Source organism: Mya arenaria, chromosome 16 (assembly GCF_026914265.1).
Source record: "Mya arenaria isolate MELC-2E11 chromosome 16, ASM2691426v1".
NCBI classification, from domain to species: domain Eukaryota; kingdom Metazoa; phylum Mollusca; class Bivalvia; order Myida; family Myidae; genus Mya; species Mya arenaria.
This window is the reverse complement of record NC_069137.1, coordinates 8,343,613-8,415,701: the sequence shown is the minus strand read 5'-3', so window position 1 is coordinate 8,415,701 and position 72,089 is coordinate 8,343,613. Positions and strand designations below refer to the sequence as shown.

The window sequence follows — 72,089 nt, the reverse complement described above, 5'->3', positions numbered from 1 at the left end:
TGCTGTACATGTTATTTCCGTGACAGAAATGGTGAGCTAGGGAGAACCTCATTAATAAGTAAACGTGCTGTACATGTTATTTCCGTGACAGAAATGGTGAGCTAGGGAGAACCTCATTAATAAGTAAACGTGCTGTACATGCTATTCCCGTGACAACTATGGTGAGCTAGGTAGATTCTCATTAATAAGTAAACGTGCTGTACATGTTATTTCCGTGAATGAAATGGTGAGCTAGGTAGATTCTCATTAATAAGTAAACGTGCTGTACATGTTATTTCCGTGAATGAAATGGTGAGCTAGGTAGAACCTCATTGTTAAGTAAACGTGCTGTATATGTTATTCCCGTGACAGAAATGGTGAGCTAGGTAGAACCTCATTGTTAAGTAAACGTGCTGTACATGTTATTTCCGTGACAGAAATGGTGAGCTAGGTAGAACCTCATTGTTAAGTAAACGTGATGTTCATGTTATTAGATTTTGGCTGAATGTAGTTAATATGCAAGCTATAAAATTTGTTAGAATTATGTACGATTCAGCATTTTTGTTTGTCTTATTTTTATTTTATTTATGAGGGAACCATTTTTTCATGATTTAAAGAGAAGAACAAAGTTTTAATACATTTTTATTTTGTTCATTTATCAATGCGAAGTAAGGTAAATATGTTTAAAAAGAAAATTCAATACTTCAATTTTATTAGACTAAGTTATTATTGGTATATTGTCATATTTTTGGATATTTTTTATGCATTGAATTGCTTTTCAATGTTTTGGTTGTTTCTTTTAGACTTTTACGTTATTTACATATTTTCGATAGGAATTTTAGTCTTGTATATAAAATCATAAATGATACGTTGAAATAATTGTGATGGTCATTATAGCTTGCAAGATGCTTATATATGTTCTTGTTAATACTATACTTCTTTAGATATTAAGGAATACATTCGGATTTCTTCCTATAAATAATCAGGTTACTTTGGGATACTTTTGGCGATGTGGGTATACGGCGAGCAGGGACGTAACAAAGCACTCCTGGGAGTTCGTGCTTCCGGCCTGTGTGGGTAGGACGTCAGCATATGGCGTAACATTTATGTTGGAGGTTTTGTTTGGAAACGGTAGAATCAGCGGCAGGTGACGCTGAGTGGTCGTCGGTTATGCCAGTTTCTATGGACGTTAACATCAATTGCCGTCGGAGGACGCTTACTGCGGAGCCCGTGGCGCTGTGTGTCTGTTTGGTCGGTTGAACGTCGGCATTCGTGTGACATCGGAAGATGGGAAAAGGGGAAGCTGTGTGATCGTCGTTGGTTTGTTTGTTGATGTCGGAGTGTTAGTAATCAATAGTATGTTGCTAATTTGCTTTATTTTGACATGTCTTTAAGCAGAAACTAACAAATATATTTATACATTACTGGATCTCAGAATTATCAGAGTCTGGGAGAGCTTAAACATAATGTGCTAATGTCAAACTTTAAACCTAGTGATGTAAGTATGACAAGATGAACAATTGCTTTACCGTGAATAAGATTTTTTGTACACGTATAACAAGTATAGTCAGGAAGATGGCATAAGCCAGTAGGTTATCCATGTACAGAAAATATAATGTCATTTGTGCTATATACTATAAGATAAGTAACATTTTGACTTTAATGTAAGCTTTATACTGATAAAAACACATTACGAATAACGATGTACGACTAAATGTTAAAATAAATTGTAAAGAATATTCACCTCTCAAAATATCAACGAAAATAGAAAAGTTAGCGGTTTTAAGCTATAGATTTGAGAAAAAACAACAACATATTATTCTTACAACGGATTGATAATGCCTTATTTATTAAAGGTCGTTAGCAAATAAACACTTACGACATGTGGCAGCATATGTTATTACTTATCTTGTTCATCTCTTTATTTACTTTGATATCCTGGTTTGTAAAATTATAATACAATAATTGTTTAAACCCGTAAGCATTAAAGTGTTCTTAGACGAATAATGTCAGATATGTGTCTACATATGACTGATAAGTTACTTGCAGGAGTAAGAACTAATGCTCTTGGTGGATTAGGTATCAGTATCAGTATTTGTTCCAATTACACTGTTTTGTATTTAATTAAATTCTGACCCCGAAGACGATTTCACGTTAATGGGTGTTGAAACATGATAAAGCTTACAAGAGTGTCATTACTGATGAGTGTAGGGATATGTTTGAGACTTAGTACTTTAAAAGTGTGGGATTGTGAACCAATTAACTAGTTTATCTCCCACCCAAATCATGTTTACCTTATTGTCTGTGTTGTTTTCTGACGTTGTGTGTTTGATGTGCTAGGCCTTAAATCTATTGCCTCTAGCAGTGTTACCGCTTATATCTTGGCATTTTGTGTTTGATGTGCTAGGCCTTAAACCTAGTGCTTCTAACAGTGTTACCGCTCATGTCTTGGGTTCTTGTATCAATAATTATACAACTATTTACATAGTTTATTTTTTGTTTAAGTATTACATAATTTATGAATTGTAAAGCACTAACAAAAACGGTTGATGATTTAATCATCGACTAAGTAGGAGCTTTCTAAACGGAACAGCATTAGACATGCTCGTAGTTCTACTTGCTTTTTTATTTAATGTATAATGACACAGTTTGCATATTCATATAGACTTCGTATGTCTTGATGTTTTTTTCTCAAAATAATAATACACATAGAAGAAAGGTGTTTGTGAGTTATATTAATCATGAGTCCTTTTAGTCAGTTACTTTGTTGTTTGTTTAACCCTTATTGTTATAATAATTTCTTATCATATATAATTATTCCTTGGTGCAATTTACGAAAACAATACTTGTTTTAATTGAATTATCGACTTTCAATGTTCAAATTGTATAAAACAACAATCAATCAATCAATCAATCAATCAACCGTCCGTTTGATTCATTTTGAATAGTCATCCACCACCGTCAATATGATTGTCAAACACTTTGTTTCGTGGAAAAGCTTTCTCGGAATGGTCGAACGATTCCAATCTGACCTCTGGATTCTCGATTTTAAGTATGCGAATGAATCGGACGCATATGTACATTTCCACACATGATTTATGAGGATATTTTCTGATGTCATATTTCCATAAAAACTGAATTCTGTCTGGTTCGCATAATTTACGTTTCTTTCGATCTAAAATTAAAAGAATTGGTGTGGTAAAAATTGTACCTTCAAAGTGAACGGAACTTCAAATAATGACGTACATCTGTGGTGCAATAGATGAAATAAACAAAATATAAAAAAAACACGTTCAGTTCATACTCAAGTGCTTCCTCCTTATAAATAAATGTCAATACACGACATTGCGTGTTTCACTTGATGAAATCATTGTATTTTAAAAATTTGCACAAATGATGTGTCATATCGTGCCTATTACGTAGCATTAGTATTTGAGAGGGCCGGTAAAATTAAAGAAATCCCGCGTGTTTTCATATGACAATCTCAGAGTTGGAAATGCTTTCCTGGCACAATCGGTAAATCGTCTAAATACGAAACGTACACTAGAAATTGGTGTTCGAGTAATAGTGATCAAAGTCAACAGGGTGTATCTCTTTTCGACCGCAATACAAACAACATCACTATTACCATTAAGGCAACACTTGAATTGCCTTACATCATAATTTTATGACGCACACGGTAACCAGGATACAATAAAACACTGTAAGTCTCTTTGTCAAGGCACTAAGATAAGTATTTCGTCTGGCAATGTCCTATCGCTTGTCATTTTCAATTTATGTATGTTAAAAAAAGTGATTTTTTCACAATCCACAAATAATCAATCTTGATCCGATTTAGAGATACAAGTAATTTAATTCTCAGAACAAGTAATCTAATTCACTTAACGCTAATTATATGTAAATAATGAAATAACAATGTACCAAAATACATAGCTAACTCTTTCTTTTGATTTGTTTAGTGAGTATAACCACAAAAGGAATAAAACCTGATTTTGTTAATGACATAAATCAATCGGCATTTAAGAGATCAAAACTATTTTTGTTTTAAATGTAATCGCCTGTTAGCACATTAAATAAAAATATATTGTACTAATGATTGACAGTTAGTTAAAATTGTGTAATATTAAAGGGACTTTCAACCTAATACTACATGTCAACTATTCTCCCATTAGTTCAGTCAACCTCATTTTTCTGTTATAACATATCTAAAGTGATAGTAGATAATTATGGATATTGATACCGTCCCTTATTGATACCGATATGTTTTAAAAGAATATTATATTACCAGGTAAACGACTGTGACGATAGCCCCGGTCTCAACATAATCCGGTATCATAAACTGTGATACCGGCGTTTCTCAATATTGATAGCGGGTACCGGGTATAAGCAAAACCTTGATGTCCATAATAAGATGAGTAGCATAGTTTAAAGTGTATACAGAGTTTTGTTCGCTTTAATAAAACTAGGGGAATACATTTTATTTCAATTATTCCCCGACTTTAACAGCGATTCTGATTTCTAAATCATACTTTGCATAGCGCAAAAAAATCGGGCAATGTGCACCATAACCTATTCATTGGCACCACAACATTAATAAAATCGAGCCTAGTGCACCAAGTAGAACAACTCGAGTTCTTACATGTGGCACGAGTCAATTCTATGTTAGTAAAAATACAATGCGAGGAAGAACTGGTAAAATCTACGATACAATAGTAACAAAGCAAGAACATCTACATATTTGCGTTGTCAACATTAAGCTCTATCAAGTATTGCAAGTTCTAGACGATCAGACTTTGATGTTTGTTCAGATGTTTAACAATTAAAACAATTTCTTTAACGGTACTTTCAATAAACTAAAAAAATGAAAATTTAGAACCTATACACACTGTTTATGTCAATTTCCATATAATTCATAGAGTTTTTGGAGTATTTCCAACGCATGACAAAAAGTAATGGCTCCAGTGATTGTCTTTCGTGTATTCGAGTAACAAAATTGACTAAGAGCTAGCAACACACATATATTATATACAAACTTGTCTACTGTCTTGTTGCTATCAACTTCCTCCTATACTAAACATCCATGTCAGTCGTTGCATGTGATATTATATATAAAAACAGCTACTTATTACAAATCATACTCCATACAGTGGTTACTTCCCTTTGCAGTCAACGGAGATCATTTTCTTTACAATTCACATGAAAGTCCTTTTGCACTTACGTATCACAACACTGTCTTTATATCCGCCACGGTATTGTCATAAAGAATATCGAAGTCTAAAATGACTTATGGATGCATCTTACACCGAAAGATGATACTGAAATATTCTTGAGATTCATATACAATACCGTTAATAATGCGAATCCCCTTTGCCTGGGAGTTGCATTGTTGAACTAAAATATGAAATTTGAACAGGGTTATTCATTCATACTTGTCTGTTACAAACAACTGTAGCTGTAGTTGTGCAAAATAAATAAATACGTGCACTTCACACGCTATGTTCAAGAAAAAAAAAAGATTTAGTTTCTTATAACAATATATGTACCAGTATGTGAGTAGTTCTCGGACAGTAGTAGTCCTCGAAATGGCAAGAATTTCGCCTCATTTTGGTAGTTGTTATCAATCAAGTGATCGAGTCATTTGTGTAGGTACCAAGACTTTCCAACAGGTTGGGAATAATTTTAATTTAAAACTGAAAGTTGATCACTGATTCAAATCATATTTTACTTCCGCTATAAAACATGGCTCCTAGAAGCCACGTGTCCGAGAACTACTCACCTACTGAAGTCACTGGTCCCAAAACTTCTCGCCTTTTGGTAGTTACGTGTTGGAGAACCCTCCTGGTATGCACGTGTCCGGGAACTTATCGCTTCCTGGAAGGCATGTATAAGAGAACTAGTCGCCTACTGGAAGGCACATGTCCGAGAACTACTCACCTACTTGTAGGCACGTGTCCGAGAACTACTCACCTACTGAAAGGCACGTATAAGAGAACTAATGGAAGGCACATGTCTGAGAACTTCTAGCCTACTGAAAGGCACATGTCTGACAACTCCTTACCTACTGGTAGGATCATGTCTGAAAACTACTAACCTACTGAAAACCACGTGTCCAAGAACTACTCACCTACTGGTAGGCACGTGTCCGGGAATTACTCACCTACCGAAAGCCACGTGTCTGAGAACTAGTTGCCTTCTGGAAGGCACGTTTTCGAGAATTGTTCGCCTACTGGAAGGCACTTGTCCAAGAAATACTCGCTTACTTGTAGGTACTCACTGGCAGACACGTGTTCAAAAACAACTCGCCTACTGATAGGTATATGTCCGAAAACAACTCGCATACTGGTAGGTACATATCCGAGAACAACTCGCCTACAGGTAGTTACATGTCCGAGAACTACTCACCTACAGGTAGGTACATATCCGAGAACTACCCACCTACAGGTAGGTACATGTCCGAGAACTACTCGCCTGCTTGATATCACGTATGATGTCCGATATATTGTATAATTTCACTAGAGACACCAACTTTAAAGAAGTAAGATGCACCTCCCTTTCTAAACGAATGCGCAATAAAATATCCAGTAATACAAGCCTTACGCAACAATTTCCCCAGATTTGCGTCAAGGCAGTATGCATCAAGTGAAAACAACCGCCAATTGCTAGGAACACAAAAGTTGGGCGCCTCAGCAGGCCCGCGTATCAAATGACACATGTGTAAATAGGCTGTGACAATACACAAAGGGAAATTTTGAATCTTACACAAAGGTAAACAAATGTTGTTTTTTTCTACCAAACTGATTTGTTTTAGAATAGTTCATGTAAAAAAGCAATTTATCGTTCTTAGATATATTTACACGGATCAAACATGGACAACGTCAGAGAGCGCTTAAGAATTATCGTATTTTTGTCTAGATACTTAAATTACTTACTAGAAGTCACGTGTCCAAGAACTACTCACCTACTGGACGTCAGTTGTCCAAGAACTAATCACTTACGCACTATTAGGTTCGTTCACGAGGTTTACACGCCTACCTAAAGGCACGTGACGGAGAACATGTTTAAAGAATATTGAAACAAACAACTTGAAATCAATGAACGTCTCTATTTTTTATATTGTAATTCGTCATGCACAGTTAATCTTTTTCCGGTTGGAATTCTTAGTTTTACCACGTAAAAATGTTCTATTTTAAGGTAAGTGCCATTGCACTGTTATCAAGAATGCTTATAAATTCTTTGTGAGGTTTATTGCTCAAATATCGGTCAGTTATCGCTTGAAACGGATATAAATCAAAACCGTCAGGCCCAAGTTCAAGTTGTATGGAAATTGTCATTGATTGAAACAAGATGAATTATTGTAACACTGTTCACATTTGTCTCTTGTCTTTTATAGAGAAGATGGAATTTATTCTCTACGAATCATGACACTTCATTGGAAGAGTATCTGGGCGATAAAAAATGATTGACGATGGGGCAGCGATAAATTGGTTAATTCTTTAAGAAATTTGTGCACTTAGTATACTAACTCCATGCATGGTCATATACCAAGCCGTCTTCGATTTTACTTTTTGTTTTATAGACTCAAACAAAAGGGAGCCTTTGTCATAAGATAAGCAAGTTGTCTAACCATTATAACCGCAAACTTATTTCATTTCAAAATGTAATGTGTTCTTGATGGATACAGCTTTATCTCTCATAGAGCACATAACCTCCATGATGATGGAGCTGCGCACGCTTGGTTCATTTTAACAGAGAGTTGTGGCCTTGTTAGATACAGCTTTATGCTTATATTACCCTTATCAACACTATGAAGATGGAGCTGTGCACGCTTGGTTCATTTTAACAGAGAGTTGTGGCCTTGTTAGATACAGCTTTATGCTAATATTACAACTTTCAACACCAAAAAGATGGAGCTGCGCACGCTTTGTTCATTTTAACAGAGTTGTCGCCTTGTTAGATACAGCTTTATGCTTATATTACAATTATGTATCAACACCATAAAGATGGGGCTGTGCACGCTTGGCTCATTTTAACAGAGAGTTATGGCCTTGTTAGATACAGCATAATGCTAATATTGCAACTATCAACACCATGAAGATTGAGCTGTACACGCTTGGTTCATTTTTACAGACAATTGTTGCCTTGTTTGATACAGCGTTATGCTTATATTACAACTATCAACACCATGAAGATGGAGCTGTACACGCCTGGCTCATTTTAACAGAGAGTAATGGCCTTGTTAGATACCAACTTTATGCTTATTTTACAGCTACCAACACCATAATATTTGAACTGCGCATGCTTGGTTCATTTTGAGTTGTGGCCCTGTAAATGATATCAAGTGGCTTGAAAGTTGGACGCGCAAATAACACCAATATCCAACAGCAATTTTAGAATTTGTTTTACTTCTTCATATAAAAACAGATATTATGAAATAAACAGATCGTTAACATGTTCTAACAATGACTTTGTATATATCGTTGTTTTAAACAATAATACACCAAAAGTCTTGTCCGTACAACTCGTAGTACAACTATACAGAAATGAAGCGATTTGGGCGCGAAGTCGAGTACAATAATGTATAAACGAACACGTCTGTGGGTTAACATGAAGAGTAATCAATAACTAAGTTCATAAATAAACCATTGTAGGTTGCATCAATGCACCAAATTGAAAAAAATAACTAGTTTTTTTTTTAACAAAACTCTGAAAATTAGTTCGTTTCCTTTTTTTGTTAAATAGATATTTAAATCCTATTTTCAACTTGAAAGTTGACAATCATTTAAGATCGCAGTTTATAATTAGGTTTAACCCCTCCCGCTTTGCGTAAATGATTATCCATGTGTGTACAAACCTTCTATATTTAAATAGCTATTAAATCACTTATGAGTCTGCGTATTGAATAATTACAACGTTTTCTATTAACTTCGCATCAGCCTTTTGAGCCATGAACAATACATCTATTTAAAAAGAAAGGGTTGAATGGCTTTGAAGAGTTTGATTCTAATAACGTGTACATGTTTTTACCATCTGACCAACACCTCAAGCCTAACACTTATAATTTTAATAACATTACTCAATAATTTTAAATCTATAAGGTTTCTGTCACATGTTCATACACAGCAGATAACTCTTATTTTCACTTCTATTGACGAAATTCCATCGTTACGAGTAGTGTATTGACATATCAAAATGAAATTTTATTTCGAAATCTGACCCCGTCTGACTTGATAATGAATCTTTATCTTGTGAGAATAAAGTTATATTAAACCTGCATTTTATTGCAGTCTTAAAAGGTGTTCACATATTATTAAATATCATTTCTATATTCTGTACATTTCGATTGTTATGGAATTATTTATTATGGTTTGTCAATATTTAGTAAACAAGACAAATAATGGAGTTAGAACATGCACATAATTATTACAAAGATAAAATTCCAACTATCAGTCAAAATAAATTCTAAACAGAAATGTCGGTGAAAATACATACATCAAAGGTATAGAAAGTGAAATTTTACTTACCTGTTTCCATCATGAAGTAGATTTTTTTATGGGAAATGTTAACACATTTCTTCATCAGCAAATATAGAAGTGCCTTGCCAGGGGGCTATCTGTTATCGTTCTGATAAGAGTGATCAATAGTATACCTTGATATCGATATAGGCCAAATACTTAATATATTTTGGTGAATGCATGGAGATATTAAAATAGTGGAAGCCAAGTTCCAATGGAGCGCGGTAACCTACGCCCTTTTATATGTTTTTTTTTAATTGATATACTTGTATCTGGTAGTTAATATTAGTGGAAAAGTCATGTGAAATCACCAGCTGTTAAAATTCATTTGTTGTATAATTCAAGGTTTATTTTGATTTCCCTGTGTATCTGAATTGCGCAATAGGGTGACTTGATGACGGGCAATGTTTGGAGCGTCAGTTTAAGTGACATGTTTTGCAAATGTTGAACCTTCTCAAAAGGATGAAACTTATTACAGTACTGTAGAACTTATGCAAGGATGCTACCTAAAAAAGCTTAACAATGAATGCTTAATTCAATACGAAGCATGTCGAGTCTCTCTTTTTGTTTAATACAACATATAAAGGACGCGTGGACGTTGAACACTCAAAAAGTACCAACATCGATTTTGCTATTAATACTTGCGATGAAAAAGGTATAGGAAATATACTTATTTGTAGGTATTTTAATCGTTTCGTGTGTAAGTTTTTCTTTTAAATAAACTGTTAGGGATGTTTTCAGTGTCACCTTTTCCGTTTTCTTGTTAAAACTGCATCAAGCTTGTCTTTTCTAATTTGATTGCAAATCTCACGTTGTACCAGTGAACGTCAATTTCTAGTATAAAGGTTCTTAAATCGAGGTTCCGACTGGCTTACTTAATAGCATAGGATTTCATAACACAAGAAATAGTCTTACCTTTATGCATTTTTATCATTTCCATACAACAACGGTTAGGGCAGTATCGAGTTTCACCTTTCCCGTTTGTATCTTTCTAAAAGCCTCATAAAGCGACTATTTATATATAGTAAAAATTAAATTGCAAATCTCACGTTGCTGTAGTATATACCATTTGGAATATGTGAAATTAATAAATGGAGGTTTCGACAGGCTTACTTAATAGTGTAGGTTTTCATATCACACTGTCATCACGTAGTGTATAGTGTGAGGTTAAAATCTTATAATATAAATTTTCAGTTTTAAAACCAATCGTATTTTAGAAAACATTGCTGTGATTTTTATGGTTGTTAGTTAAATGATTCAATCATTTCGTACGAATTCACCTCTGCTTTTTGAAAAATGATTTTTTTATTCCTCTTATCTTTTGTGGGTTGACTTCAAATGTCACAAGTGTTATTTATTTAAGACATTGAATTCGATCAAAAAATCACATTTAAGAACAGTGTATTCACTTAAGTTAAATCAAGTAAAATCCATTTTAATAATAAACGGAGTTTCGACAGAAAAACGAATACATATACATTGAATACAATTTATAAAAAAATCATCATGCAATCAGATACTCGTTGATTAAAGTATATTTGTTATTGCTATTAAGAGAATAAATTTAATGCCTCAAACAGTTTCACATTTTTTCTTTATTATTTTGACATTAATGTAATATGTACCTGAATCCGGCTATGGGCCGAATTGTATTCACAGGCATATCAAGTTACCAATACAGTACTAACACCTGTAAACGTTTGTTTATTTGATATTTGGGAGTACCTTATTGTTATTGGCAACAAACAGGCGACAATAATTATTATTCTAAAATTGAAAATAACATTTTAAAACAATTGGTTATCAAAAATAAATATCTTGGACTGTAAATAACTGTTGCGTATTGTATTAAATTCAGAGCCGTAGCTTGACCAAAATAAATGGATATGCCCGAATCGCTAGTGGTATTCTGGACATGCTCGCCTCACTCCACCTCGAAAAAAGTTTTGGCTTACGTTCGTTTTCCACTGAATATTGAAATATAAAAAACACCAACAAAATACAATTTAAAGAACGTTAAAAAGAAAGATTACCTAATATAATAAGATAAGCATATAAGTGGAGTAAAGGGCAAAGCCTTATATTAGACAAGACAAGAACAACCAAGTAGATCAGCAGACGTGATAAGCGTTCTAGAGAACCAGAACATAGATTTCCAAAAAAAATAAAAAAAATAACACGATGAGATGAGGAGATGTTCATAACTAACTAAGATAACTACTATCCAAATACGAAGATTTTGTGATGAATGCATTAGTAAAACGCCCTGCAAAAACAAGAAAACTATAAATGAATTCTAGAGTATTAAGGAATATAGAAAAATGTGAAGGCTTAGAAACATGTGGATTCTTTTTTTATTATCAAATTTCTATCCTTACTTCTTATGTTACAATAAAACTGTGTTGCGATTTACCAGGTTATATATTTAAATTTTGTTATCACCACTAGCAAACCAAAGGGGACGGAGCGGGGGGGGGTGCACTCGGCGGCCATCCTTATTTTGTTCGAAGATATATTTTATTTCAACAATGGGGAAAAAGTACTATAAACGCCCTTTATTTAACATTTCGCAACAGAACCCATCGCCCACATTTTAAACAAAATAAATATTGTTTCAGAAGAAGAGGCGCAAGTTAAAAGGCTACCTCCCCTCGAGTTACCCCTGGTATTGGTGAAAACAAAAAAATACAATGACCAAACCAAAACATATTTAAATACATGTTGTCACATTCTGATTATCATAAAACACTCAATGCCAATTTAAACGTAAATTGGATGACGTGTCGTTAAAGGTAATATAATATAATGGGGTCTGTGACGTTAATTATAATATAATGCTCCTTTAGACATGATCGTAACACGTTTACACCAGCTACTATGATGGTGCAAGACAGTTTACCGTGTATTGTTGTCAGATGGGAATACGTTTCAAACGATAAACTTAGTCATAACAAAAAAGGCGTATGCAAAACATGCCAAACACACACATTTATTCAATTTTTCATAGCAATAGAAATGATCCTGTCTAGGAACCAACTCAAAAAAAATAACAATGCATAATTATTGGCAAAAATTCATAGTTATTCATAAACAAAGCCAGAGTACATTAATTTTACTGCTATAATTTTGACCTCTTTAATGATAAGGTATTACGCAAAAATTCCATGTATAAAGTTATTATATATCGTCCGTATATATAGTTATAAGAAATGTTCTATATAATGAGTTACTACACACCATCCATACACAGAGTTACTACACACCATCCATACACAGAGTAACTACACATCATCCATACACAGAGTTACTACACACCATCCATACACAGAGTTACTACACACCATCCATACACAGAGTTACTTAACATCATCCATATAAAGAGTTACTACACACCATCCATACACAGAGTAACTACACATCATCCATACACAGAGTTACTACACACCATCAATATACAGAGTTACTACACATCATCCGTACAAAGAGTTACTACACATTATCCATACAAAGAGTTACTAAACACCATCCATACACAGAGTTACTACACACCATCCATACACAGAGTTACTACACATCATCTATACAAAGAGTTACTACACACCATCCATACAATGAGTTACTACACATCATACATACACAGAGTTACTACACACCATCCATACACAGAGTTACTACACACCATCCATACACAGAGTTACTACACACCATCCATACACAGAGTTACTACACACCATCCATACAAAGAGTTACTACACATCATCCATACAAAGAGTTACTACACATCATCCATACAAAGAGTTACTACACACCATCCATACAAAGAGTTACTACACATCATCCATACAAAGAGTTACTACACATCATCCATACAAAGAGTTACTACACATCATCCATACAAAGAGTTACTACACACCATCCATACAAAGAGTTACTACACATCATCCATACAAAGAGTTACTACACATCATCCATACAAAGAGTTACTACACATCATCCATACAAAGAGTTACTACACACCATCCATACAAAGAGTTACTACACACCATCCATACACATAGTTACTACACATCTTCCATACAAAGAGTTACTACACACCATCCATACAAAGAGTGACTACACACCATCCATACACATAGTTATAACACAACATCCATACAAACAGTTACTACACACCATCCATACAAAGAGTTACTACACATCATCCATACAAGGAGTGACTACAAACCATCCATACAAAGAGTTACTACACATCATCCATACAAAGAGTTACTTCACATCATTCATACAAAGAGTTACTACACATTATCCATACAAAGAGTTACTACACATCATCCATACATAGAGTTACTACACACCATACAAAGAGTTACTACACACCATCCATACAAAGAGTTACTACACACCATCCATACAAAGAGTTACTACACACCATCCATATACAAAAATACTACATACCATCCATACACAAAGTTACTACACACCATCCATACACAAAGTTAAATCACGCATTATATACAAAGTGTAATTACACACCATCCAAGCAAGGGGCAATTACACACCATCTGTAAATAGAGTTATTATACACCACCTGTAAATAGAGTTATTATACACCATCTGTAACAATAGATAAAGTTTTTATATGTTGCCTCCGAACAAGCACATTTTAGCAAACACGCCTGGAAACGAGTAATAAAAGACTGCTGACAAATAATAATATCACAGGTTTTTATATCTATGTTCAAAAATTGATGGTTTATGCATTTTCCGAAAGCGTTAATAACGTTTTTAGCCATATAACATTAATTTTCGAATGGAAATATGACAATCTGCGAATCGATCTTTTTTTTAGACGTCTTATATCAATAGCACTATTTTCAAGCTATTTACGGACAGATTGGCTAATTCTAAGATAAACAAAGTTAACAAAACGGTAAAACTGCGAGAGTGCAGCTTTAAAACCCTAGTTTAAGGAATGTTTGGCACGACAACCCCCTGCTGTGCATTTCCTGCTAATTGCACTGATCTCACAGTAGGGGCCGACTTCCGGTTTATTTGTTTATTGGCTCAGGGCCATTTAAGGTCCATTTCTATTATAACATCACGGCATGATATTCAGATCTGAGATCTGATAAGATAATACGGCATTAAGATTAAGATCAATACACACTCATTGTGTACAATAAACGTGTTTGTTTGTTTGTTTGTTGTTGTTGTTTTTTTTGTTTTTTTTTTGGGGGGGGGGGTCACTTATAGAAGGGTTTACCTAGTTCTTAAAGAAAAAAAATGATAGAGCATTTGTGAAATTTGGGAAATATACAAATTAAAACGGAATCCCAATGTCACACCAACCTTTAAATGTTGAATAGGAAATACCAGGGAAGATTTAAATCGGTCGCTTTCAAAATAACATGCAAAAAAATTACTGTAGTAAAGGTGATAAGGCCTTGCTAAACACTGATGTGGTCAAACAGATAAGATTCAATAAACATCACTCATAAAATTAACTGATTAACCATAAAGACTTTGAACTAAAAATAATAAAATGGTTAAGAAATGAAGGAGTATTTGATAGCTAGGGCCACTACTTTCATATAAATTGGTTTACAAAACCGGCGGGTCTAATTTTCCGAAAAGTACAAAAAAAATAAAAAATGAATTTCACTTTTATTCAAAATTATTTTCCCGACCGTATTGATTTTGGTGCGAAACGAAAGAAGAACGAACAGATAATATTACGAATGCAGTATATCTCGACTGGTTTGTTGTTTCGTAGCCGTATTCGCCAATTTATAGTGATAGCATGTGAGCCAGTCAACTGTTATGGCAGCGCCGTTGGCAATGGCGGAATTGACGATAGCAGTCATTCTTTGTATGAAATAATTAATTAAAATATGCAGAAGTTGTTATAATAACAAGAGCAAAATACATTGGCAAATTTAACAGCCGACACAAACAATAACTGTCACGTGATTGTTGTTTTTCCCCGCCAATTTAGGTCATGAAAATATTGTTGTTTTTGATGAAAAATAAAAGTGTCAGCGGCTGCCATCGAATAAGTAGAAACAAGTCTATGTAAATTATATGTGAGAAAAACATTTTTTATAACAGTTTATGGCAAAATATCAAATAACAGTGCATTTAGTGTGAGTGGGGGAAATCGAAAGTAAAATTTCTAAGTTGACACCGGTGACCTAGTTTCACAAGTTCGGTCGGTTGGGTTTATGGATTTTAAATCACAAAATGGTTTGGAAATACTTGTCACTGAGTCAATGTAAAGCTTGTGTTTATTCTTGATTACATGTTTATTCATGGTTAATATTAGAGTAAAAACAATGAAAGAGTTGAACACATGTGTCAATGACATTTACTAATGCCAGAAGTTGTGTGCCAAACATTTAGATAAAACAACACGGAAAACTATTTTGAACAAGTCCATTTGTAATGAACATGATATTTCACTATAAATGAGATTTGTTGTTGTAACCAAGGAATAATCTTAGAAATGAAAAATAAACAATCATGAAGCATAGAAGCCCTGTGAACGCATGATACACAAAATGGCTGAGTTGGGAGAAGATGAAAATATCCGATACATAATTATGGATTTCTCTGTTACTATCATTGGTACATAAAGTTAAGTAACATGCTAGATTTATTATCTTGCTATGTGCTTTTTATGTACTGATGTGGTAATTTGCTGCAAGATTTGAATTTGAAATGGATTTGGTGAACATCCCATGGTAAATATCCCGGTCCGAAAATATCCGGACTTAGCATGGATTGGGTTACTCTCAAATAGGACCCCGCATTGTAAAGCTTATTAAAACTCAAATCTAGGTCTAGTTTGGTATTTAGTTTTTTCTGGAATCGTTTTCACAATATTAAAGCTCAAATGTCTTCATAAAATGTTACTTCATTATTTACAGAATTGGAAATTATTTCACTTTATTGACATTTTCCAATATTGAAATAACTGAAACAATGTTTAGAAAATGTAATGTATTGTCTTACAGTGCAATTTTTGTGTATTTTAATGCATAAAATTCGCCTTTCCTTTTTTTCAATTTAATATTGGTCAGTTTTTAAGTGTTCTGCATTCACTTTTGCTTAAGCATACCCTTAAAGCTAAACAAATGTCTTGCTGAGTAATATTCAATGTATCTTTGATAAAAAGTGTAGTTTATACATGTAAACATGTTTTATAGTCAATTTCATTGATGTTTTATATGCACTGAATGTAAGATTTAAACTGTGTGTTTAATTAGAACTTTGAAACTTTGAGTGTATTAAAACATGCATTAATAGCAGTTTAAAAATTAAAATGTCAAGTAAGTTATATAAATTTTCAATGATTCACCCTTTAAGAGTATGTTTTGTGACTGTTTCCTTTTCTCTTTTTTTTCGACCACTTGGTGGACATATTTTCCAAATATTCTTGTAAACCAAACAATAAAAAAGGAGTGGCCTAGCGAACGTCTGGGTATTCAGGGTAAGCGATCTAATAGTGCATTAGTATTAATAAACATCTCCACTAGCGTATTTAGAGCGGGCTCACCCGGCGCGCCCCACTCTAAAATCGTCCATATTTTATGACAATATAGGAGAGAATAAATAATACAATACGCACATAATGCATCATTTACATCTACAAATTGTTAAACTTTTCTTGATTGAGTAGCCCCAAATCAATATGCAAACAGTGTATGCCATATACTTTCGGTCCAGAGGGAGGGGTGCATGCCAAAAGGTTTGGCCCCTCTAACGTCAATTCCTGGATCCGCCCTTGATCTCTAGTATTTATCTACAAGCTTAAAGGCCCTGTTTAGGGGATGATGGCATGATAATCCACTGCTGGGCATCTTCTGTTAATTACACTGGTGTCACAGTAGGGTTCATTTCCTGTGTATTTGTTTATTAGCTCAGTGCCATTTAGGGTTAACACTTTTCGAGTAAATAATCTCGTTGTCTCTATATTAACAGTATGTATAGCTAATGTTTTTATTGATTTAACCGATTGGAAATAAAACAAAAACAAATAAACAAATAAGTGTTATATAACATAAATATTTAAATCCAATTTAAATGCATTGTCGCCAGTGTTATTACGAAATTGTGAAGCATCCTTGTTAAATCAATTTAATGGGCTATTATATATATAGCAGAACTCTAATTCTTATTGAAAGACATCGTTAAAATAATTTTATCATCATTTGAAAACAACAACAACAACAACTGCACAGCTGGACACTCAGTTCGGAGATCTGATAAGCAGCACAATCAATTGAGATGAAGATCACACAGAAGTTGTGTACTGTACACAGATTTATTTTTTTTTTGTGGGGGGGGTGTCGTGAACGATTTAGTTTCTAATTAAATGCTTTTGTTATGTTATGTTTATTTTGTTAAGTTTAAGTTAACTTAATTCAAGTTTAAGAATTAGCCAGATAGGCGGAGTTATTGACGTACTCCAAACGGAGCAAATAGACACGTGGTGTTCGGAGCAGACTCCGTTCCATATGAATCAGGACTTTATCGTGCACCGGAGCACCGGAACTTTTGTTAAATAAAGTTACCCGGATGAACTCTCATATATAAACGAACGTTTCATGTTCTTACATCAGATTTGATTTGGATTTTAGACCAGAGATTTAGACTTCAGACTTCAACATTGGACTTTACTTTGGGACTTTAAAACATATTTCTAAACCAGCTCTTATTAGAATTTCACTAAGTAAAACGGTATTATAAAATTGTTAACGAAGAATAAAATGTTTAGATTATTTTACTGTGTTGCTGAAATTAATTTATCCAAGAAACAATATTACAGTGTGTCGAACAGACGGCATTCAATCTAAAAACGCTCTCCCACTTTAAAATAGACAAACAATTATGTTCGCCACATTTGTTTGGTGCCGGAACCCGGGACTCCCAGGGAATATTAAGAACTTTCCGTGTCGTGAACAGTGTGAAACACCACAACATAGGAACTAACAAAACCGACGGATACGGATTTGTCGTTCGTGACAACAGCGTAGCGGCTACATCTGTGAAGTCACGTGTCTTGAGCGGCTACAAACTTGCCTCTCAGGAAACACGCCTACAGTCTCTAAAAAGGAGATTGGCGTTAGTTGTTGCAGAATTGAGCAGCAGTACAACACTGAACAATGTCGTCCAAAACGTACATAAAGGCTGTACGGACGAGGTTCAGGAACAGCCTTAAGAAGGAAATTCAGAAAGGCATGGAATTATCAAGAAAAGATATAGAGGAAATCGATTTAAACGAAGAAATAACGAACACAAAAAAGTGTATTAAAATGCTAAAAGCATATCGCGAAAAGTTAGAATGCCAATGTGAAAAATATGTTGGAGTATTAGAAGACTCTGAAGGAGAAACAGTAGAACAAATATTGAACGAGGACTATACTATCTGTGATGAAGCAACTGAATGTTCTATGGTATTGGAGAATTATCTGGATGAAATGGAATCTGCAAGGAAACGTGGTTCCAAGGAAACGGCGACCCGTGAAGAACAGGTTAGTACCATTACACATCAAATGCAATCTTTTATGATCGAACAGAGTACACATCAGCAAGAATTTGTAGAACGGCAAAGTCAACAGCAAATAGAGTTCTTAGAAAAACAAGTTCGAGAACAACACGAGGTTTTAGACAAACTTTCTAAATCAAAGTCGCCATCAATGTCAGTTAAATTGCCAAAATTGGAACTTAAGTGTTTCAATGGTGATAAATTAAAGTGGTCAGAATTCTAAGATGCCTTTGAGTGTACGGTTCACATAAATGAGAAACTGTCAGACGTTGAAAAATTCAGTTATCTCCAGACAAAGCTAGTCGGTGAAGCAAAAGCAGCAATATCCGGATTGTCTCTCTGTAACAAAAATTACCGAATTGCCGTAAACCTGTTGCAAGAGAGATTCGGAAAGAAACAAGAAATCATTGATATTCATTATCACAAGCTGATGAATATTGTTCCGCCCTACTGCAAGACCGAGAGTTTGCGACTCTTTCTTGACACAGTTGAAAAACATATGCGGAGCCTAGAAGTATTAGGTGAAAACATTGATCAAAACATGTTTGTTTCAATGGTTAAATCGAAAATTCCAAAGGACGTACTCTTGCACCTGGAGGTACAGAAAGGCTCAGGAAACGAATGGAGCGCTAAAACACTCCGACAGCGATTACGAGATTACATAATTGCTCGTGAACACGCTGAACAAAGCAACCAACAAGAGCCTGCAAACAAAATGAAACAGAAAATTGACTTTCAAAGTGGCAACAATTTTGAAATTAAAAGCGCAAGGCCAACGAAAATGTTTGGTCAGAAGCCAGTCTCCGCTGGAAAGCACATCTCGGCGGAGTCCCTAATCTCTGGAGACAGCAAAAACAGTGTTTATGCAAACAAGTGCAGATACTGTACGAACTCTCATTGGAGTGATGAATGTACGAAATACAAAACGATTCCAGAAAGAAAACGCTTGCTGAAAGGTGCATGCTACAAGTGTCTGAAAGTTGGACACAAAACTGATAAGTGTAAGGCTAGAAAACTGTGTGTACATTGTGGTGAAAAGGATGTTCATCACAGAAGTCTTTGTCCCGCCAAATTTAGTGTACACATTCCCACAAGACGAGCAGAAAGTGCGAACGTTTCAGAAGAACTTGTGTCTGAAAATAATGATGTACATCACGAAAATGTTCTCGTGTCATCTGGTGAGGTTGTCCTCATGCAGACTGCAAGAACAGAGGCAAAATGTCCTACAAGTGAAAACAGCCGCCAGATTAGACTCCTCCTAGATTCGGGGTCACAAAGGACATATGTGACGGAGCGCCTGGCGGAGCAGCTTGACCTCGTTAGAGGAGAAATGCAAGAAATAAAACTAGTCACGTTTGGTAGTAATAAAGCAAAAGTGATCAAAACGCCGACTACCAAATTGAGTCTGAAGCTGACCAATGGGAAATATCTGAGCATAACTGCTAATATTGTGCCTGACATCACAGGGACAATAGAAAGGAAAGCTGTACATCTGTCTCACTCTGAGAACATACAGCACATCCTGAGCAGTGTTGACCTGGCGGACACCATTCCTACCACAAATGAATACTCTACCATAAACTTGTTGGTGGGAAACGACTACTACCTTGACGTTGTCCTGCCACAGAGGATAGAGATACAGCCTGGTTTGTACCTTCTAAGTTCCAAATTTGGTTGGTTACTTACCGGTCGCATCAATGAACCATGTGAAGAGGAAGCTGAAAAGAATGACATTGGAATGCTCATACTAACCTATGGGACCGATGCTTATAGAATAACAAACTCAAATGTGTTCTCTTCAGTGGATAGTGATGTTCCAAAGAAGCCCGATCTCGAAGATTTCTGGGCAATTGAATCTATCGGGATAATTGACGACCCTAGACAAAATGATGACGAAACTGCCATGGCCAAATTCAAAGAGACTATACAGTTCAAAGACAGTCGTTATCAAGTTACCTGGCCATGGAAGGAAAAAAATCCCGATCTCCCTGTCAATCGCGGATTAGCTCTTGGTAGGCTGAAATCTACAGCATCGAGAATGCAAGGGAGACCAGAGCTACTGAAACAGTACGACTCCGTTATACAGGATCAGCTATCAAAAGGAGTTATTGAAAAGGTGAGTGGAAATAGTACCAACACTGTCAAACACTATCTTCCACACCATGCAGTAGTAACTCCTCAGAAGTCGACAACAAAATTGAGATTGGTATATGATGCCTCCGCCAAGACGTGTGACAAAAATAAAAGCCTCAACGAATGCCTCTACAGGGGTCCAGTTATGTTGCATGACCTCTGCGGCATACTTATGAGATTCCGCACTCACAATATTGCTATTGTGGCGGATATTGAGAAAGCTTTCCTTCAAGTAGGACTTCAGCCAGATCAGCGAGATGCAACTAGATTCATTTGGCTAAAAGACTGTGAAAATCCCAGCACAGGAGGTGACAACTTGCAAGAATACCGTTTTTGTCGTGTTCCGTTTGGGATTATTTCAAGCCCTTTCATTCTTGGAGCTACAATAGAGTGTCACTTAGACAAATATGACAATGACATCGCAAACAAGCTTAAGAATGACATATACGTTGACAATGTCATAACAGGCACACATACAGAAAGTGAAGGGGTCGAGCTTTATACATCATCAAAAGCCATGTTCCATGACGCTGCCATGAATCTTCGAGAATGGTAAACAAATAGTAATTTTGTCAACAGTGTGATTCCCGATACAGACAAGGCCAAGTCTGAGTGTATCAAGGTTCTTGGCCACACGTGAAACACTAAAAATGACACTCTGACACTAAAAGAATCTCCAGTGTTAAATGACACTGCGAATCCAACCAAACGGAAGGTACTGAGACAGCTAGCGTCCGTTTACGATCCGCTGGGATTTTTCACCCCAGTGCTTTTGAGGGGGAAGGTGCTCATGCAAAGTCTTTGGAGCAAACATCTAGACTGGGACGACAACTTACCATCAGATGACGTCATACTTTGGGATACAATAAGACAGGAGTTGGCCAAAATTCCAAACGTTGCCATACCAAGGTGCATCGCTCAGGTTGGTTGTGAAAAATCGTCATACAAGCTATTTTGTTTCTGCGACGCATCAGCAAAGGCATATGCAGTTGCTATATACCTGCATCAAACAGGTGTCAATGAGTCAAGGTGTGACCTTATCTTCGCAAAGTCTCGACTTGCACCGACAAAACAGATGTCGATTCCCAGATTGGAGCTCATGGCGGTTGTAATTGGGGTCAGATGTATCAAGTTTGTGAAGGACAATTTGAATTTGCCAGTTGATCATATTCATCTTTGGACTGACTCCCAGTGCGTTCTTCACTGGATCACTTCAGAAAACGTGTCTTCTGTGTTCGTAGCAAACCGAGTGAAAGAAATCAAACGGCAGTCGTCAATCAGCTTTCATCACATACCTTCATCTGAAAACCCTGCTGATATCGCCACAAGAGGCGCATCTGTACATCAGTTGAAGGAGCTGACACTGTGGTGGCATGGACCAGAGTGGCTGACACAACAAGGTTATAACTGGCAGATAGAGCCGAGCTCTGAGAAAGACCTCGACGAAGACTTGATCAGAAAGTCTGAAGAAGACAAAAAGTTGCATAAAAAACAATCAGCTGAACATGTTCTTGAAGGAGCAGAAAATTCAGATAAGAAGCTCAAAGGAGCATCTCCTGACGGAGCATATACACAAACGGAGTTACCCCCCTTTGAAATCGAAAGTGAAAAGTACTCGTCAGCTACAAAGTTAGTTCGAGTTACTGCTTTTGCACTTCGATTTATCAGCAAACTTCGAAACAAGTCAACTGAACGTGGGGTGTTAACAAAACAGGAACTGGACCGCGCCGAACACCTGTGGATTACATATGTTCAGCAAAAGTGCTTCAGAGACACTTTTGTAGCAATCTCTGAACAGAAACCAAACAACTTGCAGAGACAATTGGGTCTATATGTAGATCCAAATGGATTACTCAGGTGTAGGGGACGGTTAGAAAATGCCAATCTAATTGAAGCTGCCAGGTACCCTATTCTTTTGCCAAAGGGTGAACGACTCACACACATGATGATAGACAAAATGCACAAAGAAACTTTGCATAGTGGAGTATCACAAACCTTAAGCAGGGTTCGCTTTAGATTTTGGATACCTAGCGGACGCACTACCATAAAGGGCGTTATACGACGGTGTCTTGTGTGCAGGCGCAACGAGGGCGGAGCTTACAAAATGCCACCGATGGCTCCGCTGCCAATGTCACGAGTGACCGAGTCATCTCCTTTTTCAAAGGTTGGCTTAGACTATCTGGGTCCGCTATATATAAAAGGAGCAGACGGAACAAGCAAAGTCTGGATATGTTTGTTCACATGTCTTGTTACTCGAGCGATTCACTTAGAACTTGTGCAGAACATGTCCACAGAACAATTTTTGATGTGTCTGCGTCGATTTATTGCCTCTAGGGGAAAACCGGAAGTAGTTTTTAGTGACAATGCACTCCAGTTTAAGCTGGCCAGTGAGACCGTGGACATCATATGGAAAAATATCATGAAAACTGAAGACGTACAAGACTATGCCTCACAAAACGGTATACATTGGATATTTAACATAGAGCTAGCACCATGGATGGGTGGCTTTTATGAAAGGCTTGTGGGCCTTGTCAAACGGTCACTGAGAAAAACCATCGGCCGAAATCTTCTCACAGAAATGCAAATGCAAACATTGATCAAAGAAATCGAGTCAGTTATAAACACAAGGCCACTCACGTACGTTGGCGACGACGTCAATTCAATGATTACGTTAACGCCATCGAGTTTTTTGACGTTGAATCCAAAAATTGGAATACCAAGTGTAGATATTGACAGTGACACGGATTATACACCGTATGAAAGCTCTGCGCAAAAGCTCCTCCAAATATGGAAAAAAGGGCAAAAGCTCCTTAATTCATTTTGGAAGATGTGGAGAGAAGAATATCTGCTTAGCCTCCGGGAACGAACTCAAACAAAGCTCAAATCTCATAGAATACAGTCACACTTCTTACCAAGGGTAGGTGACGTAGTTCTTATAAAGGACGATGTTCCCCGAGGATGTTGGAAATTTGGAAAGATTAAGGATCTTATCAAGAGCTGTGATGGTCAAACCAGGTCTGCTAAAGTACAGACTCACACAGGGCGTGTCATAGGTCGACCCCTTAACTTACTATACCCAATAGAAGTATCGGGGAACGTCGATGCTAGACACGACTCATACACGCCAGAGTCATCGGACCGGTGTTCGAGACCCAAACGACCAGCCGCCGAACAAGCGAAAGTAAAACTGAGTGAATACTTCAATAAAGACAATTAATAAAGGTGATCTTTGAATGAGTAACTTTATATGCCAGTGTAGATAGTCAATATACACGTTTATTTGATTCCCAATAAAGCAATTACAACCATCCTTTAAATGCATACATGTATATACAAGCTCTTGTAAAGGGTACATGTTGCAAAGAAATGAACGGATACGTTTTATACAAGTATATGTACATACCAGATCAGCTCCGCTTACGATATTTATGTATAAAGGCTGAGCGGAGCCGGTTGAATTAATCCCCCCGAGCTCTCTACCTAAGGTTCTATTGTTATCGCTGGCGGAGACCTAGGCTAACAATAGCTGGCGGAGCCAGCGGAAGTGATTTTGCCCGTGCACGATGAGCACATGGTTCGAACTGATCATTTTCGCTCTAGTCTTCGACAACTTCAGACGTAGTTCACCTCTTCAAACGTTATCAGATTCAAAACCCAGCCATGCCGTTCATGTGTGAGACATGTGGTCGCATATACGCGAATAAGCGTAACTTATGCCGCCATGTAAAAGAGAAGCATGATAATGGATTGTTGCATTTCAAGTGTGTGATGCCAAACTGTCAGTCAAAGTTTATACGCAGAGGGTACCTGAAAAAGCACCTTACACTAATCCACAAAATGGACAAAACTACAGCCCAGCAGTCTGCGTCGAATGTCGTCCTCCAGCCAAACAAACCTGCGCGGAAGCCATTGACAGAAACATATCAGTACGAAGCCATATCTGAAGACAATGATGGTGATTTTGACAATTGGTTGGATACTGTAATATCTAATCCAAGTGGTGCAACACAGGAGACGGACATTAAGCCAGGTGTTGGATCTGAGGAAGCGGTTATTGACGACGAAATGTCAATCAATAGGATGTATGATGAGGCCGAATGTGAGCTACAACGGATTCGTGAGACAGACACTGGAATCAGCGGAAACGCCGACGTAACGGACACTTACGATTCAGACGTCACCGTTACTGATGACGTTATTACCTTAAACGCCGTCGAATGTGATGAAGTTACAGCTGGTTCCGACGCTATGGGTACAGATACATCAGTGGACAGTATTACAAAAGACGTCACCGACGCTGACAGTCACGTCAGCAACGTCGACGACGTTTATTCAGCGCACAGCGACGGCGACGAAATTCCTCCGTCCACAAGCAACGATGATGCCAGCGTCCCTTCCGTGTTCAACGCCACCGACGACGACGCTTCCGTGTTCAACGCCTCCAACGACAATATAGACGATAATATTACCGAAGAGCATGAATATATAAACGTTACATTAAGAACAACCACCAGATACGTCAACGGAGTATATGATAGTGTGGACAGAGTTGTCTCCCTGGGGTATTCAGACAATTTTAATCCAGATTCAGTTGACCCGTTGACAGTCTTTAGACGTGTTCAGGAAGAGTTTATGAATTACGTTTCACAGCATAATCAGTGAATTGGTAATTACTTAAATACAGACTCCGCCATCTCTCCGGTCGGGAGTGTCGTGAACGATTTAGTTTCTAATTAAATGCTTTTGTTATGTTATGTTTATTTTGTTAAGTTTAAGTTAACTTAATTCAAGTTTAAGAATTAGCCAGATAGGCGGAGTTATTGACGTACTCCAAACGGAGCAAATAGACACGTGGTGTTCGGAGCAGACTCCGTTCCATATGAATCAGGACTTTATCGTGCACCGGAGCACCGGAGCTTTTGTTAAATAAAGATACCCGGATGAACTCTCATATATAAACGAACGTTTCATGTTCTTACATCAGATTTGATTTGGATTTTAGACCAGAGATTTAGACTTCAGACTTCAACATTGGACTTTACTTTGGGACTTTAAAACATATTTCTAAACCAGCTCTTATTAGAATTTCACTAAGTAAAACGGTATTATAAAATTGTTAACGAAGAATAAAATGTTTAGATTATTTTACTGTGTTGCTGAAATTAATTTATCCAAGAAACAATATTACAGTGTGTCGAACAGACGGCATTCAATCTAAAAACGCTCTCCCACTTTAAAATAGACAAACAATTATGTTCGCCACAGGGGGGTCACTTATAGAAGGCTTAAACTATCAGTTACCAATCAAACAATCAGTTGACTGGTTATGTTTTATCAATAATAAAAGCACACATTGGTTCCATTGTCCGATTTATTAACTGATAACCCTTGTCAAATGATAACGACACGTCACGAGATATACAATTAAAACATTTATCTTTGTTTAAAGTCAGGTATATGCTAACACGAAACATTTATAGCTCAATGACATTATTTCTGCAGCTATAATAGCAAACTATAACATTGAGCTGGTGACATGGTTACAAAAATATAGTTTTAAAAACAGCCGAACCCCGTTGGCTCGAACTCCCAGGGACCGGTGAAAAGACCACGAGCATCGAAAAAATTGAGCCAAGCGGAATTGTAAACCTTCAATATAAAGAAAACGGTCCCATACATCTGGTTCGAGCCAACGAGGATTTCGAGCCAAGCGAGTTCGAGCCAATGGGGTTCGAACAGAACAGAACAGAACAAAGTTTATTTCGTTTAAAACAGTTCACATAATAAAGACAATGATATCAGTCAAAGATGACCCTTGATCATTGATAAATTGAATATTCTGCATATATAAATGGCGATCAGTTATAAAAATGAACGAAAGCCTGAAAAAAGAAAGAAAGAAAAAGTTTTCTTGTGTAGATATCTCTACGTGATGGTGTTAGTGCTAATGTCATTCACATACAATAACATATTATAATCAACGAAGTACATTTAAATATGCAATTCTTTGAAACTATACATTATGAAAAAAGTGCAATTTACAATATGACAGGCAAGGGAACAACACTTAGTGTAACAGTTGAGCATTTCGATTTCTCAATTCAAAAGCCTTGTACACAAAGATGGATACGTTACTTAGTATATGTTTATTTTCTGACTGTAAAAGTTCGATAGCTTTTAACATAGAGGGTCATCGACGATAACATCTAGGTATGTAATTATTTCTTATCTCAACATACATCTGGCATTCAAAAATAAAATGAAACTCGTCTTCAAGTATATTGCATATAGGGCACAGCCTTTCATTCAAAGGAGTTCTATTCCATCTACCCACTTCTACATTTAATCTATGTGCGCTCATTCTTAATTTACTAAGTGCAATTCTATATTTGGGAATATTAACGCAGTTCAAATAGGGTTGGAAATTAAAATTAACGAAAGTACTGTAAAATCTTGCTCTTGAGGAGTCATGGATCCTACTTTCAAGGTTTTGAATAAAAATATCTCTGACACGTTGTTTTAAAAGAGACATAAATAGTATGTAGGTATAATTATGGATTCCTTTTACAAAGCCATTTCTTTATAAAGTCATGCATTAAGTAACAAAAAGTAAGATGGATTAGAGCACTGTATACAGCGATAACATCAACTTTTTTCCGGGCTGTAATCCATACGCGCAAGGTTCCTCATGTTGACATATTACTGTAAAATGGTTAGTTTGTTCAAGAGTACCAGGTATGGAATATCGAATACGTTTAATTCAGATTGTGAGTGAAAATAAATCAGAAAAAATAAGGTACTTGATTTATCATGTAAATTATATTCTGAATTTTTTTAGCTGATATTCAATCAAACAAGACGATTTTACTTTACTTGGGATTTGGTTGGGATAAGAGTAAGATTGTGCACACAGACTGGTTTTAACCCCCAGTAAATTTACAATTTACTGACCATTCCAAGGGGGTACCTAACAATCCTTGATAAACATACATAGTTTTGATATAGTTAACTGCGTTTTTTTGTAGTGTTTTGTGTTAATGATCCATGTTTCTTGTTTGTTAATATTTGATTTTGTGTTTTATGTCTTTGGCGTTTATACTGTGCCATTAAATGGGGTTCATGTTTAAACTTTCCGTTACAGAGCTTGTTTCTGTTGTTTTTCATATAAATATTAATCTAAACAAATGTAGTACGCCCTGTAAGAACCTGTAAGAACCTCTTTAATGTCAGTTTCACCCGTATGTACGAGCTATAAAGTCATAGACCATCTGGGCTATTCTTTTCGTTTCCTTAACAAAAGAAAGCCTCCAGTAAAATGTTTGTATTTTTTGTTTTTGTGTTTTATGTCTTTGGCGTTAATACCGTGCCATTAAACGGGGTTCATGTTTAAACTTTCCGCTACTGAGCTTGTTTCTGTATGTTTTCCATATGAATATTAATCAAAACAAATGACGTGGGCCTCTTTAATGTCAGTTATTCCCGTATGTAGGAGTTATACAGTATTAGGCCATGCTGAGTTAACTCTATGTTAAAAGTCATGGGGTTTTCGTTTACAAAAAGTATAACAAGCGTCAGAGATGGTACTAATCGCTAGCTTTTTTGTGAAACTGTACGACGTTTGTAATTTGATAACTCAAATGTAAATTTATAAAGTAGAACGTGCGTCAGAGATGGTACTAATCGCTAGCTTTTTTGTGAAACTGCATGACGTTTGTAATTTGATAACTCAAATGTAAATTTATAAAGTAGAACGTGCGTCAGAGATGGTACTAATCGCTAGCTTTTTTGTGAAACTGCACGACGTTTGTTTTTTGATAACTCAAATGTAAATTTGTAGAGTAGAACGTGCATCAGAACATCGTAACAATTTAGTATGACCAATGGAAGAGATTAAATAAAGCCACGTTCTTCATCCTGGTCTGTAGTTTATTTCAAAATATGTAAATACACTTATCTAATAACAACATCTACATAATTGTTATATTAACTTGATTTTACCTCTCATTTCAGGAAGCGAATAATGCATTAATTTGCGTAAAATATTCAGGCGGTGACGCAATATAATTTTAACCATAATAACTCAGTACGCAGAAGTTCGCAAACAGAATAGAACATAACAGTTATACCTCTTAGTATGGTCAAGGGCGAACCCAGAAGGGCAAAACATAAAAACAAAATGACCGTTTAGTTTTGATTGTGTTCTGGATTCCCATAAGGAACTTATAATTGTGTAGAAAGAAGTACAGAATTAGATATGCCATCTACAACGGTGCAATAAGGAATTATATAAAGTGATAACTTTAGCAGAATAAACACGACTTTGGTTTATCTTATTGTTGTTATGAAAGTGATGCTTGACCTACTTTAACGACAATGTAGTTATGAAACAGGACCATATTTAATGTGCATTTAAGCATAATTATATGACAGTTACTATTGAAAATTGAATGGAAACTATTTATATTTTGTACAACCTTTGTCGCTGCCATAGGATTTCTTCTCGGCAAACCTGCATTGAGTCACAAGATATTCAATTAGGTGAGGACACAGAGTTATGTGAAGAAACATTTGTTCAAAATGGCAACCAGAAGAGAACATGGAAGCGGAACCGGAAGTGATGATTTCTGTCGAAACGTGCGACGATTATCGACTGACATTGAACAAATATCGATTGGATTATCGGAGCAGATGAGATCTGTTAATGATAACATTAACAATCTAACACCGGAGCAGATAACTGAGGCACTTGCCCAATTTATGAAGGTAGGATACCCAGAGTAGGGTCATACTACATTGATTGCGTGTTATCGCGTGGGAAGATTTTCAGCATTCGAAATAAAACAACAAACAAACTAAAAATCGACCACAACATTACATTAACAAAAGTCTAAATGAAGCCAACAAATATAATTTTCTGGAATTTAAATATTAAAAAGGCAATGGCGTGGGTCCAGAAATGTTTAATTGACATGATCATGGTCCATTTCTTAGAGGTATTGACCGTTATATGTACATGGTTTGTTTTGATGATTTACCATGATTGTGATTTCTAGAACAATTGTTGAACGGAAAGAATGCAAACAATTTTTTTTCCACTTTGCATGTATTTGTTTTTCTTCCGTGTTGGTTGGTTTGATATATGAATCTGATAATAAACACTAAATTAGTATGACCTTACTTTTTACTTGAAATGCAATATAAGAAAGAAGTGTAAATGTATATGGTTTATTTTAATGATTCACCGTGTGATATCAATATATAAATATTGCATGGCTTCCTGTGTGACAGAACATATTGTCAACATGAGGGAAATACTGTTTCCCGAGGCGAAGCCGAGGGTAACAATATTTACCCGAATGTTGGCTATATGTACTGTCACACTGGAAGCCATGCAATATTCATTTTATTATACCGAACACAGTTACATTTATATACATAATAAAGATGTTTCAACATTACACAAATTTCAAGTTTAATCGATTTATTCTGTAATTATTGTTTGTTTTAATTAGTTGTCATTTTGCTGAAAATGTCGTTAGGAAATAATGCAAACAACGGAAGTTACCAGATTTACAACACATTTTGATAAGCGCTTATCACCTCAGACTTGGGAAACCAAAAAAATCCTATTTTTAGACGCGCGTGCTATTTGACAGTATCATGTCAACCGGTCAAAACGGTACTGTCAGTGTGTGACAGTACGAAATTGCCCATGACGAGTATATAAGAAATCAACATAGGCAGGTCACGTGAGGTATAATAATATAATGTTATTAATTAGGTGATTTCATATTGGCCTAGTTATTTGTCTGAGGTTAGCTGTATTTGCCTGAGCCCGAAAGGGCGAAGGCAAATACAGCTGACTGAGGACATATAACTGGGCCAATATGAAATCACCTAATTAATATGTATTTTATTAATTAACTATTACCAATTATGGTTAAAAATATTCTTATAACTAACCTTTAGTTCACAGTGAAGCCGTATTTATCCCTTATTCATTCATGGTGTCTGCTTTTCTAGACTTGACTTTGCTGATAGTAGTAGTAGTAATAGTAGTAGTAGTAGTAGTAGTAGTAGTAGTAGTAGTAGTAGTAGTAGTAGTAGTAGTAGTAGTAGTAGTAGTAGTAGTAGTAGTAGTAGTAGTAGTAGTAGTTGTAGTAGTAGTAGTAGTAGTAGTAGTAGTAGTAGTAGTAGTAGTAGTAGTAGAAGTAGTAGTAGTAGTAGAAGTAGTAGTAGTAGTAGTAGTAGTAGTAGTAGTAGTAGTAGTAGTAGTAGTAGTAGTAGTAGTAGTAGTAGTAGTAGTAGTAGTAGTAGTAGTAGTAGTAGTAGTAGTAGAAGTAGTAGAAGTAGTAGTAGTTTGTATTGTTAACAAAAGTTCAAATGTAATATAAAATTAGTAATATTATGTATTCCAAGGCTTTAAAACATTACACTCGAAGTATTATTTGTAATACAATTATTGGTGCATACATTCGTTAAAAAATATCCAAAAATACCAGATCGTATATCTGCGCGTTCCTTTTCCTCAATGCCTTTCATATGACATCAAATCAACACCAAATGCATACTGTAAAATGCTATTTTCTAGGATACCAATGCCTTGGAAGAGTTAAAACAGATCACGGAGAGAAAGATAAGTGAGCTGAAAGACCTGAGGTTGAAGCTTCTGGAGCATGCCAAAAACAGTAATGATAATATGAGACAAGTGCAAGGACGTGCAGGTAAGCATCTTCATATTAAAGGGACTAGACACCAGATGATACAATTGCAGGAAAATAAGAAAACTCGTACATGAAATTGATATCGTTGTGTACAACACATTGAATATTACTGACTGATGCACCGTCTCGCTTACGACACAATGCATCTCACTCTGTTGTTTTTGGTGTTTTTTTCCAGTTCGAAATTTACTAAGGTTGTCTACAGCGCAAAAAAAGCCATTAAGTCCAAAAATAGCTTTGGTATTTTTATTTTTACTCATAAGCAGATGAGAAGCCATCATAAGTGTTGCGTTTATTCTTTTAGTCATGTTACATAATGGTGTCTAGTCCCTTTAAACTCATGTAAACAAAGATGGTAAGGGCGCTATATCTGTATGTATTTTTATACCAGAAATGACGTCGCTATCCTTAAGTTACTACACTATATCTTTCATGATTCCGGTGAATTAAATAGTTGTATCATTGAAATAAGAACAGCGAATATTTAAACTTTATATTTTTATCTTATCAATAAATCGAAATACTCAACCACGAATGTTAAGCCTGTCAGATGTCATCTTCGAAGAATTGTCTTCATCTGGGAATTGACCCGTCTTCAAGCAAATCAAACTGATCTATGTGGTATTCAATATCGTACGATCATACATAATTACTTCATTCATTCTATTGGTACGTTATTAATACCAACTCATCCGGTTAGCTTCATCTTTCATAGACCAATTTAAGCCTTATATTGAATTCCAACCCTGATTGATCACCAATGTAAAATACCCATGTATCATGAATATGAAAAACGAACCATAAACTATAACTTCAAAGTACTGTTGGATTGTATCGTTTTACTGCATTTACTCTTTTTGCATGATTATATTACCTTATCTATTTCAGGCACGCGGGACAGCGGTTACGCCTCAACAGGTAGATTGAATTTCAATATGAAGGGATGCCTAATAAGATTTTGATAATGTAGTTCTCTATTTTCTTTCTTTCTTTTTTTGGAATCAGTTCATATGAAAAAGCGTGTCGTGTAAAAAAGAATAGCAAGAATGACTTTTATAATCACACATAGGTTTATATTTAATATATATGCACTGTGTTGTTAGTTGACTGTTGTGCTGTTTTCTATGTTTCTTGTTCGTTATTTTGTGTCTGTGATCTATGTCTTTGGCTACTGGGCTTGTTTCTGTAGTTTTTAAATAAATATTGCTCGTCAATTTGAACACATTTATTTACAGACCGATACAGGATATGTCGTAAGAACAATTTAAGATCGCAGAAATACAGTCATTTGTAAAACACTAACATAAGACTGAATTTTTTCATGTTGTTCTATTTCAGATTCGCAGCTTATGAATAGGGTAAGTTAACCACTATCCTTGTAAAGCAGACATTCGTTTCCCTATTATACCGGAAGTTCGTTTTTCCGATCTTGGCTAACATTACTACGCGCCATGTTACTAAAATGTTTCAAAGAAGGATGCATGTGATTGTTAAACTTATAATTTGTGGTTAGAAAACGGGAAGGTTATTCAGGATTTTTTTTAACTCTGACTTTAAATTACTGGGCGTCATGATGTTAAGAATATTTATTTATTCAGGTAAACTTCACCCCAGCAGTCCGTTTTGTTTTTGTTAAGTCATTTGTCCATGCAGTTGTCATTCGAGTAGTTCATGTTGTCTTCATGTATGTGAAATGTTTTTTAAAACTTTGCACTACCTTCTTGGAGAAATCAGTAAATAAGGATATACATCGCTTAAGATATGAACAAAATACAGTTTTATTCAATTGAGATCGAACACTTACAGTCGAAGCATCGTTACCGGCTTTCACATGTCCTCTATGGTCGTATCCCTCATACACGTAAAATATGATCAAAATGTTCAATTTCTGGTACCTCATTATGGCTACAATATTTAACTTTTTGTTATTGTCATCTACCTCTTTATCAGACCATCAAAACGATGGCATATACATCTGTTATATATTATAACAGGCCCTGGTATAAGTAAATATATGACAATACCAATTTTTAGACCTTATCCGACAGTGTACAAGGAAACAGTGACCACTTACACTCGTGTAAACTATATAAGGCCCTTCCAGTTAAATGTGGTCATAACCTCTCAGTATGACCACATCAATCACTGGTTTTAGTTAAAATGGCCATTACCTCTCTTTCAGAGCACACCAGGCCATGCTCCCTAGTTAACAGTGGCCAATACATTTTTACACATCTAAGCAGGCCCTGTTTAAAGTAAACTGCGATAAATACCTTCCTCAGACCATTAGGCCATGTTCTTAGATAACAGTGAACAGAACCCCACTATAAGTCTATATCAGGCCCTGTTCCTAATAAACAGTGATCGCTACCTCTCCTTTAGATCAATTTAGGCTCGGTTACTGATAAATAATGACCGATACCTCTATTTTATATCATTTTAAGCTCGGTTACTACTAAACAGTGACCAATACCTCTCTTATATCATTTTAGTCTCAATTACTACTAAATAGTGACCAATACCTCTCTTTTATATCATTTTAGTCTCGGTTACTACTAAACAGTGACCAATACCTCTCGTTTAGATCATTTTAGTCTCGGTTACACCTAAATAGTGAACAATACCTCTCTTTAAGATCATTTTAATCTCGGTTACTACAAAACAATAACAAATATCTTTCACACCACATCAGACTCTGGAAAAAAAACAGTGACCAATATCTCTTTTACACATCATATCAAGCATTGTTACTAGTATACTGTGACCAATACCTCATTTTTAGACTACATCTGGCTCTAACACTAGTAAACATACATCAATACCTCTCTTTAAGACCACACCAGGCCCTGTTACTAGAACAAAGTGGCCCATACCTCTCTTTCAGACCACAGCAGGCTCTAGAACTATTACATTGTAACCAATACCTCTCTTTCAGACCACATCGGACACAGTTACAAGGATACAGTGTCCAATACCTCTCTTTCAGACCACATCAGGCCCTTTTACTAGTACAAAGTGACCAATATCTCTCTTTCAGACCACATCAGGCCCTGTAACTAGTGTAAGGTGACCAATATCTCTCTTTCAGACCACATCAGGCTCTAGAAATATTAAACAGTGACCAATACCTCTCTTTCAGACGACATCAGGCCTTGTTTCTAGTATACTGTGACCAATACCTCTCTTTCAGACAACATCATACCCTGTTATTAGAACACAGTAACCAATACCTCTCTTTCAGACAAAATCAGGCCCTGTTACTAAGTACACAATGAACAATACATATGTTGCAGACCACATCATACCCAGTTACTAGGACACAATGACAAATTCCTCTCTTTCTGACCACATCAGTCTCTGTTACTAGTACAGAGTGACCAATACTTCTCTTTTTGACCACATCAGACCCAGTTACTAGGAAACATTGACCAATACCACTCTTTCAGACCTCATCAGGCCCGTAGAACTAGTAAAAAGTGACCGATACCTCTCTTTTAGACCATATCAGGTACTGTTACTAGTACACAGTGACCAATATTACTCTTTCAGACAACATAAGGCCCTGTTACTAAGTACACAGTGACCAATACATCTGTTTCAGATGAAAAATCAGTCTCTGTTACTAGTACACAGTGACCAATACCTTTATTTCACATAACACCATGCCCTGTTACTTGTACACAGTGACCAATACCTCTCTTAAAGACCACATAAGGCCATGTTACTAGTACACATTGACCAGTAACACTCTTTCAGACCAAATCATTACCAGTTACTTTGAAACAGTGACCAAAATCTATTTTTCAGACCACATCAGGCGCTGTTACTAGGAAACAGTGACCAATACGTCTCTTTAGACCTATTCAATCCCTGTTACTTATAAACGGTGACCAACAACTCTCTTTTACCCAACATCAATCTCTGATATTAGTATACAGTGACCAGTACCTCTCGTTCAAACAGCATCAGTCTCTGTTACGAGTACACAGTGACCAACAGCTCTCTTTCACACAACATCAGTCTCTGTTACTAGTACAAAGTGATCAGTACCTCTCGTTCAAACAACATCAGTCTCTGTTACTAGTACACAGTGACCAGTACCTCTCCTTCAAACAACATCAGTCTCTGTTACTAGTACACAGTGACCAGTACCTCTCGTTCAAACAACATCAGTATCTGATACTAGTACACAGTGAACAATACCACTCTTTCAGACCACATTAGGCGCTGTTACTAGGAAACAGTGAGCAATACGTCTCTTTTAGACCTATTCAATCCCTGTTACTTGTAAACGGTGACAAACAACACTCTTTTACACAACAAAAGTCTCTGATATTAGTACACAGTGACCAGTACCTCTCGTTCAAACAACATCAGTCTCTGTTACTAGTACACGGTGACCAGTACCTCTCGTTCAAATAACATCAGTCTCTGTTACTAGTACACAGTGACCAGTACCTCTCGTTCAAATAACATCAGTCTCTGATACTAGTACACAGTGACCAGTACCTCTCGTTCAAACAACATCAGTCTTTGTTACTAGTACACAGTGACCAGTACCTCTCGTTCAAACAATATCAGTATCTGTTACTAGTACACAGTGTCCAGTACCTCTCGTTCAAATAACATCAGTCTCTTTTACTAGTACACAGTGACCAATACCACTCTTTCATTCCGCATCAGTCTCTGTAACTAGTACACAGTGACCAGTACCTCTCGTTCAAACAACATCAGTCTCTGTTACTAATACACATTGACCAGTACCTCTCTTCCACACAACATCTGTCTCTGTTACTAGTACACAGTGACCAATACCACTCTTTCATTCCGCATCAGGCCTTGTTTCTAGTAGGCAGCAAACAAAAAATATCTTTGGACCACATCAGGCCCTGTTACTTGTAAACAGTGGCCAATACCTCTCTTTCAAAACACATCAGTCTTTGTTACTTGTACACAGTGACAAGTACCTCTCTTTCACACAACATCAGTCTATGTTACTAGTATACAGTGACCAATACCTATTATTCAGACAACATTAGTCTCTATTACTTGTACACAGAGACCTTTAACTTTATTACAGACCACATCAGGCTCTGTTATTATTGCACAGTGACCATTACTTCTCTTTCAAACCACATCAGGCTCTGTTATTATTGCACAGTGACCATTACTTCTCTTTCAGACCACATCAGGCTCTGTTATTATTGCACAGTGACCATCAAATTAAGTTATTATTATACAGTGAATAAGACCTTTCTTTTACTCCAAAACAGGCTTAATTCATGTAACCAGTGACCCCTCTTTATACCATATCAAGCCCTGTTACCAGTAAACAGTGACCAATACCTCTCTTTCAGACCACATCAGGCTCTGTTACCAGTAAACAGTTACCAATACCTCTCTTTCAGAACATGTCTGTCTCTGTTACTAGTAAACAGTGACCAATACCTTTCTTTCAGTCCAAATCAGAGTTTGTTACTAGTACACAATGACCAATACTTCCCTTTTCGACCTCATCATGCCCTGTTACTAGTACACAGTGACCAATACTACCCTTTCAGACCACATGATGCCCTGTTACTAGTACACAGTGACCAATACTACCCTTTAGACCTCATCATGCCCCGTTACCAGTACACAGTGACAATACTACCCTGTCGGACCACATCATGCCCTGTTAATAGTACATAGTGACAAATACTACCCTTTCAGACCACATCATGCCCTGTTACTAGTACACAGTGACCAATACTACCCTTTCAGACCACATCATGCCCTGTTACTAGTACACAGTGACCAATACTACCCTTTCAGACCACATCATGCCCTGTTACTAGTACACAGTGACAGATACTTCCTTTTTAGACATCCTCATGCCCTGTTACTAGTACAAAGTGACCAATGCTACCATTTTAGACCTCATCATGCCCTGTTACCAGTACACAGTGACCATACTAGCCTTTCGGACCACATCATGCCCTGTTAATAGTACACAGTGATAAATGCTACCCTTTCAGACCACATCATGCCCTGTTACTAGTACACAGTGACCAATACTACCCTTTCAGACCACATCATGCCCTGTTAATAGTACAAAATGACAGATGCTTCCCTTTTAGACATCCTCATGCCCTGTTACTAGTACACAGTGACCAATGCTACCATTTTAGACCTCATCATGCACTGTTACCAGTACACTGTGACCACACTACCCTTTCGGACCACATCATGCCCTGTTACCAGTACACAGCGACAATAATACCCTTTCGGACCACATCATGCCCTGTTACCAGTACACAGTGACCAAACTACCCTTTCGGACCACATCATGCCCTGTTACTAGTACACAGTGACCAATGCTATCATTTTAGACCTCATCATGCCCTGTTACTAGTACACAGTGACCAATACTACCCTTTAGACCTCATCATGCCCTGTTACTAGTACACAGTGACCAATACTACTTTTTTAGACCACATCATGCCATATTACTAGTACAGAGTTACCAATATTACCCTTTCAGACCACATCATGCCCTGTTACTAGTACACAGTGATCAATTCTACACTTTCAGACCACATCATGCCCTGTTACTAGTACACAGTGTCCAATACTACACTTTTAGACCACATCATGTCCTGTTACAAGTAAACAGTGACCAATACTACCCTTTCAGACCACATCCTGTCCTCTTACTGGTACACAGTGACAAATGCTACCCTTTTAAACCTTATGATGCCCTGTTACTAGTACACAGTGACCAATACCACCCTTTCAGACCACATCAGGCACTGTTACTAGTACACAGTGACAAATACTACCCTTTTAGACCTCATCATGCCCTATTACTAGTACACAGTGACCAATACTTCCTTTTAGACCTCATCATGCTCTGTTACTAGTACACAGTGACCAATACTACCCTTTCAGACCACATCATGCCCTGTTACTAGTAATATGTGACCAATACTTCCCTTTCGACCTCATCATGCCCTGTTACTAGTATACAGTGACCAATACTACCCTTTTAGACCTCATCATGCCCTGTTACTAGTACACAGTGACCAATACTTCCCTTTAGACCACATCATGTCCTGTTACTAGTACACGGTAACCAATGCTACCATTTTAGACCTCACTATGCCCTGTTACTAGTACACAGTGACCAATACTTCCCTTTTAAACCTCATCATGTCCTGTTACTAGTACACAGTGACCAATACTACTTTTTTAGACCTCATCATGCCCTATTACTAGTACACAGTGACCAATACTACCCTTCCAGACCACATCATGTCCTGTTACTAGTACACAGTGACAAATACTACCATTTCAGACCACATCATGCCCTGTAACTAGTACGCAGTGACCAATACTTCCCTTTAGAACTCATCATGCCCTATTACTAGTACACAGTGACCAATACTTCCCTTTAGACCACATCATGTCCTGTTACTATTACGATGACCAATGCTACCATTTTAGACCTCACTATGCCCTGTTACTAGTACACAGTGACCAATACTTCCCTTTTAAACCTCATCATGTCCTGTTACTAGTACACAGTGACCAATACTACTTTTTTAGACCTCATCATGCCCTATTACTAGTACACAGTGACCAATACTACCCTTCCAGACCACATCATGTCCTGTTACTAGTACACAGTGACAAATACTGCCATTTCAGACCACATCATGCCCTGTAACTAGTACGCAGTGACCAATACTTCCCTTTAGAACTCATCATGCCCTATTACTAGTACACAGTGACCAATACTACCCTTTCGGACCACATCATGCCCTGTTACTAGTACACAGTGACCAATACTACCCTTTCAGTCCACATCATGTCCTGTTATTAGTACACAGTGACAAATAGTATCCTTTTAGACCTCATCATGCCCTGTTACTAGTACACATTGACTATTTTACCTTTTAGACCTCTTCATGCCCTGTTACTAGTACACAGTGACCAATAGTACCCTTCCAGACCACATCATGTCCTGTTACTAGTACACAGTGACAAATACTACCCTTTCAGACCACATCATGCCCTGTAACTAGTACGCAGTGACCAATACTTCCCTTTAGACCTCATCATGCCCTATTACTAGTACACAGTGACCAATACTACCCTTTCGGACCACATCATGCCCTGTTACTAGTACACAGTGACCAATACTACCCTTTCAGTCCACATCATGTCCTGTTATTAGTACACAGTGACAAATACTACCCTTTCAGACCACATCATGCCCTGTTACTAGTACAGAGTGACCAATGCTTCCCTTTAGACCTCATCATGCCCTGTTACTAGTACACAGTGACCAATACTACACTTTTAGACTGCATCATGCCCTGTTACTAGTACACAGTGACCAATACTTCTCTTTAGACTTCATCATGCCCTGTTACTAGTACACAGTGATCAATACTACACTTTTAGACTGCATCATGCCCTGTTACTAGTACACAGTGACCAATACTTCTCTTTAGACCTCATCATGCCCTATTACTAGTACACAGTGACCAATACTACCCTTTCGGACCACATCATGCCCTGTTACTAGTACACAGTGACCAATACTACCCTTTCAGTCCACATCATGTCCTGTTATTAGTACACAGTGACAAATACTACCCTTTCAGACCACATCATGCCCTGTTACTAGTACAGAGTGACCAATGCTTCCCTTTAGACCTCATCATGCCCTGTTACTAGTACACAGTGACCAATACTACACTTTTAGACTGCATCATGCCCTGTTACTAGTACAGAGTGACCAATGCTTCCCTTTAGACCTCATCACGCCCTGTTACTAGTACACAGTGACCAATACTACACTTTTAGACTGCATCATGCCCTGTTACTAGTACACAGTGACCAATACTTCTCTTTAGACTTCATCATGCCCTGTTACTAGTACACAGTGACCAATACTACCCTTTCAGACCACATCATGCCCTGTTACTAGTACACATTGACCAATACTATCCTTTTAGACCTCATCATGCCCTGTTACTAGTACACATTGACTATTTTACCTTTTAGACCTCTTCATGCCCTGTTACTAGTACACAGTGACCAATACTACCCTTTTAGACCTCATCATGCCCTGTTACTAGTACACAGTGACCAATACTACCCTTTCAGACCACATCATGTCCTGTTACTAGTACACAGTGTCCAATACTACACTTTTAGACCTCATCATGCCCTGTTACCAGTACACAGTGAAAATACTACCCTCTCGGACCACATCATGCCCTGTTAATAGTACATAGTGACAAATACTACCCTTTCAGACCACATCATGCCCTGTTACTAGTACACAGTGACAAATACTACCCTTTCAGACCACATCATGCCCTGTTACTAGTACACAGTGAACAATACTACCCTTTCAGACCACATCATGCCCTGTTACTAGTACACAGTGACAGATACTTCCTTTTTAGATATCCTCATGCCCTGTTACTAGTACACAGTGACCAATGCTACCATTTTAGACCTCATCATGCATTGTTACCAGTACACAGTGACCATACTACCCTTTCGGACCACATCATGCCCTGTTAATAGTACACAGTGATAAATACTACCCTTTCAGACCACATCATGCCCTGTTACTAGTACACAGTGACCAATACTACCCTTTCAGACCACATCATGCCCTGTTAATAGTACAAAATGACAGATGCTTCCCTTTTAGACATCCTCATGCCCTGTTACTAGTACACAGTGACCAATGCTACCATTTTAGACCTCATCATGCACTGTTACCAGTACACTGTGACCACACTACCCTTTCGGACCACATCATGCCCTGTTACCAGTACACAGTGACAATAATACCCTTTCGGACCACATCATGCCCTGTTACCAGTACACAGTGACCAAACTACCCTTTCGGATCACATCATGCCCTGTTACTAGTACACAGTGACCAATGCTATCATTTTAGACCTCATCATGCCCTGTTACTAGTACACAGTGACCAATACTACCCTTTAGACCTCATCATGCCCTGTTACTAGTACACAGTGACCAATACTACTTTTTTAGACCACATCATGCCATATTACTAGTACAGAGTTACCAATATTACACTTTCAGACCACATCATGCCCTGTTACTAGTACACAGTGATCAATTCTACACTTTCAGACCACATCATGCCCTGTTACTAGTACACAGTGTCCAATACTACACTTTTAGACCACATCATGTCCTGTTACAAGTAAACAGTGACCAATACGACCCTTTCAGACCACATCCTGTCCTGTTACTGGTACACAGTGACCAATGCTACCCTTTTAAACCTTATGATGCCCTGTTACTAGTACACAGTGACCAATACCACTCTTTCAGACCACATCAGGCACTGTTACTAGTACACAGTGACAAATACTACCCTTTTAGACCTCATCATGCCCTATTACTAGTACACAGTGACTAATACTTCCTTTTAGACCTCATCATGCTCTGTTACTAGTACACAGTGACCAATACTACCCTTTCAGACCACATCATGCCCTGTTACTAGTAATATGTGACCAATACTTCCCTTTCGACCTCATCATGCCCTGTTACTAGTATACAGTGACCAATACTACCCTTTTAGACCTCATCATGCCCTGTTACTAGTACACAGTGACCAATACTTCCCTTTAGACCACATCATGTCCTGTTACTAGTACACGGTGACCAATGCTACCATTTTAGACCTCATTATGCCCTGTTACTATTACACAGTGACCAATACTTCCCTTTTAAACCTCATCATGTCCTGTTACTAGTACACAGTGACCAATACTACTTTTTTAGACCTCATCATGCCCTATTACTAGTACACAGTGACCAATACTACCCTTCCAGACCACATCATGTCCTGTTACTAGTACACAGTGACAAATACTACCATTTCAGACCACATCATGCCCTGTTACTAGTACACGGTGACAAATACTGCCTTTCAGACCACATCATGCCCTGTAGCTAGTTCGCAGTGACCAATACTTCCCTTTAGAACTCATCATGCCCTATTACTAGTACACAGTGACCAATACTACCCTTTCGGACCACATCATGCCCTGTTACTAGTACACAGTGACCAATACTACCCTTTCAGTCCACATCATGTCCTGTTATTAGTACACAGTGACAAATACTACCCTTTCAGACCACATCATGCCCTGTTACTAGTACACAGTGACCAATACTTCCCTTTAGACCTCATCATGCCCTGTTACTAGTACACAGTGACCAATACTACACTTTTAGACTGCATCATGCCCTGTTACTAGTACACAGTGACCAATACTTCTCTTTAGACCTCATCATGCCCTGTTACTAGTACACAGTGATCAATACTACCCTTTCAGACCACATCATGCCCTGTTACTGGTACACATTGACCAATACTATCCTTTTAGACCTCATCATGCCCTGTTACTAGTACACATTGACTATTTTACCTTTTAGACCTCTTCAGGCCCTGTTACTAGTACACAGTGACCAATACTACCCTTTTAGACCTCATCATGCCCTTTTACTAGTACACAGTGACCAATACTACCCTTTCAGACCACATCATGTCCTGTTACTAGTACACAGTGACCAATACTACCCTTTAGACCTCATAATGTCCTGTTACTAGTACACAGTGACCAATACTTCCCTTTAGACCACATCATGTCCTGTTACTAGTACACAGTGACCATACTACCGTTTATACCTCATCATGCCCTGTTGCTAGTACACAGTGACCAATAATACCCTTTAAGATCGCATCAGGACCTGTTACTAGTACACAGTGACCAATACTTCCCTTTTAGACCACACCATGTCCCGTTCCTAGTATACAGTGACCAATACTTCCCCTTTAGACCACATCATGCCCTGTTACTAGTACATATATTTCAGACCATACCAGGCCTTGTTTCTAGTATACAGTGACCAAAACTTCCCTTTCAGACCTCATCAGGCTCTGTAACTAGTATTATAAGAAGCTTAATATGGGTTGCCATTGTTTATTAGAAACAGGGACTGGTAGAATGGGAACGAGAGGTAGATGGATTAATATTTGGGCTAACTATAATTAAACCACACAAAAAACAAACATTTTCGTCTGAATGCTTTAATGAAACGAGTTTGTGTTTTTTGCATTGCGTTTTTTTGTAATGGAACCATATTTCAGTATACATTTTAGGAATGTGCGTATATTTAATATCTTATTAGGTTATAACATGACGTCTTGAGACCTTTCACGACGAATGTGTTAATTTTTGTAAATTATGGCCGAAATGGTAGATCACAAAACATTAGATTCAAATATGATATTGCATATCCCTAAATATACGAGTACTTTCAACAACGTTTGTGACTTTTAACACTTGTCAAGGTATCCAATTCTAACTTATTTGAAGTATATAAGTCTCATATTTATATAGACAATATGTCTTGCGTTATTCATGTTAGGCCAAAAAAATGGTTTGATTAGAGTTACATCCTTTTTAAAACAAGAAGGGTATGGGAGGCTAATTATTTATTATATATTTTTCATTATGCTTTATACAAGAACGCTATTTTCATCTTTTTAGAATGGTGTTAAAGTAAAATTCTTAATAAAGCTTTAAACGTTTTAAACTACATATTAAAACACATACTTATTTACAATCTGACTATAAAAACGGTTGATCAAAAAGATCAACTAACTGAAATTACTTTAAAACGTAAAATAAAACACTGTTGGAAACAATTCATTTAACATATCATAAATTAACACATTCTTAAATGCTGATTTCTATTTTACGGGACCTGCTGACAAAATACAAACATTGAAATATCAACCATGTTCATGTATACTGTCATGCGATAAATTGCGATCCGAACATATCTTACGTTATTGCGTTCATCGTATGATAAACGCAATTGCCGAAAGGCATTTCAATTAAGGTATGAAAGTTAAGGTGTAAAATACACCGATGCACCGCCATTCTAAAATATTAAATAAACAAAACGTGTATGGGATTATCGCTGTCACACACATATTACCGCGTAAATGTTTGACCACTCTCAAAAGTCTTTTTTGTAATATCAGAGGTATTCCGAAGACTTTGGTTGGTCATCAGAATATGGTTACAACTTAAAATCGTGGTTGCAACTTAACACTTTAGTCTGATTTAAAAAAAGTGTGGTTACAACTAGAAAATGTGGCTACAATTAAAAAATTTGGCTACAACTATAAAACATGGTTGCAACTTAAAAGTTGTTTACTGCTAAAATTGTGGTTGCAATTTAAAAAAATGTGGTTGCACTTCAAACAAATGCATCTGTTTATTTATGAAAGTAAAAACAAATGCTTGTAAATGTAATTTGGTGGAAAAACTAATTGATCATTTGACCGTCGTTTTTGAAAAAGACTGAATGACATTGACCATTTTACATGTAAAAAAAAGATTTGTCTTACTGTGAAAATAACTCCCTTTAACGTTGTATGGAAGAAAAACTAATTATAAAAGTTATGAACATTTTATACTATCAATTCTGATTACTTCTACAAATATTAATGACAGGGGAAAATGAAATCAATCTTGAAACAACGTATATCTCTACTTTCCAGTCCGCGGGCGAAACGTCAAGTTTGGTAACCCACCCGTCCGACGCTCACCCGGAGTTGACTAGCGTCTCCAGTATGTCAGGGCCCCATGCGCTTGCAACGAACATGTCAAGGGTATCTTTACGTGAAAGTGTAAGTTACACCATCCGAGTTCTAAACTAAATATATTGCTAATACAATATGTCAGGGCCCCATGTGCTTGCAAAGAACATGTCAAGGGTATCTTTACGAGAAAGTATAAGTTACACCATCCGAGTTCTAAACTAATTATATTGCCAAAACAATGGAACCTACTGAAAATCATTACTTAGATTTGGAAGGTCAACATGCACTAGTGATGAACGCTTCCCTGAGTTGGTAATGATACATCAGGCATAATTCAAATTGTATTCCCATCACTAATTATGTTATTGACATCCAGCTCAAGCAACTGTGGAATTCGTGCCAACCGAGTTCGAATACTTTGCCGCATTCTTTTGTATTGTATTATTGATTTTATTTCCTTTATCATAATTCACATACATTTCAATTTGTTACAGGAGCATGAAGAAAGGTCAGAGGCAGAATGTTGAAATAAAATTTTGTATATAGGGCAGTGACAATTCAAAAATAATGTGATGTCATCATTGAACTGCAGAGAAATAACACTCGTGCCATATGACAAACTGATTTTACAGGCATGAACTATTAAGATGTTGTATAGTCAGTGAACTTCGGTGAAAAAAAACAAATGTGCCATTTGAAATATTGATTATACAAACATGAACTTTTCAGCTGTGTAGTATGAACATATACCTAAAGGACATTTGACATATCGATTATACAAACATGAAATATTCAGCTGTGTAATATGAATATATTCTTAAAAGACATTTGACATATTAATTATACAACATGAAATATTCAGCTGTGTAATATGAATATATTCTTAAAGGACATTTGACATATTAATTATACAAACATGAAATATTCAGCTGTGTAATATGAATATATTCTTAAAAGACATTTGACATATTAATTATACAACATGAAATATTCAGCTGTGTAATATGAATATATTCTTAAAGGACATTTGACATATCAATTATACAAACAAGAACTGTTCAGCTGTGTAGTATTTATATATTCTTACAGGCGTGACATATTAGTCATACAAACTTGAACTTTTCAGCTGTATAATATGAACATATCCTTAAAGGCCATTTGACATATCGATCATATTCTTAATGGCCATTTGATATATCGATTATACAAACATGAAATATTCAGCTGTGTAATATGAACATATTCTTAAAGGACATTTGACATATCGAGTATACAAACAAGAACTATTCAGCTGTGTAGTATTTATATATTCTTACAGGCCACTTAACATTTTGGTAATACAAACATGAACTATTCAGCTGTATAATATGAATATATTCTTACAGGCCATTTGACAAACAGATTATATATGCATGAACTATTTAGCTGTGAAGTATGAATTGATTCTTATAGGTCTAGTTTAACAATTCTGTAAGTAAACACTCTTCCCATCATTATCGGGGTGTAGCACTATGTTGTTTATAAGTCCTTATCTTTTTTGCCCTCTGTGAGTTTTTCATCAAGAATTATATTTAAGATAAGTCAATATATTACCCGTAGTTTCGAACTAAGCCATAAAACGCATTAACCAATAAACAATACACAGGAAATTTAAACCCTGCTTTGGCATTAGGGCCATAACAAATGCTGGTCAGCAGGCAATTAACATGCCAGATATTCTTTAAACTAGGCCTTTAAGTGGTATTACAGAGATATATCGGAATGCATAAACATCTAAAGTCAGTTTCACACTTATTTAATTTCAGATAGCTCGCTGGTCATACGATCTAAAACACTTATACTGTTCATTTAATATGACTCTGAAAATATAAGGGATTCGATTTAAATTATGAAATGACTAAAGAAGGTTTATAAATACATCCCTTGTACTTAGATTGTCAGCATATACCCGTTATATGCAGCTTTAATACGTTGGAAAGAAGTCAGTGCTGTACTGTCTATACATTTAACATGCATAATTCCTACATAGGATTGCTTAAGTCTCTTCCACCCAGAGCGTTTATTACTATTGTGTACATCTTTTATTTAAGTCCAACACTAGAATATCATAATACTTTAAAAAAATACTTATTCAAATAATATTGATAATGAGAAACCACATAATTTATAATATAAATAAATATGCAGAACGTTTTTAATGATAATAAAACTGGTTTCTCTAACAGTTATAATTAACTTCTTTTCAAATCATATTATGCTGTTTCAAGTTTATATTTATACAAATTTAGCAATTTTTTAACACTTGGTTCTATTTTTATTAAAAACATACATCTGTACATATAACAAAGGAAAAACAAGATGTGTTGTGAGTTTATCATTTCTTCCAATTATAAGTGCTTTCGTGTATACTATTCTACAACGAATTTAATGCCTAGATGTATTACCATAATCATACACATTTCTTGTTCTCTATAATTTCGGCTTGACAAACAAATAATAAAATGCATAGTTCAGTGTATTAATGTATTTTGTTGACTTTTTAAAAGCATCCACATGTGTTTGACTGCCTATACACATAAACATGCGCATTTAGTGTATTCTTGTTCTATGGTGCGTATCAATGATTGCGACTAAATACGCACGTTATATATATGTTAAATTATATCATTGTAATGTGTGTTATACGTTTCATTTACAAATGTAGTCTGGAAAACTTTGTCCAACGTTCTGTAAATACTAAATACACCTTTACATCTAACAGGACTTTCATTATTATTTGAACGTTTGATTTACAATGAAGTCTGGTAAATTTTGTCAACCATAGCGTATATGTGATATCCCCACTTACACCTTACAGAACTATTGTTAGCATATGTACGTTTCATTTACAAATGAGGTATGCTTAACTTTGTCCAACGTTGTGTACTTACTATATACCCATTTACGTCTAACAGAACTATTATTAGCATATACACCTTTCATTTACAAATGAAGTCTGGTAATCTTTGCCTACCATGGCGTGAATACTATATCCCAATTTACGTCTTACAGAACTATTGTTTACATATGTAAATAGCTTCCTTCGATGGCTAAATGAAACACTTTTAGTTCATGATGATGGTAGCCTACATGACTCTGTTTGTCTGTAAACTTTCACATCTGTGGGAACAATTATGTCTATAACAAGATAACAAGGGTGGATAATCTCCATTTTGATGTATCATTGATGTTCAATTGAAATGCATTTTTATGTTATGTGTTTTATGTCATGCTATGTTTATTATTTGTTCATGTCGTTTTTGTGTATTAAGAGAACCATTATTATGGCTATCATCAGTTTTATGATGTAAGTAAATGTAATATTATTTTAACCTTAACACTTAAGACCTTGATTTGAATGTTAAAGAATGGATGCTGTTATGTAAATATTTCAGACTCATCATTAATAATGTATTATATGTGTTCTATATTTCTAAATGCTCGTTATTGTATTGCTGTCTTACTTTTGCCTCATTTGTTCATAACGTTGATTGTGTTGTTATGATCATGATGTTCGTTCAGTTTTAAATATGTCCCTTGTGTCGAGAAAAAATGACACACAATGTGTCTAAATATGAAATTACTGTATGTATTGTTAACATGACATTAACGCCATCTTCGATCTAATACATCTATCTATACATTGTCAATACAGTTTTTTTTCCTCGTTTGGATGATGGGGAACACCACAAAATCGGTGCTAGGGCATGATGAGTTTCCCTTAAACGGAACCCAACTCACGATGCATTGGTGTGAATTGAAGCCGCATACTCGGTGCTAGGGGTGATGAATTTCCCGTAAGTGGAACAAAGCATAACCGATAGTAACTAACGATAATGTGGCGTAAATTGAAACCGCATAATCGGTGTTAGGGGTAGATGGGTTGATGTTATCCGAATACCGCAAAATCTGTGCCAGAGGATGATGATTTTCCCATAAACCGAAACACTCAAAATCGGTGCTTGTGAATGATGAGTTTACCGTAACCAAATACCGCCAACTCGGGGCTGTGGAATGATGAGTTTACCGTAACCAAATACCGCCAACTCGGTGCTATGGAATGTTGAGTTTCCCGTAACCAAATACCGCCTACTCGGGGCTATGGAATGCTGAGTTTCCCGTAACCAAATACCGCCTACTCGGGGCTATGGAATGTTGAGTTTCCCGTAACCAAATACCGCCTACTCGGGGCTATGGAATGTTGAGTTTCCCGTAACCAAATACCGCCTACTCGGGGCTTTGGAATGTTGACTTTCCCGTAACCAAATACCGCCTACTCGGGGCTATGGAATGTTGAGTTTCCCGTTACCAAATACCGCCTACTCGGGGCTATGGAATGTTGACTTTCCCTTAACCAAATACCGCCTACTCGGGGCTATGGAATGTTGACTTTCCCTTAACCAAATACCGCCTACTCGGGGCTATGGAATGTTGACTTTCCCGTAACCAAATACCGCCTACTCGGGGCTATGGAATGTTGACTTTCCCGTAACCAAATACCGCCTACTCGGGGCTATGGAATGTTGAGTTTCCCGTAACCAAATACCGCCTACTCGGGACTATGGAATGTTGACTTTACCGTAACCAAATACCGCCTACTCGGGGCTATGGAATGTTGAGTTTACCGTAACCAAATACCGCCTACTCGGGGCTATGGAATGTTGAGTTTACTGTAACCAAATACCGCCTACTCGGGGCTATGGAATGTTGAGTTTCTCGTAACCAAATACCGCCTACACGGGGCTATGGAATGTTGAGTTTACCGTAACCAAATACCGCCTACTCGGGGCTATGGAATGTTGAGTTTCTCGTAACCAAATACCGCCTACTCGGGGCTATGGAATGTTGACTTTCCCGTAACCAAATACCGCCTACTCGGGGCTATGGAATGATGACTTTCCCGCAACCAAATACCGCCTACTCGGGGCTATGGAATGTTGACTTTACCGCAACCAAATACCGCTTACTCGGGGTTATGGAATGTTGACTTTCCCGTAACCAAATACCGCCTACTCGGGGTTATGGAATGATGACTTTCCCGCAACCAAATACCGCCTACTCGGGGCTATGGAATGTTGAGTTTCCCGCAACCAAATACCGCCTACTCGGGGCTATGGAATGTTGACTTTCCCGTAACCAAATACCGCCTACTCGGGGCTATGGAATGTTGACTTTCCCGTAACCAAATACCGCCTACTCGGGGCTATGGAATGATGACTTTCCCGCAACCAAATACCGCCTACTCGGGGCTATGGAATGTTGACTTTACCGCAACCAAATACCGCCTACTCGGGGTTATGGAATGTTGACTTTCCCGTAACCAAATACCGCCTACTCGGGGTTATGGAATGATGACTTTCCCGTAACCAAATACCGCCTACTCGGGGTTATGGAATGTTGAGTTTACCGTAAACAAATACCGCCTACTCGGGGCTATGGAATGTTGACTTTCCCTTAAAATGAATACCGCATACTTGATAAGTTGAAAATACCATTATTTATCGGAAAAGCTGTATTGATACGTAGGTGATCTGTGGTCTGTGTACGTGTGTATATGGTGTTAGTACGTCTCTGTCTCTTACTCAATGTTGTATGCCTTGCATTGTGTCTCTAAACAGTGTATATTTGTTTCTTGTGGTCTTGTCCCTTTTATTGCATAATTATAATCCAAAGTGTGACATATAAGCAGGTAATTGAACGTTGTGTGGTCTTCATATGGAAATGCACCTAGCCTTTGGATTTAAATATTAAAATCAGAAACACAATGCGATATACGTTGCCTTCACATAAATATCATTGAAATGAGCCTTGTTATATTAACAGCCTTTTTTAATTGAAATAATTATGTAACAATTGCTTGTAATTACCCTAAACTCATCTTCCATTAACGGGGAAGCAAATTATCTCAACAGATTAAACATTTTTACACTTATTAAGTCCCATTATTTATTGCCACTTTCTTGTAAGTAGGGAAAAGACATGGTTCGCTTTTTGTCATGACCAATGATACCCAGATACATTTTGGAATAACACTTGACTAATATACATTACATACATTTACAAAGCCACTCTTAAAGCTGCACTCTAACAGATTGAACGTTTTGACATCTTTTCATTTTTTGTCTTGGAACGAGCCAATTTTTGCGAAAATCCATGGAAACCAGTTGTTTAAAACTGCTGACAAAAAATTAGATCGCAGATTTGTGCATTTTTCTTAAACCGTTAGTAACGGTTTATGCCATACAAAAATAATTTTCGAAAGAAAATATGAAAATCTACGATCTGAATTTTTATCAGCAATCTTATACCATTGGTTTGCAGATATTTACGCAAATAAATGCTCTTTCCTACACAAAAATAAAGTTGTACAAATGGTATATCTGTGAGAGTGTAGCTTTCAGGTTAATCACTGTTTTATTTTGGTTCATTTATCTTTAATGTTTTTATGTAATGGTATTTTTTCCGTTTAGGATTTCACTTTTTCTTTAAAACTATGCGGTTGATGCATTCGCTTAAGGCCTTATTGCAGCCAATGGCTGCTGATATACACTAAAATGTAAATACATAGTTTAACAAGCTATTTTGAACCTAACCACAACGAAAATAAAAAAGCTTTAATGGTTTGCAAACTATGCCTATGCTGAGAAAGCATGCTTTGAAATACTATTTCAAACATTTTGCCCAACACATGTAACATATATCTATCATGTGTTCCGTTTCATATCGAAAAATCCGACACAAGGGCACCAGCGGAAATCAGATGATTTAGCCAGAAGTACGCTATATGTTAATATGATCAAATATCTTTATTTGATTTCGTGGCCTCCTGCATATTATCCATTTTAATGTGTTCCGTTTAATATCGAATAATCCGACACAAGGGCACCAGCGGAAATCAGATGATTTAGTCAGAAGTAGGCTATATGTTAATTTGATCAAATATCTTCATTTAATTACGTGGCCTCCTGCATATTATCTATTTTAGTTAACTATTACGCATTTGACGAGATACGGAGACAATCGCGGTATCAATATCATACAATTGAAGACAATATAACTATGCCAGATCTCGCTCATATCGACCAAACTCGGCCAATTTAAAACAAAATCGGCTTATATGAGTTTCCACCGTTTAGACTGGCTACAAAATTCTCCAAATATAGGATTCGAGAAACTGGCCATTGCAATTGGCTGTCGAAACTCGCCTCATATAAGTAATATGCTGGAAAGTTTTTAAAAGGTAGCCATTTTATTTTTCATTTTTCCGACAATTTTGTGCTTCTTATAAACCTATTTGGAATACTTGAATCTATTGAATGATTGAACCACTGTGTACGTTTTAATATAACGGCTCTATTTAACACGTTGTTGGATTTAATGATTTTGTACACCGACAAAATGGAGGTGAGACATTTTGGCAAACGATTTACGATATTAAAACGAAAATACATGCTTCCTTACACTGAATTAACATTTAAATATGAATCTGTTCGAAGGATGACGAGTGACGTAACAAGTCAGACGGTAATTCTCACCCTGTCGGTTGACCTCACAAAGAAGAAATGTGACCGATCAATAGCATACTGGTTGAGTTCTTTACATGAGAATACATGTACACAGAAACATTTGCCATATCTCTTTATTTATCGTGGTCAAGTTAAATGCTTATCTTGTTGATGTTGTTGCTTATGATTTTCATGTTGTTGTTTGTGTTGTTACCGTTGTTGTTGCAGCAAAATGAATGCAGTAGCAGCATTGTCAGCAGTAATTTGTCGTGTTTCTGTTTTTGTTGTTGTAGCTGTTGAGGTACATGTACTAAATCTGGAGTTTTGGGCTTAAAGTATAGTTTAAGTAAAGTAAAGGTTATTAATATTCAGTAGCTATAAGTGTATTAAGTTAAATATTCAGAGTGAGAGAGGGCGAGAGAGTTATATATGTGTGAGTATACAATCATAGCCCGCGCGTTAAAACTATATTGGGGTAAGTAAAGTACTGATGGCGTCATATTATGTAGGTTGTGTCATTTTCTACATTAAAATTGACTTCAGATCAGTATCATATGACGGGGGCGTCATTATATTCACTCCTATCGTCGTAAACTCAGGTATATAGCAATTGTTTTACCGTTAGCCGTATACATGTTCGTTGCAAGAAAACCTCTGCGGAGTCAAAATTCAGAGGTGTAGGTAGACCAACATAAATGTATAAGCCCGGTTCGCTAGTGGGATTCGGGACATGCCAACCCCCCCCCCCCCCCCCACCTTCGAAGAAACGTTTTGGCTTACGTTCGTTTTCCACTATATAAGGAAATAAAAATAACACATCAACAAAATACAATTTAAAGAACGCGAAAAAGAAAGACTACCTAATACAATAAGATCATGATGTCAGTGGAGTAAAGGTGAAGCCCAATATTAGACAAGACAAATATATCAGGATGTAAGTGGAGTAAAAGGTGAAGCCCAATATTAAACAAGACAAACAGATCAACTGACGTGATAGGCATTTTAGAAAACCAGAATATAGATTTTGAAACACAGCAGGAACAAGAAGTACTTTAAGACTAAACTGATGCAAGGACCAAATAAGGGTCATACAAATGCAAATACGCCGTAGACGTACGGAGGGGAGAAATACAATTTAGAAAAGAATCACACGCTGAGAAAAGGACATGTTTATGATAGAGAAAACTAGAGACAGAAACTAGAAAGGAGTAAGTGAAATCTAGAGTATTAGGGATTATAGAAAGTGTGAAGGCTAAGAAACCTGTATATTTTTTTATTATTTTATTATCTAATTTTTATCCTTATTTCTTATGTTACCATACAGATATATTGTGATTTACCAGGTTTCATATTAACATTTAGTTATTACCACTAGCAAATCAAAGGACATGTGGGGGTGGGTGGAAGGGGGCGCACACGGTGGCTCTCCTTATTTTGTCCGAAGATATATTTATTTTTTACCACGGAAAAAAGAAAGTAGTATACTCGTCCTAAATATACCATTTCGGATTAGAAATTGTTTTATTTTTCCAAACCCAAGTGTCCACATTTTAAACAAAATCAATTTCGGTTCTGAAGAAGACCCCCAAGTTAAAAGGCTACCTCCCCTTGAGTAAACCCTTGAATTGGTGAAAACAATAATTTTCCACGTTTCGACAAATACATATTTTAATAGATGCGGTAACATTCTCATGAGCTTGAAATACGCAATGCAAATTGAAAAGTAAATGGGATATTGTGTCATTAATGATAATAAAATATTCATTAAGACATGTTAAAACCAGATACTATGATTGTGCTAGAAATTTTGCCGTAAATGAAAGATAGAGTAGCGAGATTCGAACACGTTTCAAACGATAAACTTATTCTTTACAACGAGGGCGTATACACGATTTACATTAAGTCAACTATTGCAAGATACGTAATCGTTTCAAAAGCGTGTTTTTACGTATTTCGCTATTTATTGCCTTAGCAAATAATGATTTCGTTTAAATCATTATATTTATAATGATATAAGCATAGGTCTGAATCCCTATGGAGCAGGTGCATTTTAACGGAAATTGCCTTATGATTAATTTTTGGTACTCAAACTTAGAACACAAGAAATTGGTTCACATGATGCCACGGGAAAGAAATCAAATCTGTAATGACACCTACTGGTATGCACGTGTCCGAGACCTAATAGCCTTCTGGAAGTCACTTGTCCAAAAACTTCTCACCAACTGGTTAACACGCTTCCGAGAACAACTCGCCAACTGGTAGACAAGTTTTCGAGAGCGTTTTGCCTACTGGAATCAATCTGTCCGAGAAATATTCATCAATGGGAAGGCACGTGTCCGTAAACTACTCTCCTACTGGTAAACACGCGTCCGAAAACTACTAGCTTATTGCTAGGCACTTACCCTAGAACCACTTCGAGGGGTGAATGCGAAAAGGTGACATTAAATAAGGAAGCAGATAGAACCTTGCCTACTGGAAGTCATGTGTCAGAGACCTACTAAACTACTGGTAGGCACGTGTCCGAGAACTACTCGCCTACTGGTGTAGTCACGTGTTCGGTAACTACTTACCAACTGGTAGGCCGTTTCCCAGAACAACTCGCCTACTGGTAGTCATCGGTCCGAGACCTAGTCGCTTACTGGTAGTCACGTGTTTGAGATTTACTCGCCTACTTGTAGGGTTGTGTCCGAGAACTACTCGCCTACTAGTTAGCGCCTTTCCGAAAGCTACTCGCTTACTTGTAGACAGGTGTTCGAGAACTATTCCCCTACTATTAAGTATGGGTTCACGAAATACTCGGCTATTTGTATGCACGTTTCCTCAAACTACTTGCCTTCTGGTAGGAGAAATACTCGTTTATTGGTATGCACGTGTCGGAGAAGTGCTTGCCAGATGGTAGTCACGTGTTCGATAACTACTTGAAACCATTTTATACTTAGAAATAACCAACCTTTTCTTTGAGGAGGACGGTAGGTTTTTGGGAAAGGACAAACGCTTAAATATTTCGCATTGCATATTTTGAGTCCCATAGAACGGCATATAGAGAGTTTCCTTCTGGATTTATGTATTAAGTAATATTAAAACATACAATTTGAAGTCAATAAACGTCTTTATCTAATATATTGTTTCTCACCATGCACAGTGTGTCTTGTCCCTGTTAGAATTCTTCTTAGTTATACCGATGTTAGGTACGAATAACATCCTAATATTTCAAGGTAAGTGCCATTGCACTGTTCTCAAGAATGCTTATAAATTCTTAATAACATTTATAACACAATTATCGGTCGATTATCGCTTAGAAAGAAAAGAAATCAAAACCGTCAGGTCAAAGTTAAAGCTGGATGGAATTTGTCAATAATTTAAATAAATTAAATTGTGTATTGTAGCAATGTTAACATTTGTCTCGTATTCTATATAGCCTATATTCACAAGGAATCTTGACACCTCATTTGAAGAGTTTCTTGGTGCAAATAACTTTATGATGGGGCAGCGGTAGCTTGATCCATTTTAAGAGTAATATGTACACTTGGTATACTAACTTTATGCATGGAAATATACAAAGCCGTCTTTGTCATAAGATTAGTCAGCGCATATTAAGTTCATTTAAAAAAATTATTGTATCATTGATGGATGCAGTTTTATGTTTTTCATACAAGCCATTTCCTCTATGATGTTGGAACAGCCTGGTTAGATACAGCTTTATGCTTATATTACAACTATCAACACCATAAAAATGTAGCTACGCACGCTTGGTTCATTTTAACAGAGAGTTGTGGCCTTGTTAGATACAACTTTATGCTTATATTACACCTATGAACACCATGAAGATTGAGGTTTGCACGCTTGGTTCATTTTAGCAGAGAGTTGTGGCCTTGTTAGAAACAGCTTAATGCTTATATAACAAGAATCAACATCATAAAGATTGAGCTGTGCACGCTTGGTTCATTTTAACAGAGAGTTGTGGCCTTGTTCGATAAAGCGTTATGCTTATAATACAACTATCAACACCATAAAGATTGAGCTGCGAACGCTTGGTTCCATTTAACAGAGAGTTATGGCCTCTTTAGATACAGCTTTATGCTTATATTACAATTATCAACACCATAAATATTGAGCTGCGCACGCTTGGTTCCATTTAACAGAGAGTGATGGCCTCTTTAGATACAGCTTTATGCTTATATTACAATTATCAACACCATAAAGATTGAGCTGCGCACGCTTGGTTCATTTAAATAGAGTTATGGCCTTGTTTGATACCATTTTATGCTTTTATTACAACTATCAACACCATAAAGATGGAGCTGCGCACGCTTGGTTTATTTTTAACAGAGAGTTATGGCCTTGTTAGATACAGCTTTATGCTTATATTACAACTATCAACACAATAAAGATGGAGTTGTGCACGCTTGGTTCATTTTAACAGAGAGTTGTGGCCTTGTTAGATACAGCTTTATGCTTATATTACAACTATCAACACCATAAAAATGAAGCTAAGCACGCTTGGTTCATTTTAACAGAGAGTTGTGGCCTTGTTAGATACAACTTTATGCTTATATTACACCTATGAACACCATGAAGATTGAGGTTTGCACGCTTGGTTCATTTTAACAGAGAGTTGTGGCCTTGTTAGAAACAGCTTAATGCTTATATAACAAGAATCAACATCATAAAGATTGAGCTGTGCACGCTTGGTTCATTTTAACAGAGAGTTGTGGCCTTGTTCGATCAAACGTTATGCTTATAATACAACTATCAACACCATAAAGATTGAGCTGCGCACGCTTGGTTCCATTTAACAGAGAGTTATGGCCTCTTTAGATACAGCTTTATGCTTATATTACAATTATCAACACCATAAATATTGAGCTGCGCACGCTTGGTTCCATTTAACAGAGAGTTATGGCCTCTTTAGATACAGCTTTATGCTTATATTACAATTATCAACACCATAAAGATTGAGCTGCGCACGCTTGGTTCATTTAAATAGAGTTATGGCCTTGTTTGATACCATTTTATGCTTTTATTACAACTATCAACACCATAAAGATGGAGCTGCGCACGCTTGGTTTATTTTTAACAGAGAGTTATGGCCTTGTTAGATACAGCTTTATGCTTATATTACAACTATCAACACAATAAAGATGGAGTTGTGCACGCTTGGTTCATTTTAACAGAGAGTTGTGGCCTTGTTAGATACAGCTTTATGCTTATATTACAACTATCAACACCATAAAAATGGAGCTAAGCACGCTTGGTTCATTTTAACAGAGAGTTGTGGCCTTGTTAGATACAACTTTATGCTTATATTACACCTATGAACACCATGAAGATTGAGGTTTGCACGCTTGGTTCATTTTAACAGAGAGTTGTGGCCTTGTTAGAAACAGCTTAATGCTTATATAACAAGAATCAACATCATAAAGATTGAGGTTTGCACGCTTGGTTCATTTTAACAGAGAGTTGTGGCCTTGTTAGATAAAGCGTTATGCTTATATTACAACTATCAACACCATAAAGATTGAGCTGCGCACGCTTGGTTCCATTTAACAGAGTGTTATGGCCTCTTTAGATACAGCTTTATGCTTATATTACAATTATCAACACCATAAAGATTGAGCTGCGCACGCTTGGTTTCATTTAACAGAGAGTTATGGCCTCTTTAGATACAGCTTTATGATTATATTACAATTATCAACACCATAAATATTGAGCTGCGCACGCTTGGTTCCATTTAACAGAGAATTATGGCCTCTTTAGATACAGCTTTATGCTTATATTACAATTATCAACACCATAAAGATTGAGCTGCGCACGCTTGGTTCATTTAAATAGAGTTATGGCCTTGTTAGATACAATTTTATGCTTTTATTACAACTATCAACACCATAAAGATGGAGCTGCGCACGCTTGGTTTATTTTAACAGAGAGTTATGGCCTTGTTAGATACAGCTTTATGTTTATATTAAAACTATCAACACAATAAAGATGGAGTTGTGCACGCTTGGTTCATTTTAACAGAGAGTTGTGGCCTTGTTAGAAACAGCTTAATGCTTATATAACAAGAATCAACATCATAAAGATTGAGGTTTGCACGCTTGGTTCATTTTAACAGAGAGTTGTGGCCTTGTTAGATAAAGCGTTATGCTTATATTACAACTATCAACACCATAAAGATTGAGCTGCGCACGCTTGGTTCCATTTAACAGAGAGTTATGGCCTCTTTAGATACAGCTTTATGCTTATATTACAATTATCAACACCATAAAGATTGAGCTGCGCACGCTTGGTTTCATTTAACAGAGAGTTATGGCCTCTTTAGATACAGCTTTATGATTATATTACAATTATCAACACCATAAATATTGAGCTGCGCACGCTTGGTTCCATTTAACAGAGAATTATGGCCTCTTTAGATACAGCTTTATGCTTATATTACAATTATCAACACCATAAAGATTGAGCTGCGCACGCTTGTTTCATTTAAATAGAGTTATGGCCTTGTTAGATACAATTTTATGCTTTTATTACAACTATCAACACCATAAAGATGGAGCTGCGCACGCTTGGTTTATTTTAAGAGAGAGTTATGGCCTTGTTAGATACAGCTTTATGTTTATATTAAAACTATCAACACAATAAAGATGGAGTTGTGCACGCTTGGTTCATTTTAACAGAGAGTTGTGGCATTGTTAGATAAAGCTTTATGCTTATATTACAACTATCAACACCATGAAGATTGATGTTTGCACGCTTGGTTCATTTTAACAGAGAGTTGTGGCCTTGTTAGAAACAGCTTAATGCTTATATAACAAGAATCAACATCATAAAGATTGAGCTGTGCACGCTTGGTTCATTTTAACAGAGAGTTGTGGCCTTGTTAGATAAAGCGTTATGCTTATATTACAACTATCAATACCATAAAGATTGAGCTGCGCACGCTTGGTTCCATTTAACAGAGAGTTATGGCCTCTTTAGATACAGCTTTATGCTTATATTACAATTATCAACACCATAAAGATTGAGCTGCGCACGCTTGGTTCCATTTAACAGAGAGTTATGGCCTCTTTAGATACAGCTTTATGCTTATATTACAATTATCAACACCATAAAGATTGAGCTGCGCACGCTTGGTTCATTTAAGTAGAGTTATGGCCTTGTTAGATACAATTTTATGCTTTTATTACAACTATCAACACCATAAAGATAGAGCTGCGCACGCTTGGTTTATTTTAACAGAGAGTTGTGGCCTTGTTAGATACAGCTTTATGCTTATATTAGAACTATCAACACCATAAAAATGGAGCTAAGCACGCTTGGTTCATTTTAACAGAGAGTTGTGGCCTTGTTAGATACAACTTTATGCTTATATTACACCTATGGACACCATGAAGATTGAGGTTTGCACGCTTGGTTCATTTTAACAGAGAGTTGTGGCCTTGTTAGAAACAGCTTAATGCTTATATAACAAGAGTCAACACCATAAAGATTGAGCTGCAAACGCTTGGTTTCATTTAACAGAGAGTTACGGCCTCTTTAGATACAGTGTTATGCTTATATTACAATAATCAACCCCATAAAGATTGAGCTGCGCACGCTTGGTTCCTTTAAATGGAGTTATGGCCTTTTTAGATACAAATTTATGCTTTTATTACAACTATCAACAGCATAAAGATGGAGCTGTGCACGCTTGGTTTATTTCAACAAAGAGCTGTTGCCTTGTTAGATACAGCTTTATGCTTTTATTACACCTATCAACTCCATGAAGATTGAGCTGTGCACGCTTGGATTATTTTAACAGAGAGTTGTGGCCATTTTAGATACAGCTTTATGCTTAAATTACAACTATCAACACCATGAAGATTGAGCTGCGCACGCTTGGTTCATTTTAGTAGATAGTAATGGCCTTGTAAGATACAGTTTCATGCTTATAATACAACTATCGACACCATACAGATGGAGCTGCGCACGTTTGGTTCATTTTAACAGAGAGTTGTGGCCTTGTTAGATACAGCTTTATGCTTATGTTACAGCTACCAACACCATTACGATTGAGCTGCGCACGCTTGGTTGATTTTAACAGAGCGTTATGGCCTTGTTAGATACAGTTTAATGCTTGTATTACAACTATCAACACAATAAAGATGGAGCTGCGCACGCTTGGTTCATTAAGAGTTGTGGATTTGTAAGAAACAGCTTTATGCTCTTTTTTCACCTTACAACACCCTACAGATGGGAGAGCCTTATTTTAGTTCATTTTAACAGAGAGCTGTGAAATTGCTATAGAGAGCTTTATGTTTATTCTATATTACATTAACTCCATGTATGGTAACATACCAAACCGCTTTTGCCACTATTACCTGTCCAAATAAAACGTAGTTTTTTTGTCATAAGATACGCCAGTTGACCGGCAACCTGACTTCCATACTTCCAAACCAAATACGATAGAACAACCATGAAGATTTCGCAATAATTTGCTTAATTTTATATTGGAGAAAACCAAATGTAAATGTAACCAAAATGTAAATTTACAAAACAGATCATTCACAGACATTTATTCAATCTATCATAGCAATGTATATCAAATACACACATTGACTCAATCTCTAGTAGCAAAACACACTATATAAACACATTTGTTCAATCTCTTAAAACAGTATATATATCATACACACATCTATTCAATTATTGGCTTAAATTTTAATCAAAATATAGTTATTTATGAACAGCACTAGATATGTTCATTTTACAGTAAAAATACGACTCCACTGTATTGCCATATTAGTACACACACTCCATGAATAGTTACTAAACATCGTCCGTACATATACTTATTACACACACGCCCTACATAGCTACTACACATCGTCCTTATATATACTTATTACACACGCTCCATACATAGTTACTACAGATCGTCCGTACATATACTTATTACACACACGCCCTACATAGTTACTACACATCGTCCTTACATATACTTATTACACACAATCCATACATAGTTACTTCACATCGTCCGTACATATACTTATTACACACACTCCATACATAGTTACTACACATCGTCCTTACATATACTTATTACACACACTCCATACATAGTTATTACAGATCGTCCTTACATATACTTATTACACACACTCCCTACATAGTAACTACACATCGTCCATACATATACTTATTACACACACTCCATACATAGTTATCACACATCGTCCTTACATATACTTATTACACACACTCAATACATAGTAACTACACATCGTCCGTACATATACTTATTACACACACTCAATACATAGGTACTACACATTGTCCTTATATATAATTATTACACACACTCAATACATAGTTACTACACATCGTCCGAACATATACTTATTACACACACTCCATACATAGTTACTACACATCGTCCGTACACATACTTATTACACACACTCCATATATAGTTACTTCACATCGTCCGTACATATACTTATAACACACACTCCATACATAGTTATCACACATCGTCTTTACATATAGGTATTACACACACTCAAATCATAGTTACTACACATCGTCAATACATATACTTATTACACACACTCAATACATAGTTACTACACATCGTCCGTACATATACTTATTACACACACTCAATACATAGTTACTACACATCGTCCTTACATATACTTATTACATACACTCCCTACATAGTTACTACACATCGTCCGTACACATACTTATTACACACACTCCATACATAGTTACTACACATGGTCCGTACATATACTTATTACACACACTCCATACATAGTTACTACACATCGTCCATACATATACTTATTACACACACTCCATACATAGTTACTATACATCGTCCATACATATGGTAATTACACACACTCCCTACATAGTTACTACACATCGTCCATACATATACTTATTACACACACTCCATACATAGTTACTACACATCGTCCATACATATACTTATTACACACACGCCCTTCATAGTTACTACACATCGTCCATACATATACTTATTACACACTCCATACATAGTTATCACACATCGTCCATACATATACTTATTACACACACTCCATACATAGTTACTACACATCGTCCATACATATACTTATTACACACACTCCATACATAGTTACTACACATCGTCCATACATATACTTATTACACACACTCCCTACATAGTTACTACACATCGTCCATACATATACTTATTACACACACTCCCTTCATAGTTACTACACATCGTCCATACATATACTTATTACACACACTCCATACATAGTTACTACACATCGTCCATACATATACTTATTACACACACTCCATACATAGTTACTACACATCGTCCATACATATGATTATTACAAACAATCCATACATAAAGTTCGAATGCATCATACATACACATAGTTCTTACACACCATACAAACATTGAGTTAATTTTAACTATCCATACATACATTTACTACACATCGTCCATACAAATACTTATTACAAACAATCCATACTTTTAGTTCGAATGCATCATCCATATAAATCGTTCTTACACACAATATAAACATAGAGGTAATGTTAACTATCCATACATATAGTTATTACACATATTCCAAACATATAGTAAGAATGCATTATCCAAACACATAGTTCTTACACACCATACAAACATTGAGTTAATGTTAACTATCCATACATACATTTACTACACATATAGTAAGAATGCATCATACATACATATAGTTATAATACACACCATACACACATAGAGCTGTGACCCAGCACCCACGCATAAAATTATTACACATCATCCATTTGAAAGCGTTATTACACACCATAAAATATGATTATTACAATGATTCCATGCAAGTTATTACACACGGTCCATACATAGAGTGATCAAACATAATCCCTTATATAGAGTTAGAACTCACCATCCACACATATAGTTGTACACACCATGCAAATATAGAGTTTCCAATCACGATCTTAATAGATATATTATAAACCATCCATACATCCAGTTATTACATACCATCCAAAAATATATTTTTACAAGCCATTCATGCATAGAGTTATTATATAATATCAATACAAAGAGTTATTACACACCATCCACACATAGAGTTATTACACACCATTCATACATAGAACAAATTCACACCATACACACATAAAGATATTACACGCCACCCAAACACAGAGTTAATAAACACCATCACACTAATAGTAAATACACACTATCAATACACAGATTTAAAACTCACTATTCCACTCAATACAAAACGGAATAATTACACATCGTCCATACATAGACTTCAAATTCTTCATCCATGAATTGTGTCTATATCAGAGGTCACTAACACAGCATGCTTGCAGCACTTATATTTTACAACATTTCTATAAACAATAAGGGTGATTGAAAGCTTCCAAAGCATGGATATTTAATTCACTATTGGGAATATTTGACTTTATCCAATAAAGTTATATCTTTCTTTTATAAACTGTATAAGACTGAATAAAAAAGCACTTACATCATTCTGAAACTTGAAAACGATTGCGACCCAGACAGTTAAAATTTGGCCATATTTCGAAATAAAAAACCTTTGCCTTTTTTTAAAACACCCTCAAGTCGAAACGCAATAATTATGAAAAGTAAATAAATTGCAGATACAATAAGCTTACGTTAATAATACGTCATCGTAGTTAAATAAGTAAACAATATCGTTGTTTACTTATAAAAAGTTAATAAATTGCAGACACCATAAGCCTACGTTAATATTACGTCTACTTAGTTCATTAAGTGAACAATATCGTAATTGATATGCGAATAGTTATTAAATTGCAGACACCATTAACTTACGTTAATGTTCCATCTACTACGTTCAGTAATTGAACAATAGCGTATATCACTAATAAAAGTTAATTAATTGCAGACACCATAAGCCTACGTTAATATTACGTCTTCTTATTTCAATAAGTAAACAATATCGTAATTAATATTGGAACAGTTAATAAATTGCAGACAACATTAACTTACGTTAATGTTCCATCTACTACGTTCAGTAATTGAACAATAGAGTAATTAACTTATAAAAGTTAATAAATTGCAGACACCATAAGCCTACGTTAATATTACGTCTTCTTATTTCAATAATTGAACAATATCGTAATTATTATGCGAATAGTTAATAAATTGCAGACACCATTAACATACGTTATTGTTCCATCTGCTAAGCTTATAAACTTAACACTATAGTAATTAACCATTGAAAAGTAAATGAATTGCAGACACCATAAATGGACGGTAATGTTATATCTACTAAGTTCAACAAGTTGAACAAAATAGAAATGGACATGTAAAAGGTAAATGAATTACATACACCATTACCTTACGTCCATGTTCCGTCTATTTAGCTCAGTAATTGAAAAATACAATTATTACAATTTGGCAAAGCAAATACATATCAGTCACCATATTGTGTCAATCAATATACATTGATGTAACGTCGACTGCGTTCAATAATTGAACAATATAGTAATCAACTGACAATATGTCAATGAATTACAGACACCATTAACCTTCTTCCATGTGACGTTCACTATTTTCAATACATCAACACTAAACTCATTACAATGGAAAAGCAAAAAGATTTAACACACGTCCTTGTACCGTCAACTTCATTTGTTAATGCGTCTTTCCCTTTAACAAAACAATAACTCATCCAATAACTATGTTCATAAGTTATACAAAGCAAAATACAAAACATCATACAATGATCAGAACATACATGTACCGTCTAATATGTTGAATGAATGAACAATGTACTTATTTACATGAGCATACTACAACTGATATGAATAACAAAGGTTAATGTATATACAGAGATATTCTTAATAAGTAAATTTCAATGAAACGTGTACATATTGATTTCTTTCAGTTTTCGTCATGAATTCATTTATGTACACAAACAAGATTTTCACAGGTTATTCAAAGCTAAAAAAATAATCATACAATGATCTTTCATTTCACGTACCGGTTCTTATTACTATTATTTACTTACAAAGGAATACTACAATTGATAGAAATTAGAAATATATGGTTAAAATTCTTGTAAGTAATAGATTTAACACAAAGGTGTACAGAAGTACGAACTATATATAACTAAAACATATTTACAAAAAGTACAAAGCAAACATGAAACTATCATTTATTATGTTCAGAACTTATAAATAGGAACATATTGACACAATTATTTCTGTATACATAGATTCTGATTGATAAAGGATATTGAAACAATGTTCATGAATGCATAAATAAAAGAGAAAAAATGAATCATGGCAAAGGGTATTTAACAGACAGTATGTTATACATGTACACGCTTTTGCTTTTCTTTTCCTCCAATGTTACATACTGTATTAGTAATCTTAAAGCACACTATTTTATTTTATGCTATCCGAATGAAGTTAGGAGAGGTATTTCAATCGTTTGATTACTCATTTCTCTTTCTGAAAGCTTTGTATTTTTATAAATGGCCCATGTCAGCCTCGGGATGTTATTGAAACCAATGGTGTATACCAACGTGGATATCCAAAAACCCATACATTGTTAATTGGTTATTCTGTTGTTCATGTAGAAGGTCAACCAATTCACAATAAACACGTTAAAATCATATCAATAACTAAAGATATGTATTTTACATAATACCTTGAAAACGACAAACATACTTTTACAAGCATTATGGTTAATACCAAATCAATTATACACATACATCTTACAGTCAATTACTTAAATAAACATATCAATATCAGAAACAAATATGGCAAATGACTTCTTTGTTACATCAGAGCGATTCATTTATAAAATAACTAAGTCAAATGTATGGCTGTTCCACTGAACGTTTTACTCTTGACAAATGGACAATTGCACTCTTGAAATGGGGGGGGGGGGGCATAGGGAAAAGATGCCTCTTGATGAAGGGGGGGGGGTGCTAAATGAACGGATAATTTTGAAAAGGGGCCAACTAGAAAAGATAACTCTGATGAAGGGGACCAAATGGAAAAGACAACTATTGATAAAGAGGGGGGGGGGGGGTGCCTGAGTTGTTATAATTTATAACACATATTTGCATCATTCTATCAACAAGAAACTTAGCGTTTCAAACGTTCTTTTAAAAAAACGATACATATGCTTCAAATAAAGGGACAAGTCTATACCTTGTGAAAAAAACTATCAAATGACGAGAGTATTTACAGAAATATATGCTAAAATGAATTTGTAATTAAAGTATCTACAAAAGCAATTCCAAATACTTTTCAGTTTCACAAATTGTGTACATTGTTTTTCTTGCACTTTGCATGAGTGTACTCTAGTATCCCCAATTGCTGCCAAATCTTTTGTTACACTTTGCATGAGTGTACTCTAGTATCCCCATTGCAGGCAACAATTATGCCAAATCTTTTGTTACACTTTGCATGAGTGTACTCTAGTATCCCCATTGCAGGCAACAATTATGCCAAATCTTTTGCTACACTTTGCATGAATGTACTCTAGTATCCCCATTGCAGGCAACAATTATGCCAATTCTTTTGTTACACTTTGCATGAGTGTACTCTAGTATCCCCATTGCAGGCAACAATTATGCCAATTCTTTTGTTACACTTTGCATGAGTGTACTCTAGTATCCCCATTGCAGGCAACAATTATGCCAATTCTTTTGTTACACTTTGCATGAGTGTACTCTAGTATCCCCATTGCAGGCAACAATTATGCCAATTCTTTTGTTACACTTTGCATGAGTGTACTCTAGTATCCCCATTGCAGGCAACAGTTATGCCAAATCGTTTGTTACATTTTGCATGAGTGTACTCTAGTATCCCCATTGCAGGCAACAATTATGCCAAATCTTTTGCTACACTTTGCATGAGTGTACTCTAGTATCCCCATTGCAGGCAACAATTATGCCAATTCTTTTGTTACACTTTGCATGAGTGTACTCTAGTATCCCCATTGCAGGCAACAATTATGCCAATTCTTTTGTTACACTTTGCATGAGTGTACTCTAGTATCCCCATTGCAGGCAACAATTATGCCAATTCTTTTGTTACACTTTGCATGAGTGTACTCTAGTATCCCCATTGCAGGCAACAGTTATGCCAAATCGTTTGTTACATTTTGCATGAGTGTACTCTAGTATCCCCATTGCAGGCAACAATTATGCCAAATCTTTTGTTACACTTTGCCTTATTAAACTCTAAATCTCCAAAATGCAGGCACAAATTGTGTAAAACGTTCTAATAACACTTAGCATGAATGAACTCTCCATGATGATCTCACGTTGTCAAACATTTCGACGTCCGTTCTACATGCGTGTCCATTCCGTGACTTCGGCATTCTTTGCAGTGGACTCTGCGAGTGCAGACCTGAATCGAGAGAAACATTTCAGCTAAGTTAGAATTTGATATCCGTTTTATTTTTAAAGACTAGTGTTTTTTTTTCAAACAAACAAGTTATTTCATTATAAGCTTATTAAGTCGTTTCAGATCAGTGTGTATCTAAACTATGAAACATCTGATCTGGTATTCATTATTTTTCTAATTGGATTTAAGAACGATGTAGCTAATCGGATTACTTGTTATTTATAACTGCCCAATACAGTGAATGAAGTAAATGATGTACGACCCTAAGATTTACTTAAGTTGCAAATTGAATACCACCCCAGAAGTTAAACTGAGTTTCATCCTTAAAATAAAACATAGTTTTAAACGACATTATAGTGTTTGGCTGTTTGGAATAATTTTATTTATTTTTAAATCCGCCCGACGCATAAGCATATTCATAACCAGTAGGGCATCAGGCTTACAGACAACGATTGCGTCACTTTCACTGTCATTACTAATAATATCCATCATGTGTTTCCGGCCCGGATTGAAATATCCGATCAGAGTGCATGCGCTTAAGTCGCGAACGAGGCTTGTCGGAAAAATCATGATTATTTTTGGTTGCATACCTACAGTTTTTATTTTATAGAAATATTGATGTAGAAACTGCATTTTTGCACAATTCACCAAAACGCGCGTGCGGCATTTCTTACTGATATCAATACCCGTAGTCAATTAAGATCACTGTTTATATCAAGTAGATCCTTCCATACTTATTCATCTATTTGCGCTTCATTGAAATGACACAATTTCCTTTTTATTAACAAAACATTGAAATCAATAAGAACTTGGGTTGCGCGTAACTCATATGGCATGGGGTGCCAGATGGGATATTCCAGCATGGCTAAATTAACCAGAAATGCCTATCCGGTGTGCAATAAAAACTATATTATAAATGAAATACATTGGTTCGTCAATATTTCACGCGTTTAGGATTTGTACTAAAAATAGATGATACATCGTCATGGTCGTATGAATAATATTTGGCATTTTTTTCAAAACTGTATCTATTATGTTGTATTATTTTTTATTGGTGAGACTCTAATGAAGCATTGAAACTCACAAAGATACTCAATACGCTAATGTATTTCACACCTTTTAATAGGTTTTGCATTAATATTTAAAAATATATACCTGCACAAGTTTTATTTGAAAACTGCAAACTCCGAACAGACTTAACGCGTTGGCTCGATATTGCATGGCTCGATATTGCATGACTCGATATACACGTTGGCTCGATATTGCATGGCTCGATATACTCGTTGGCTCGATATTGCATGGCTCGATATACACGTTGGCTCGATATTGCATGGCTCGATATACACGTTGGCTCGATATTACATGGCTTGATATACTCGTTGGCTCGATATTGCATGGCTCGATATACACGTTGGCTCGATATTGCATGGCTCGATATACTCGTTGGCTCGATATTGCATGGCTCGATATACACGTTGGCTCGATATTGCATGGCTCGATATACACGTTGGCTCGATATTGTATGACTCGATATACTCGTTGGCTCGATATTACATGGCTAGATATACACGTTGGCTCGATATACACGTTGGCTCGATATTGCATGGCTCGATATACACGTTGGCTCGATATTGCATGGCTCGATATACTCGTTGGCTCGATATTGCATAGCTCGAAATTGCATGGCTCGTTATACTCGTTGGCTCCATATTGTATGACTCGATATACACGTTGGCTCGATATTGCATGGCTCGTTATACTCGTTGGCTCGATATTGCATGGCTCGATATACTCGTTGGCTCGATATTGTATGACTCGATATACTCGTTGGCTCGATATTGCATGGCTCGATATACTCGTTGGCTCGATATTGCGTGGCTCGATATTGTATGACTCGATATACACGTTGGCTCGATATTGCATGCCTCGATATACTCGTTGACTCGATATTGCATGGCTCGATATACACGTTGGGTCGATATTGTATGACTCGATATACTTGTTGGCTCGATATTGCATGGCTCGATATACTCGTTGGCTCGATATTGCATGGCTCGATATACTCGTTGGCTCGATATTGTATGGCTCGTTATACTCGTTGGCTCGATATTGCATGGCTCGTTATACGCGTTGGCTCGATATCGCATGGCTCGATATACTCGTTGGCTCGATATTGCATGGCTCGATATACTCGTTGGCTCGATATTGCATAGCTCGATATTGCATAGCTCAATATACTCGTTGGCTCGATATTGCATGGCTCGATATACTCATTGGCTCGATATTGCATGGCTCGATATTGCATAGCTCAATATACTCGTTGACTCGATATTGCATGGCTCGATAAACTCGTTGGCTCGATATTGCATAGCTCGATATTGCATGACTCGATATACTCGTTGGCTCCATATTGCATGGCTCGATATAATCGTTGGCTCCATATTGCAAGGCTCGATAAAATCATATATATGGCATAAAACAGTTTAAGAGGACCATTTTTCTACTATGTGTTCATATTAAATTCAATCGGATGGCTCGATATCGTGATATCTTTACACGCTCGTAGTCATTTTCGCGGTACCTACTATGAATTTACATTATGTTTTGTTTATTTGGCTCGATGTCATTTTCGCGGGCTCATGTAAGAATTTCACACCTTAACTTGTTTCCTTGGCTTCATTTAGCACAATGCCATAATTGATTAGAATTACTTGAGGGGAATCATCATTATTATCAAATTTGGGCAAACATGCTATCAATCCAATTTCTGCCAATGATTGGCATGAGTACAAACATCTAAATTTTGTCATTGCATCTGTAAATCTCAATGTATTTTGATAAGGCGTTATTCACATATAATTAAGCTCGGAATGTTTCTACAAATATTAGAATTCATACAAATGTCAAATGCTGAGCAATCTAGAGAAGGACCCGGTACAACTTAAGCTATGTTTAGGTGTTACTCACTGAATAAATATTGCGTCTTTATTGCATAGAAGTGTTTATAGTTTAACTGTTATTGCTTAAAAAAATTAAATGTAATTTTCATAATATCGAACGCGTCATATTGCGAACTGTACGATAACTATTTCCAATAAATACTCTTCTCTTGCGGACATAACGTAGCAAATAAAAAAAGTGAAACAAGACGTTCTGTCTTCTGAAGAATACACATTCCGTAAGAAATTCCGCTTGGCTCGATATTCTCGAGGCTCGAAGTATTTTGACCGATTCTGGGAAAAGCCACGGAGTTTCGACAGTATTTCAATATAGTCTTTGAATGGCTATTGCAAAACGTTACCGTTATACGTGTTTAAATAAAGCCTAGAATGGCTATATCAAACATAATTAAAATATATATAACGTAAACTAACTTACTTCTTTGCGGTTGCTTTAAAACGGATGTCCCATGTTTGGTCCGCTTTATAACTTTTGGGCCTGCTAATGTCGTACCAGTCGGGCTCGCCGTTGTTTGGTTCAAACTTGAATTTCTCGATCTGAATGGCAGGGTCTTCCTCAATCTTTTCCTTCAATGACCAGACTTCCGAA

The 72,089-nt window shown here is 36.3% G+C and overlaps 4 protein-coding genes across 4 annotated transcripts in view; 3 read left to right on the top strand and 1 right to left on the bottom strand.

The window, feature by feature from the left end:
• Window positions 1-18,655: 18,655 nt before the first annotated feature.
• On the top strand, window positions 18,656-21,727 carry LOC128222417 (uncharacterized). Its single transcript, XM_052931402.1, has 2 exons — window positions 18,656-19,024; window positions 19,331-21,727. The coding sequence occupies exons 1-2, from the start codon at window positions 18,656-18,658 to the stop codon at window positions 21,725-21,727; spliced, it is 2,766 nt and encodes a 921-aa protein (XP_052787362.1).
• Window positions 21,728-21,961: 234 nt separating this feature from the next.
• LOC128222416 (uncharacterized) lies at window positions 21,962-24,388 on the top strand. Its single transcript, XM_052931401.1, has one exon. The coding sequence runs from the start codon at window positions 21,962-21,964 to the stop codon at window positions 24,386-24,388; it is 2,427 nt and encodes an 808-aa protein (XP_052787361.1).
• Window positions 24,389-29,185: 4,797 nt separating this feature from the next.
• Window positions 29,186-46,733, top strand: LOC128221932 (uncharacterized). Its single transcript, XM_052930628.1, has 6 exons — window positions 29,186-29,934; window positions 31,763-31,895; window positions 32,784-32,813; window positions 33,234-33,253; window positions 45,523-45,651; window positions 46,059-46,733. Exons 1-6 carry the CDS (start codon window positions 29,749-29,751, stop codon window positions 46,089-46,091), a joined length of 531 nt encoding a protein of 176 aa, XP_052786588.1. The 5' UTR covers window positions 29,186-29,748; the 3' UTR covers window positions 46,092-46,733.
• Window positions 46,734-61,652: 14,919 nt separating this feature from the next.
• The window catches only part of LOC128221931 (uncharacterized), a 35,404-nt gene continuing 24,967 nt past the window's right edge, over window positions 61,653-72,089 (bottom strand). The window contains exons 2-3 of the mRNA XM_052930627.1: window positions 71,919-72,089; window positions 61,653-68,543 (exon numbers count right to left, since the gene is read on the bottom strand). The exon at window positions 71,919-72,089 is cut by the window's right edge and continues 884 nt beyond it. Coding sequence (XP_052786587.1) covers window positions 68,483-68,543; window positions 71,919-72,089 — 232 coding nt within the window. The 3' untranslated portion in view covers window positions 61,653-68,482. The remainder of the gene's footprint in view (window positions 68,544-71,918) is intronic.

Excerpts from the sequence above, each read along its gene's own strand:
- LOC128222416 (XM_052931401.1), top strand. The coding sequence starts at position 21,962 with ATGCAAAGTCTTTGGAGCAAACATCTAGACTGGGACGACAACTTACCA.
- LOC128222417 (XM_052931402.1), top strand. The coding sequence starts at position 18,656 with ATGTCGTCCAAAACGTACATAAAGGCTGTACGGACGAGGTTCAGGAAC. Across the intron at positions 19,025-19,330 it reads CGGCGACCCGTGAAGAACAG|ACAAAGCTAGTCGGTGAAGC; the intron begins GTTAGTACCATT and ends AGTTATCTCCAG.
- LOC128221932 (XM_052930628.1), top strand. The coding sequence starts at position 29,749 with ATGGCAACCAGAAGAGAACATGGAAGCGGAACCGGAAGTGATGATTTC. Across the intron at positions 33,254-45,522 it reads ATTCGCAGCTTATGAATAGG|TCCGCGGGCGAAACGTCAAG; the intron begins GTAAGTTAACCA and ends TCTACTTTCCAG. Across the intron at positions 45,652-46,058 it reads GGGTATCTTTACGTGAAAGT|GAGCATGAAGAAAGGTCAGA; the intron begins GTAAGTTACACC and ends AATTTGTTACAG.